The sequence below is a fragment of the Leptodactylus fuscus genome, chromosome 1, assembly GCF_031893055.1.
Source record: "Leptodactylus fuscus isolate aLepFus1 chromosome 1, aLepFus1.hap2, whole genome shotgun sequence".
Lineage (NCBI taxonomy): Eukaryota > Metazoa > Chordata > Amphibia > Anura > Leptodactylidae > Leptodactylus > Leptodactylus fuscus.
In genome coordinates this window covers 366,769,251-366,841,339 of record NC_134265.1, presented here as the reverse complement: position 1 = coordinate 366,841,339, position 72,089 = coordinate 366,769,251, and the positions used below count along the sequence as shown (strand labels likewise).

The 72,089-nt window shown below is 46.8% G+C and overlaps 1 protein-coding gene across 1 annotated transcript; it reads right to left on the bottom strand.

Moving 5' to 3' along the window:
* Positions 1-20,453: 20,453 nt before the first annotated feature.
* LOC142188528 (vomeronasal type-2 receptor 26-like) lies at positions 20,454-71,044 on the bottom strand. Its single transcript, XM_075261863.1, has 7 exons — positions 71,016-71,044; positions 69,709-69,985; positions 52,864-53,646; positions 33,789-33,839; positions 32,836-32,859; positions 28,940-29,063; positions 20,454-21,358 (listed from the first exon to the last, which is right to left on the bottom strand). Exons 1-7 carry the CDS (start codon positions 71,042-71,044, stop codon positions 20,454-20,456), a joined length of 2,193 nt encoding a protein of 730 aa, XP_075117964.1.
* Positions 71,045-72,089: the final 1,045 nt, after the last annotated feature.

The following is a 72,089-nucleotide window of genomic DNA, read 5'->3' as shown; positions in this document are numbered from 1 at the left end:
ATGCCGTAGGATTAGATACATGCATCTACATACAGTTCCACACTCCAGAGGATTAGATATGCACGTCTGCACACAGTTATACACGCCATAAGATTAGATACACACATCTGCACACAGTACCACATGCTGTAGGATTAGATACGCGCGTCTACACACAGTTCCACACACCAAAGGATTAGATACGCGCCTCTTCACACAATACCACACAGGGGAGGATTAGATACATGCGTCTGAATACAGTACCACACTTTGGAGGATTAGATACATGCATCTGCACACAGTACCACATGCCAGATAATTAGATACGCGTCTCAGCACACAGTATCACACGGGGGAGGATTAGATACGCGCATCTACACACAGTACCACATGCCATAGGATTAGATACACGCGTCTACACATAGTTCCACACACCGAAGGATTAGATATGCGCCTCTTCACACAATATTACACAGGGGCGGATTAGATACATGCATCTGCACACAGTACCACATGCCAGATAATTAGATACGCATCTCAAAACACAGTACCACACGGGGGAGGATTAGATACGCGCATCTGCACACAGTACCTCACGCCAGGGATTAGATACACCTGTCTGCACACAGTACCACACGCCAGAGGATTAGATACACGCGTCTGCACATAGTACCACATGCTGTAAGATTAGATATGCACGTCTGCACACAGTTTCATTTACCGGAGGATTAGATACGTGCCTCTTCACACAATGCCACACGGGGGAGGATTAGATACACACATCTGTACACAGTACCACACCAACAAGGATTAGATACTTGCGTCTAAACACAGTACTGCATGGGGAAGGATTAGATACAGCTTTACTCCAGGTATCCATAACAACTGATCACAGGTTTTTCACTGATATCCAAAATGAGATACACATAATCACATGACGCTTATGGACATACACACAAACAACATACAAAATACATCAGTACAAAATTGGACAATTCTTATGAGGCCACTACACAAACATAACATGTAATTTACCCGTGCAAAGCCGGGTCCTCCCTCTAGTATATATATATATATATATATATATATATATATATATATATATATATGTAGAGGCATTTTCTATACACTGGAACACAGTAGATAAGGGTTCAGCACAGGGTCGACAAAAATATCCAGTTGGGCCCCCTACCTTGGTATACGGATATTATCAGCTTGCTGTGGTTGAACGGCATGGACTGCAAATGGATGACATAAAGTGAGGCCAGTAAGCATGGGCCGTGAAACAGACGTGATGTAATAAGGAAAGTGATTTATAACATTGTGTTTTTTTATTTTAATAATATTATAATTTTTTATTGTTATTGTTACATTTTTATTCCGCTTCTACAGATAGTTAAAGGTATATTTACATAGAGTTTTTTGCAGTCATATTTTTAGCTGGAATCCACGTCAAGAAAAGCCTCCCCACTCTCCCATGTATTTCAGTGGGAGTCAAGCAGATTATTTCCTCCAGCTATTTTTTAGCATCTTGACTTATCATCAAGCAGATTCTGCCTTGCAAAACCCATTGAAATACATTGAAATAATTATGAGACAGAAAAAAAGTTTTGGAGCAGTTTTTGCAAGTAGTCTAGTACTAAGTACTAAGTCCCGACTAAGTTTAGATATTGCAGTTTACTGTACAATCCACTGGCAGTCTATAATAGCATCGTAATAGTGACAGGCCTCGACACCTTGATTAGACTCCAGGCTGTCACGGTAATGGATAGAGACCCCTGAATATTGCTCTGGGGACAGCAATGAGTCAGCATTACAGCTCTTCAGATACCTTGGTCACATTTAGAGATGAGTGAGTTTTTCAAACAGATTTGATTTGGTCTGAATTAATTTGCAGCAAATCATGTTGCAAACAGCCTGTATACTGGTGTAGAACACTGTCCCTTGCAGTAACACACATGGGGAGTCTGCTGTGGTATTGAAACAATACAGTGAGTGAGTATAACACAGAACTGTGCAGAGGCCCAAGGTCCTACTGTAGCATAAAAGAGTGCACTCCTTTGACATCCTCATCTACTGCTTCCACACAAATGTCTACAGAACTTGTTCTAGTAAATGCTTATACAAGTAGAGCCTCCCTGAAAGAGTGGATAGGGCAGCAGAATAAGGAGAGCACAGACTGGCAAGGTGATATAATGTGGAGGTGGCAGTAGCCTTGGACTGGACTAATTGCCCGGTGACAGAGTGTGAGTGTAGCAGTTCCCATAGGAGGTCATATAGTGCCCGGTGACATAATTTGTAGGTGGCAGCAGCCTTAGGAGGTCACAAAATGCCCAGTGACAGAGTGTGGAGGTAGCAGCAGCCTTTGGAGGCCACATAATACCCAATGACTTAATTTGGAGGTGGCAGCAGCCTTAGGAGGCAATCGAGTGACCCGCTGACAGAGTGTGGAGGTGGCAGCAAGGTGTGGAGGCCATAGAGTGGCTAGGTGACATAATGTGGAGGTAGCAGCAGCTATAGGAGGCCATAAAGTTCCCGGTGACAGTAAGTGTAGGTGGCAGCAGCAAGAGCATCACCTGGCCAGTTGCTGGTGTTTGGAGGCAGGAACAACTTTCAACCAGTGGGCCGTAAAGGACATATATCTTCCTTGACCATAGTTACAGCTCCACACATCTATATAGAGTAGTAATGGACTTTACACTGAATAGTTATTATTATTATTATTATTATTATTTATTTATATAGCACCATTTATTCCATGGTGCTTTACATTTGGGGGTTACATACAATACACAGAATATACAGGTAGATTTAATACTAACAGTGACTGACTGGCACAGTGGGGTAGAGGGCCCTGCCCGCAAGGGCTTACAATCTATGAGTTAGTATACAGAGTTCCATTTATTCAATCCGTGCCAATAGAGGAAAACTACAATGGTTGCAGATAAACACCAATGGTCTACATGTAGAATTACAGCACAGCCTTAGCCACAGGGTCCCTTACCTCAGTCCATTGCTGAATGGCCTGTAGAATACCACAAGAAAGTTGTGCCCGAAGCAGAATAGCGCCAGTGGAATTGTGGGTAATCCCAGGAGAAATAGTGTGTGGTGACAGTATTACCTGAGCTTGTTTAAATACAGGATGCCAAAGCACTCTGGCCGCGCGATCGAAGAGGGAGGGCGCATGTGCGAACAAAGAGGGTAAGCGCAAACGCAATAGGGGAATTGGCCAGCATTTCCCCGTCGGCCAGCATCTCTTCGTTCGCGCGTGCATCCACCCTAGTTTGTGTCGTGGCCCCTTAAGAATTGCCCAGTTTTGCACTGCCTTATCTTGTATGTTGTTTGTACGTGTGTCCATAAGCATCACGTGGTCATGTGGATCTCAGTTTAGATATCAGTAAAAAACCTTCGATCAGTTGTTATGGATACCTGGTGTAAAGGTGTGTGAATGTGAATTTGTGTAACGGTGTCATCAAAAGCGCCCTGCTATCACGATTGTGTTTATGCCCAAGCAATCGAATACTGAATGCAGCGTGCACCACTATGGGAATGGGGAAGGAAACTCTCCCTGGAACTACAACAGCTGACTAGGCCATGCCTGAGGGTGTTGGTCGGCTGTTCCCAAGCTAAGTGTTAGGATGGGGTCCCGCAGGCTTCCTGTCCAGCGCATAGCGCCACCTATGGGCCAATCCAACCCTCGCCCTCGGCATCGTGCAGTGAGGTGTCTGGAGTCTAAGTCCAGCTTTCGGCCCCCTGAGCATGCTCAGACATTTTGGAGCCGCTTAGAGGCTAAGTGCCATTCTTTCCCTACTGAGCATACTCAGACATTTTGGAGCCGCTCAGAGGCTAAGTCCCATTTTGCCCATACTGAGCATGATTGGTGACGTCATGGCCACTGCCCCTGTTGGGCGGGGACTAGCCTTTATATAGTGTGAGCCGACGCCCGCCCGGTGCTCACACGTTGACTGAAAATACCTTGAGACAGGAGGTTAGGGCTAGGCACCAGTGTAAGGAAGGAGCTGACTAGGGACCTAGTTAGAATTCCTTGGCTCTGCTAGTTTGAATCAGTAAAGCCTATTGACTGTCTAATTTCATTGTAGCTCCTAGAAGGTTAAGGAGCCCTTTTCTGTTACTGAGCAGGAGTGAAGTTAACCCCTGGCAGTCTTGATTGTGTAGCAGAGTGAAGCATATGCTAGGGCCTGGTTCTTCTGCTGTAATTAGCAGGTGCTTCTTGCAAGGCTTCATTTGGCTTCACACAACAACTATACACATGAACGCTTTCCCAGTGAACTTAACTGGTGAGAGTCTGTTGCAGCCTGTTCACATTGGTGCCGCGCAACATCACTGCCAGTGCAGTTTAACTGGTGGTTCGTATTCAGGCAGACGGCTGCCCTTCTGGGCTTGTGGACCTCACTGCAGTGTCCTGCAGTTTAGCGATCCTGTCGTGTCTAAAATTTATTATTTTCATATATAAAGACAGAACTGTACCACTAAGCTTGGCCCCGACAACTTCTTGCTCTCTAAACATGAAGACCTAACGGATAGGTAGGGAGAGAGCTAAAAGAGGCTAGGAACTGAGGATACTAAAGGTGGTCACCCCTAGTGAAGAACAGGTGCAGCTGCAAACAGAAACAACTGGGGCGGGACATGCTGGAAAACAAACACGCAACACAACATAAACACACAATAGAAGTATGAGGAGAGGAACAGTGGAATAGTGAGGAATGGGTTACGCAAGACAGGGGCAAAATAAACCTGGAACCCAAAACAAAAACTCACTAATACCAAGTCAGTGTCAGGCAACCAGAAAATGAAGGACAGGGGTTGAGTAGAAGTGTAGGGGGATAATCCAGACTCTCACACAAGGAAACACTCACACCACCTCCAAATCAGCTCCTACAACTGTGTAACTTCCACAAATAACTCCCCCTAATTGGGCCACAAATTCAGGTTGGTAACAACGAAAAGCGGCAAAGACTGAAGTCAGCCCTCTGCCTTATACAGACCCCGAAACAATCTGATAGGTTGATGAGTATGACAAACACCTGAGGCTCAAATCAAAGAAACCTCAAATGTACACTAAAGGCAGATACCCTAAACCCAAATGAATAGCTTAGTGGTTAGAAAACCACCAGAGAGCCACAGAACACCGACTCAAATCCCCAACCAAACCCCACCAGAAAAACACACAAATTTTTATAAAGTACTCAGGTCCTGACATCTGCCTGATTAAAGCTGACCCACAACAGTGAAGAAAAATGGCTGGGTTCTTATAGAAAACTAAAGTAAAGCTCTGACGTTTTATGGTGTGTGCTGTGTATCTAATGCCTTGAAGTGTGATAATGTATGATGAGCTGTGTATCTAATCCTCTGTGTGATACTGTGTTCTGAGCTGTGTATCTAATCCTCTGATGTGTGTGAGTGTGTGCTGAGCTGTGTATCTAATCCTCTGATGTGTGTGAGTGTGTGCTGAGCTGTGTATCTAATCCTCTGATGTGTAATACGTTGTGCTGAGTGGTGTATCTAAGCCTATGATGTGTGATACTGTATGCTGAGATGTGTGTCTAATCCTCTGTGTGTTGGTGTGCTGAGCTATGTATCTAATCCTCTGATATGTGATACTGTGTGCTGACTTGTGTATCTAATCCTCCTGCATGTGGAACTTTGTGCAGATGCGCATATCTAATCCTCTAGCGTATGATCTAATCTCATGATTTATGATAATGTGTGCTGTGATGTGTATCTAATCCTCTGGTGTGTGATGCTGTGTGCTGAGTGGAGGATCTAATCATATGATGTGTGATACTTTATGCTAATCTGTGTATCCACAACAGTAAAGAAAAATGGCTGGGGTGTTATGGAAACCTGGAGTAAAGCTCTGATGTGTGATGGTGCATGCTGTACTGTGTATCTAATCATCTGGTGTATGAAACTGTGTGCTGAGCTGTGTGTCTAATCCCCTGATTCGTGATAGTGTATGCTGAGCTATGTATTTAATTTTCTGATGTGTGATACTGTGTGCTTAGCTGCATATCTGATCCTCTATTGTGCAATACTGTGTGCTGAGCTGTGTATCTAATACCCTGATATGTGTCAGTGTGTGATAAGCTTTGTACCTGATCCTCTAGTGTGTGGTACTGTGTGCTGAGCTGTGTATCTAATCCTCTGATGTGTGTTGTGTGCTGAGCTGTGTATCTAATCCTCTAATATGTTTTAGTGTGTGGTGAGCTGTATATCTAGTCCTATGATGTGTGATACTGTGTGCTGATCTGTGTATCTAATCCTCCAGCGTGTGTTACTTTGTGCAGATGCATTTATCTAATCCTTTGGCATGTGGAACTGTGTGCAGACGCGTGTATCTAATCTTTAGCCATGTGGTACTTTGTGCAGACGCACGCATCTAATCATCTGGCATGTGATACTGTATGCTGACCTATGTATCTAATCCTCTGGCATGTGGTACTCTGTGCTTACCTGTGTATCTAATCCTCCGGCATGTGGTACTCTGTGCAGACGCATGTATCTAATCCTCTAGCATGTGGAACTGTGTGCAGAAGTGCGTATCTAATCTTTCGGCATGTGGTACTTTGTGCAGATGCACATATCTAATCATTCAGCATGTGGAACTGTGTGCAGATGCGTGTATCTAATCCTCTGCTGTGTGATACTGTGTGCTGACCTGTGTATCTAATCCTCCAGCATGTGGTACTTTGTGCAGACACATGTATCTAATCCTCTGGCATGTGGAACTGTGTGCAGATGCGCGTATCTAATCTTTCAGCGTGAGGTACTTTGTGCAGACGAGCGTATCTAATTATCTGGCATGTGGAACTTTGTGCAGATGCGCATATCTAATCCTCTGCCATGTGGAACTGTGTGCAGATGCACGTATCTAATCCTTCAGCTTGTAGAACTGTGTGCAGATGTGCATATCTAATCCTCCTGCGTGTGGAACTTTGTGCAGATGTGCGTATCTAATCCTCTGGTGTGTGATACAGAGTGCTGACCTGTGTATCTAATCCTCTGATGCGTGTATCTCAGTTTGGATATCAGTGTTGTATTGTACATGTGGAGTGATTGTGTTTATGGCAGTTGGAATATGAATGAAAGACTTATTGGCTAATGGGGGGTCAGGATTTTGGGAAAGCTGTATCTCCGGAACGGTACGTCTGAGCGATTTGGGGTCTCATCTTAAACCTTTCCGGACAACTGAAGTACCTGTGTGCCAAATTCCATGAAGATCAGTCCAGTCATTTGTTTTTGGCATAAAAAACAGACAGACAGAAACTCATTGTTATATATATTACAGACTAGCAGGAGGACCCGGCTTCACTCAAGTATATGTATATGCCCCTTTAAGGCTGACCCATAACAGTGAAGAAAAATAGCTGGGTTCTTATAGAAATATAGAGTTAAGTTCTGATGTGTGATAGTGCGTGCTGTGCTGTGTATCTAATCCCATGATTTATGATAGTGTGTGCTGTGATGTGTATCTAATCCTCTGGTGTGTGATGCTGTGTGCTGAGTGGAGGATCTAATCATATGATGTGTGATACTTTATGCTAATCTGTGTATCCACAACAGTAAAGAAAAATGGCTGGGTTGTTATGGAAACCTGGAGTAAAGCTCTGATGTGTGATGGTGCATGCTGTACTGTGTATCTAATCATCTGGTGTATGATACTGTGTGCTGAGCTGTGTGTCTAATCCCCTGATTCATGATAGTGTATGTTGAGCTATGTATTTAATCCTCTGATGTGTCATACTGTGTGCTTAGCTGTATATCTGATCCTCTATTGTGCGATACTGTGTGCTGAGCTGTGTATGTAATACTCTGATATGTGTCAGTGTGTGATAAGCTTTTTACCTGATCCTCTAGTGTGTGGTACTGTGTGCTGAGCTGTGTATCTAATCATCTGACGTGTGATAGTGTATGCTGAGCTGTGTATCTAATCCTCTAATATGTGTTAGTGTGTGGTGAGCTGTATATATAATCCTATGATGTGTGATACTGTGTGCTGAGCTGTGTATCTAAACCTCTGGTGTGTTATACCCTGTGCTGAGCTGTGTATCTTATTCTCTTATGTGTGATAGTTTGTGATGAGTTGTGTATTTAATCCACTGATGCGATACTACTTTCTGAGCTGTGTATCTAGTTCTCTGATGTCTGATACTGTGTGCTGAGCTGTATATTTAATCTGAGATGTGTTATATTGCATGATGAGATGCTCAAAATATCATCTTCCATTGAGTTCAATGGGTTCCTTTACCTGCGGGTTTGTTCCCACTCGCGGAAAAAAGAAGCAACATGCTATTTCTTGAGGTGGATTCCGGGACTAAATGTCCACGGTTCAACATTCCCTCCTGACTAGGCCCATTCATTTGGGCCTTCTGGAGCATAATACAATGACTGGATTCCGGTGCACTGTATGCAGTCGTGGCTAGCCATTTTTTGGACTATATTTTGAGGTGGCCCCTGCCTCAAAATCCTTTCCAAAAAAAACCCATGTGAACCCAGCCTAAGATTATTCTACTCTATGTTGTATAGATAGATTCCTAAGAGCCCTAAGATTGTTCTACATTATGTTTTAAGACAATTTAAGGTGTGGTTCATATCAAACTAGTTTGACCTGAAACGAATCAGCTGTTATGGTTCTGGGTATTTATATAAAAATAATATTTTTAAACCGTAGAACCTCTTGGGCTGCAAGGCACTGCAGCGAGGTCCACAGGCCCTATGGGCGGCTGTATGTCAAAATGCAACAGTATAGCGATACAGCACAGTGTGAACTGGGAGCAACACAAGTTCACCAGTTAGTCTCACTGAGTGAATGGACAGTGCAGCTCCCAATGTGAACAGGCTGGAAACAAACATAAGATAGCTGCCCAGGGTTAACACTCACCCCAGGTCAGCGACAAACATAATCCCCTGCAGTAGCTAGGGGTGCTCCTGCACACAGCTAGGAGCTACCAACGGAGTTAGACAGGGCGGGCACGGCTAACTTGGAAACCACACCTGCTGCAGCTCCACAGGCTGGAACAATGTCTATTGCTCCAGGCCTTGGTGTAGAGCTGACAGTCCTTCAGGATTTACAGGTCTATCTACTAGCACCCTAGACTGCCACCTGCCTAAACGCTGGAGACTCTCCCTGGGACTACTGTCTTTAGGACTGGTAGTTTCAGATAAAGTGTGAGCGCCGGGCAGGCGTCGACTCACTCCTTTTAAAGGAAAGTCCCCGCCCATTAGGGGCGGTGGCCATGACCTCACCGCTCATGCTCAGTCAGAGAGAACTGTTTTTGGAGGCTGTGAGCGACTCCAAAAAGTTCGAGCATGCTCAGTCGGAGAAAACTGAGTCTTAGTCTCCAGAGACTTCACCGCACGCCGCCGGGAGCGAGGGTTGGATTGGCCCGCAGGTGGCGCTGTGCGCCGGAAGGCAAATCTGCGGGACCCCATCCTAACATTACCCCCCCCCTAGCGCCCCCCCCCCATCAAAAGCCGCAATAAGGTCTGGTGCATCAACATCCTCCGCGCGCGCCCAAGACCGGTCCTCCGGCCCGAAACCTGTCCAGTCAACCAGGTAGAATTTCTGTCCCCGGACCTCCCTGGAATCGAGAATGGAGTCGATCTCGAAGTCGCTCTCTGCTGATTCAGGTTCCGAGGGTATAGGAGGGGAGAAGGCGTTAGTGTGCACGGGCTTCAATAAGGAGACGTGGAAAGTGTCTGCAATGCGTCAACTAGGAGGGAGTTTAAGGCGATAAGTGACCGCATTCACCTGGGCGACAATCTCAAAAGGACCCACGTAGCGTGGGGAGAATTTAGCTGAGGCTACCTTCAACCTAATATGTCTGGCTGAGAGCCACACTCGATCCCCAGGCTGGAAAGAGGGACCGGGACGGCGGCGAGTGTCAGCCGTGGTTCGCATCCTCTCCTTAGCAGCCGACAGAGCCTCCTGCGTGGAGTCCCATACTAATCGCACCTCCGTGGCCCATTCCCTCACCGCGGGCAATGGGGACTCCGCAGGGAAAGGCACCGGTACCCGTGGATGTTGCCCAATGTTTAGGAGGAACGGGGTCTTCCCTGTGGCATCTGCAAGGGCATTGTTGAGAGCAAACTCTGCCCAGGGGAGCAAAGATGCCGAGTTGTCATGGTGAGCGGAGACGAAGTGGCGAAGATACGTCGCCAGTGACTGGTTGGTGCGCTCCACCAGACCATTAGTCTGTGGGTGATAGGCCGAAGAGAAACAAAGCTCGACCTCCATCAATCGGCACAGTTCTCGCCAGAACCGTGCTGAGAACTGGGTACCCCGGTCAGTCACCACTCTGTCGGGCATGCCATGCAGGTGGAAGACATGTGTGACAAAGAGCTGCGCCAACTCCCTAGCTGTGGGCAACTTGGGTAAAGCCACTAGATGGGACATCTTGGAGAAGTGGTCCGTAGTGACCAAAATGACCCTATGGCCCGTTGAGGGGGGCAGGTCCACAATGAAATCCATCCCCACTGTATCCCATGGTCTATCAGGGACTGGAAGGGGCTGAAGCAGACCTGCGGGCAACTCCCTAGAGGGCTTATTACGGGCGCAGGGCACACATGCCCGCACAAACTCCCTGACATCCCGAGCCATTCCAGGCCAGAAATAGGATCTGCCCAGGAGTTCCTGCGTTCTCCTGCTACCAAAGTGTCCCCCAATACGTGAGGAGTGCGCCCAGGCGAGCATCTCCCGACGCCTATCAGATGGCACAAAAGTTTTATCAGGCGTCCCCCATTCTTGGGAGAGAGGAGAGACCACTTGGACCTTCTCGGAGGGAATAATGAGACGCTCCGTTTCAGTGGCCTCATCGAGAGGATCAGACGAGCAGGAGAGAGCATCCGCTCGCACATTCTTTTCCCCAGGCAAAAAATGAAGGGTGAAATTAAACCTAGAAAAGAAAAGTGACCACCTAGCCTGGCGAGGATTTAACCGCTGGGCGGTCTGGAGGTACAACAAGTTTTTGTGATCGGTATAAACCTCGAAAGGGTGTCTGGATCCCTCTAAGAGGTGTCGCCATTCCTGAAAAGCCAACTTCATAGCAAGGAGCTCACGATCCCCTATCGAATAATTCCTTTCTGCGGGAGAGAATGACTTGGAGAAGAAGAAACAGGGGCGCCTTCTTCCCTGAGTGTCTTTCTGTGACAGAACCGCTCCCGCACCGACCGAGGAGGCATCCACCTCCACATAGAAGGGCTTATCCAAGTTTGGTTGGTGCAGAATAGGAGAGCGTGAAAAATGAGACTTAAGGGTGGAGAACGCGTCCGACACCTCTTGAGTCCAAACCTTAGGGTTCATGCCTTTATGGGTAAGAGCCACCAGCGGTGCCGCCAAGGTAGAAAAATGGGGAATAAACTGACGGTAATAATTAATAAACCCCATAAACCGCTGGATGGCCTTCAGTGAGCGGGGTTCCGGCCATTCTTGGACTGCGGACATCTTAGAAGGATCCATGGCTAGACCTGTGCCAGATATGATGTAACCCAGAAAAGGCAAAGAGGACTGTTCAAACAAACATTTTTCTAACTTGGCGTATAGCCGATTTGTACGGAGGCGTTTTAGCACCTCAGCGACAGTGGCTCTATGTGTGCGGAGATCCGCAGAAAAAATAAGTATGTCGTCCAAATATACAACGACTGAGATCTGGAGTAGATCCCGGAAAATGTCATTCATGAAATCTTGGAAGACGGCAGGGGCATTGCACAGGCCAAAAGGCATCACAAGATATTCGTAATGGCCGTCGCGGGTGTTAAATGCGGTCTTCCATTCGTCCCCCTCACGGATGCGGATCAGGTTATACGCCCCCCTCAGATCCAATTTAGTAAAGACGGTAGCCCCACGTAGTCAATGCAGGGGCGTAGTCAATGCAGGGGCGTAGAGAATCGTCCTTCTTGGCTACAAATAAAAAACCGGCGCCAGCTGGTGACACCGATTTCCTGATAAACCCCCTGGCTAGGTTATCCCTGATGTATTCTGACATGGCCTCAGTCTCAGGTACCGATAATGGATACACATGACCTCTAGGAGGTACAGCTCCAGAGATCAACTCTATGGGGCAGTCATAGGGGCGGTGAGGTGGCAAGACTCTCCGCTGCCCTCTTAGAGAAGACATCCGCAAAGGCAGAATATTGGGATGGCAGACCCGAGAGGTCGGGTGTCACGGGTTGGAGAGTGACCTGCTCTGATGGTAACAGGCAATGCTGGTGACAGTGCTCACCCCAGGACAATATTTCCCCGGTGACCCAATTAATCTGCGGAGAGTGTTGGCGAAGCCACGGGAGCCCCAGGAGAAGATCATCCATACCCTCATGCAGGGACAAGAATGAAATGGTCTCCTTATGTTTAGATGGAAGGGACATGCTTAGCGGTACCGTTCATTGTGTGATTTCAATGGGTAAGATGGAGCCATTCACGACTCGCACCTTAATTGGCTGAGGAAGAAACACCAACGGAATGCCTTTTTTGCGTGCGAACTCAGAGGACATAAACACCCCGTCTGCTCCTGAGTCTATACACGCCTTGGCAGATATCGTGCGGGTACCTTCCACTAGGAGAACAGTAAAAACTAGTTTGGTGGGCGGTATAGACATCGCTAGTGATCCCCCACCAATGGATACTAGCGGCTAGCGTTTCCCTGCCCCTTAGGACAGTGAGAGGAGAGATGCCCTGGCAGGCGGCAGGAGAAGCATACATAATTTCGCCTCGGACGCTGGGGAGTGGCTCCGGCGCGAGAAACGTCCATAGGCTCAGGGGAACTCTCTATTGGCCGTACGGGAAGACTGGAAGAGGGGAATATGTGAGCCAACCGAATACGGGCTCGGTTGGTCGCCACCTCCAGTTTCCGTGCGCTGTGTCGCAAGTCAATGCGGGTGGCCAGGGCGATTAGCGCTTCTAGGGTCAGGGGAACCTCCCGGGTTGCCAAAGCATCCTTAACGTGGGGAGCCAATCCTTTCCAGAACACTGGCACCAAGGCCTTATCCGGCCAATCGATCTCGGATGCCAGTGTCCTAAATTGGACTGCGTACGTACTAACGGAGCCCAAACCCTGGCTTAGGTCAAGTAGCTGCAGGGCCGATTCAAAGGTGACCCGTGGACCCAGGAAGACCTGTTTCAGGGACCCTAGGAATGTTACGGCTCGTGTAGTGACAGGATCGCCCCGCTCCCACAATGGCGTAGCCCACTCCAAGGCCCGTCCTGCCAGGAGGGAGATAACAAACCCCACCTTACTTTTTTCAGTGGGGAATGTGGCCGCCTGTATCTCAAAATGGATGGTACACTGGCTTATAAAACCCCTACACTCCCTCGACTCTACTGAGAATTTATTGGGGAGGGCCAGACGGAGGGTTGCGCCAGTAGCCGATGGTGTTTGGGCTAAGGCTTGTGCCAGCGACTGTGCAGTGAGGGGGGTGTCCCCTGTTGCTGGTACTCGCTGCTCCAGCGACTGCAGACGAGCTTCTAATTGCTGCACATAGCGCTGCAACTGCGCGTGCTCAGACATAGCAGCAAGACCTTGGCTCACACTTATGTTATGGTTCTGGGTATATATATAAAAATAATATTTTTAAACAGGCCCTATGGGCGGCTGTATGTCAAAATGCAACAGTATAGCGGTACAGCACAGTGTGAATTGGGAGCAACACAAGTTCACCAGTTAGTCTCACTGAGTGAATGGACAGTGCAGCTCCCAATGTGAACAGGCTGGAAACAAACATAAGACAGCTGCCCAGGGTTAACACTCACCCCAGGTCAGCGACAAACATAATCCCCTGCAGTAGCTAGGGGTGCTCCTGCACACAGCTAGGAGCTACCAACGGAGTTAGACAGGGCGGGCACGGCTAAGGCAGAGTTCACACGGAGTAAACGCGCCGCGCATTGTGGCGCGTTTACGGCGCGTGTACGCCGCGTGTTTTTACGGTGCGCGATTACGCCGCGTTAGCGCCGCGTAAACACGGCGTTAACGCGGCGTAATCGCGCACCGTAAAAAAAACGCGGCGTACACGCGCCGTAAACGCGCCACAATGCGCGGCGCGTTTACTCCGTGTGAACTCTGCCTAACTTGGAAACCACACCTGCTGCAGCTCCACAGGCTGGAACAATGTCTATTGCTCCAGGCCTTGGTGTAGAGCTGACAGTCCTTCAGGATTTACAGGTCTATCTACTAGCACCCTAGACTGCCACCTGCCTAAACGCTGGAGACTCTCCCTGGGACTACTGTCTTTAGGACTGGTAGTTTCAGATAAAGTGTGAGCGCCGGGCAGGCGTCGACTCACTCCTTTTAAAGGAAAGTCCCCGCCCATTAGGGGCGGTGGCCATGACCTCACCGCTCATGCTCAGTCAGAGAGAACTGTTTTTGGAGGCTGTGAGCGACTCCAAAAAGTTCGAGCATGCTCAGTCGGAGAAAACTGAGTCTTAGTCTCCAGAGACTTCACCGCACGCCGCCGGGAGCGAGGGTTGGATTGGCCCGCAGGTGGCGCTGTGCGCCGGAAGGCAAATCTGCGGAACCCCATCCTAACATCAGCAATTCCGAGTCACATAAACCCAAAAACAATCAAATATATATATAGTTTATTTGCCACAGATGAATCATCAGAATCTGTCTCCACAATTCAGCTCACAACACTGACCATTTTCTGACTGTAACATTTGGAGAGAAATGTCTACAATAAAGATGAGTGATGGATTTTCCACCTCCCCTGGAGATTTCACAGCATCTGTTTCTGACTTGGACTCTAGCCCTCATCTCTATTGTAGAGCAAGGAATCTCTGAACACATTTGTGGGTTACATTATAGATCCTCATTGATCTCCTTCAGCTTTACCTCCTCATCTTTTTATATTCTAGAGGTCGGCCTGAATTCCCTCTCTGAAATCTGTGAAGGACTCACTCTCCTCCGAGTTTATAAATGACTAGCTGGTACCCGCGACTTCGTCTGTGGTGATTGTAGCAGTGGGTAAATACAGGCGCGGGTAAGGTTTTCGTACTGTGTATAAGGGATGGGATCTGAAATGTAACTTTGTATGTTGTTTTTGCTTTAATTCAGAGAATATGTGAGACTTTTGTGATGAATGTAATTTGTATTTGAGCCGCTATACGGTGTTGGTATAAACTGTACATAGTGACTTTGGGACAGAGGTATTTGAAGTGAATATACCTCGATATACGACATTGTATGCTTTGTTATTTTCTGCCAGTAGTGTGTTGACATTTTTTTGTTTTTAAAAGTTGCCATATTCTGACATTTTTTTCGGGGTCGGGTGTAGTTTGTAGTTGTTACATTTTTGGGAAATGCTATTGGTTGGATCACTTTTGATTGATATTTGTATGATAATGAAAATAGTGAAAAAAACAGCGGTTTTGGACTTTTCAGTATGTTTGCCGCTACGGCGTTAAGCGTCCAGGCAAAATATTTGTATAGCTTTGTAGAGCGGGCAATTTCGGACGTGGGGATACCTAACATGTATGTGTTTCACAGTATTTAACTACTTTTATATGTGTTCTAGGGAAAAGGGGGTGATTTGAATTTGTAATACTTTTTATTTTATTTATTTTATTTTTTTTTTTGCATTTATTAGAGCGCCTAGGGGTATTGACATGGGTGGGTGGTGTCGCGGATTGTCAGAGCGGTGGGGGTCGGCAAACATGGCTGCTCCGGAGCGTTAAAGAGAGCCTACTGGAGTATTGTTAAGTAGAGATGAGCGAACAGTGTTCTATCGAACACATGTTCGATCGGATATCAGGGTGTTCGCCATGTTCGAATCGAATCGAACACCACGTGGTAAAGTGCGCCAAAATTCGATTCCCCTCCCACCTTCCCTGGCGCCTTTTTTGCACCAATAACAGCGCAGGGGAGGTGGGACAGGAACTACGACACTGGGGGCATTGAAAAAAATTGGAAAAAGTCATTGGCTGCCGAAATCAGGTGACCTCCATTTTAGACGAATAGTGGATTTCAAATCCGGGTCATATGAGAATGTGAACTTTGTGACTATGAGACAGGGATAGCTGTACAGGCAGGGATAGCTAGGGATAACCTTTATTTAGGGGGGAATGTTATTAAAAATAACTTTTTGGGGCTCTATCGGGTGTGTAATTGTGATTTTTGTGAGATAAACTTTTTCCCATAGGGATGCATTGGCCAGCGCTGATTGGCCGAATTCCGTACTCTGGCCAATCAGTGCTGGCCAATGCATTCTATTAGCTTGATGAAGCAGAGTGTGCACAAGGGTTCAAGCGCACCCTCGGCTCTGATGTAGCAGAGCCGAGGCTGCACAAGGGTTCAAGCGCACCCTCGGCTCTGATGTAGGAGAGCCGAGGGTGCACTTGAACCCTTGTGCACCCTCAGCTCTGCTACATCAGAGCCGAGGGTGCGCTTGAACCCTTGTGCACACTCTGCTTCATCAAGCTAATAGAATGCATTGGCCAGCGCTGATTGGCCAATGTATTCTATTAGCCTGATGAAGTAGAGCTGAATGTGTGTGCTAAGCACACACATTCAGCTCTACTTCATCGGGCTAATAGAATGCATTGGCCAGCGCTGATTGGCCAGAGTACGGAACTCGACCAATCAGCGCTGGCTCTGCTGGAGGAGGCGGAGTCTAAGATCGCTCCACACCAGTCTCCATTCAGGTCCGACCTTAGACTCCGCCTCCTCCGGCAGAGCCAGCGCTGATTGGCCGAAGGCTGGCCAATGCATTCCTATGCGAATGCAGAGACTTAGCAGTGCTGAGTCAGTTTTGCTCAACTACACATCTGATGCACACTCGGCACTGCTACATCAGATGTAGCAATCTGATGTAGCAGAGCCGAGGGTGCACTAGAACCCCTGTGCAAACTCAGTTCACGCTAATAGAATGCATTGGCCAGCGCTGATTGGCCAATGCATTCTATTAGCCCGATGAAGTAGAGCTGAATGTGTGTGCTAAGCACACACATTCAGCACTGCTTCATCACGCCAATACAATGCATTAGCCAGTGCTGATTGGCCAGAGTACGGAATTCGGCCAATCAGCGCTGGCTCTGCTGGAGGAGGCGGAGTCTAAGGTCGGACCTGAATGGAGACTGGTGTGGAGCGATCTTAGACTCCGCCTCCTCCAGCAGAGCCAGCGCTGATTGGTCGAGTTCCGTACTCTGGCCAATCAGCGCTGGCCAATGCATTCTATTAGCCCGATGAAGTAGAGCTGAATGTGTGTGCTTAGCACACACATTCAGCTCTACTTCATCGGGCTAATAGAATGCATTGGCCAATCAGCGCTGGCCAATGCATTCTATTAGCGTGAACTGAGTTTGCACAGGGGTTCTAGTGCACCCTCGGCTCTGCTACATCAGATTGCTACATCTGATGTAGCAGTGCCGAGTGTGCATCAGATGTGTAGTTGAGCAAAACTGACTCAGCACTGCTAAGTCTCTGCATTCGCATAGGAATGCATTGGCCAGCTTTCGGCCAATCAGCGCTGGCTCTGCCGGAGGAGGCGGAGTCTAAGGTCGGACCTGAATGGAGACTGGTGTGGAGCGATCTTAGACTCCGCCTCCTCCAGCAGAGCCAGCGCTGATTGGTCGAGTTCCGTACTCTGGCCAATCAGCACTGGCCAATGCATTTCTATGGGGAAAAGTTAGCTTGCGAAAATCGCAAACTGACAGGGATTTCCATGAAATAAAGTGACTTTTATGCCCCCAGACATGCTTCCCCTGCTGTCCCAGTGTCATTCCAGGGTGTTGGCATCATTTCCTGGGGTGTCATAGTGGACTTGGTGACCCTCCAGACACGAATTTGGGTTTCCCCCTTAACGAGTTTATGTTCCCCATAGACTATAATGGGGTTCGAAACCCATTCGAACACTCGAACAGTGAGCGGCTGTTCGAATCGAATTTCGAACCTCGAACATTTTAGTGTTCGCTCATCTCTATTGTTAAGGTGAGGGGCAAAGTGGTAAAGTATCTGTATATGTGATTGTGTGGGGTTAGGGGCGAGGCTGTAGAGGGCAATATGAATTTTGTGGCTTGCTATGGTCCAAAGTGTGTGAGATTGCAGAGATGGTGGTGTGAGTTTGGGTTTTGTGGGGGTCCTGGCACAAACGTATGTGCACTATTGTGACGAAAAGTAGCCTATTGCGCAATCGGGTGTATTAACTATGTTTGTGGAAACTTTCAGCCAAATCGGTCGAGCGGGTTTTGCGTGATTGAGGAACAAACATCCACACAAACATCCAAACTCACAAACTTTTTATAATATTAATAGGCTGGATTGTTTAGAAGTGTCTCTTAGGGCTCGTTCACACGGTGTAACGTTCCGCGAGATTTGGCACGTGTACGCCGCGTGACCCTTTGTGTGCCGTACACGCTCCCATTGAGTTCAATGGGAGCGGGGATCGTATGCGCCGCGCTAGTTTGCGGCCGTGCATTTATTCACGGCCGCAAACTAGCGCGGCGCATACGATCCCCGCTCCCATTGAAATGAATGGGAGCGTCTACGGCACGCAAAGGGTCACGCGGCGTACACGTGCCAAATCTCGCGGGATGTTACACCGTGTGAACGCGCCCTTATTCTGAAATGCAACCACCTGAAGGCATTGATGAGCTTATCTTTGTATAGGTTATCACTGGAAGGTTGATGGGGTTCCACCACCTAGAACCTTAATGGATAATCTGTTATAGTTTGGTCTTTGTATAGTCATTGGATGTCACTGTCAGCACCCTCGAGCGCAGCAAAAGCTTTGAAAATAGACTAGAAACCCTCATTACCCCCTTCTCATCTAATCTGTAACAGTCAATGAGCAAAATGGACATCAAGGGGGGAATTGGAGTGAGATAAAGTGGGCCAGGTGTTAAGGGATCCATCAAAATATCATCAAAAACATAAAACGAGCAGAAGAAAAAGGAATATGATATATAAAACATAAAGCAATATCTGCCTAGTATTCTAGATGATGGATGGAGGGGTTAGAAGTGTCTCTTCTCTTGGACTGCAACCACCTGAAGGCACTGATGATCTTATCTTTGCAAAAGAAAATAGTATAGTAACCCTCAATATCCCCCTTGTCATCTAATAGTGTACAGGAAAGCTAGTTATGCAGGCCTGTCTATACACTTAGACTTTGAGTCTATACTATACTGTCTGTACTAGTCTGTACTATAAATCTTTCATGACCTGTCTTAATGTGAATATCCTGTGAGAAGAGAATCTGTACTCTTTTTGTATATGTTGAATATAGGAAATTAAGCTTTTGTTCAGGAATATTGAAGCCTGTAGGAGTCAATGAGCAAAATAAACATTTGGAAAGGAGGATTGGAGAGAGAGAGAATGGGCCAGGTGTTATGGGATCCAGTGAGCTATCAACAAAGACATAAAAAGAAGAAAAAGGAATAAGACACATAAATCATAAAGCAATATCTGCCTAGCGTTATCAGGGTGATAAATACCAGGGTTCTGAATTTCCTCAGCCTAATAACACCAGCCTGCATCAACCCCAGTACCCGATGATCTCTAAATGATTGGGCACTGGACTGTACCCAGCTATTTCCAGTACCCCTGATGCTTCATTGCATTAATAGACCCCCATATGACCCTTGTTTATTTTTTTTTTAAGTGTCAAAAGAACCGACACTAGTCATCGGCAGAGTCCACCAGATAATATTTAGTGGCTCTGAAAAAATAACAGAAAGAAAAAAAACATTACGTTACATTGATTAAATAAACAATACAATTGCCATAAATATCTGTCCCAGTCCTTGTGCAGCTTCCTCATATGGAGGCAGCACATTTGGGGCTTCCATGTACCAGAGTATGGGGATCTTTCTCCTAATGTTGGGGTCCTTGCACTCATGGAAACACCACAATTAACCTCTTCTTGGGTAAATAGCAATTCCAGCACTTAGATTGGACTGCTGAATGCAGCGCAGGGGGCTCAGGGAGCCAGAGGTAAATACTGCTCACTATTGCTACTAGGTCGGTGGGAGAGGTGGGTAAGGAGGAATACAAAGGTTGCAAAATCTGTATATGAGGAGGGGGCAACCACAGGCAGCAGAGGAGAACACAGGGGTAGCCACCTGCAGCTGTCTTATCTGTAGATTCCACAAATTTATTCAGATTGAAATTAATTTTAGGACTGGAGTCAAAATAATATGAAACTTAAGAGGTTTTTTGAGCACATTATTACTTAAGATTCACAGGAATGATAGAAAACCCTGAATGCAAGTGTGAACATAGATTTAGGCGTATGGTCTAAAAATACTAGTTTACACAACATTTGTCCACCATTCCAAAGATGATATAGGTGAATGATCATTTTATTTAATAAATAAACATAACAATGAAGACATTACTAAACAACAACTTAGGTCCACGAGTGCAAGTAACAAACGTCCTACATAACTTAGGGTATACTAGAAGTAATGTTGTATCTTTCATCCATTACTCAGACATTGGGCAGGAACCACATGTGATACATCGATGCTACAAATGTTCCTTTTCGACTATTTGCTTTCTGCAGTTAAGCTCAAGTTTAAAGCTTAAAATATATAATTTAGGAAAAAATATACAGCCTAATATCCCAGCACTGGAGGTCAATATGGCGAATATCTCCACGGCCACCATGTATTTCCCTCTGGTGCTCAGATAAGCCGGGATCATGGCAATCCAGACACTACAGAACAGCAGCATGCTGAAGGTGATGTACTTGGCCTCATTAAAACTGTCCGGTAATGTCCTCACCATGAAAGCCAGAAGAAAGCTGACAGCGGCCAGGAGCCCCATATAACCCAACATGGAGTAGAACCAGAGATCTGAGCCCTCATTACACTGAATGATGATCTTCCCAGGATAAGAGTGATGGTCAAACTCTACATACGGAGGAGACACCAACAACCACACAATACATATTAGAAGCTGTATAGAAGAACATATACCCACAATATAATAGGATGATCTGACTCCCACTAGCTTCCTCAAGGAACTGCCTGGTTTAGTGGCTTTGAAAGCAATGTAGACCATGATCGTCTTGGCCAAAACACAAGAGACAACAGTAGAGAAGAAAAATCCAAAGAATGTTGGTCTCAGTTTACAAGTTATATTCACTGGACAACCAACGAAGAAGAAGACACAGAGGAGGCTGAGGAAGATGGAAACCAGGAGGATGAAGCTGACTGTCCGGTTATTGGCCTTCACAAGAGGAGTGTCCCAATATATAATAAACTGTCTTATGATAAAGCAGGTTATGGCACAACAGAGGATCACAGTTACGGAGAAGAAAGAAGCTATAGCATCTTCATAAGAGAGGAATTCATACACTCGAGGAAGACATCTTGTTTTCTCTGGGTCTGGCCATTGATCTTCAGGACATTTGCGGCAAATTTCACTGTCTGGAAAAAATTTAACAAATTAAGTATTAATAAAAAGTAATTTCCCACAACTGTACATATATATGAAACTGCAGACACTCTCAAGACCTGTAATGTTTTATAATTCGTATGTAACAACTAGCTTCTGCCCGCGACTTGTTCGGCATGGATTTCAGAATTGGGTCCAGAGAGAAATGAAAAATATGTGAGCAATAAAAAATTTTTTCCTACGCAAGCGTTTTGGCAGCTCTCAAGCTGGCTTGCTGCTGAACTTGTTCCTGGCATTTTGCCTGTGATTGTTCCAGCATCTCAGTAGCTCACAAATGCAAATAAATCAAAGAAAAAAGTCTCGATCTCACCATATAGATACAGTCCTATGAAAAAGTTTGGGCACCCCTATTAATCTTAATCATTTTTAGTTCTAAATATTTTGGTATTTGCAACAGCCATTTCAGTTTGATATATCTAATAACTGATGGACACAGTAATATTTCAGGATTGAAATGAGGTTTATTGTACTAACAGAAAATGTGCAATATGCATTAAACCAAAATTTGACCGGTGCAAAAATATGGGCACCTCAACAGAAAAGTGACATTAATATTTAGTAGATCCTCCTTTTGTAAAGATAACAGCCTCTCTTCGCTTCCTGTAGCTTTTAATCAGTTCCTGGATCCTGGATGAAGGGATTTTGGACCATTCCTCTTTACAAAACAATTCAAGTTCAGTTAAGTTAGATGGTCGCCGAGCATGGACAGCCCGCTTCAAATCATCCCACAGATGTTCAATGATATTCAGGTCTGGGGACTGGGATGGCCATTCCAGAACATTGTAATTGTTCCTCTGCATGAATGCCTGAGGATTTGGAGCGGTGTTTTGGATCATTGTCTTGCTGAAATATCCATCCCCGGGGTAACTTCACCTTCGTCACTGATTCTTGAACATTATTCTCAAGAATCTGCTGATACTGAGTGGAATCCATGCGACCCTCAACTTTAACAAGATTCCCGGTGGAGGCATTGGCCACACAGCCCCAAAGCATGATGGAACCTCCACCTAATTTTACAGTGGGTAGCAAGTGTTTTTCTTGGAATGCTGTTTCTTTTTGGACACCATGCAGAACGCCTTTTTTTTTTTTTATAACCAAACAACTCAATCTTTGTTTCCACAATGAAGTTGGCTTGTCCAAATGTGCTTTTGCATACCTCAGGCAACTCTGTTTGTGTCGTGCTTGCAGAAACAGCTTCTTTCTCATCACTCTCCCATACAGCTTCTCCTTGTGCAAAGTGTGCTGTATTGTTGACCGATGCACAGTGACACCATCTGCAGCAAGATGATGCTGCAGCTCTTTGGAGGTGTCTGTGGATTGTCCTTGACTGTTCTCACCATTCTTCTTCTCTGCCTTTCTGATATTTTTCTTGGCCTGCCACTTCTGGGCTTAACAAGAACTGTCCCTGTGGTCTTCCATTTCCTTACTATGTTCCTCACAGTGGAAACTGACAGGTTAAATCTCTGAGATAACGTTTTGTATCCTTCCCCTGAACAACTATGTTGAACAATCTTTGTTTTCAGATCATTTGAGAGCGGTCTGTCCATGCTCGGCGACCATCAAACTTAACTGAACTTGAATTGTTTTGTAGAAAGAAATGGTCCAAAATCCCTTCATCCAGGATCCAGGAACTGATTAAAAGCTACAGGAAGCGACTAGAGGCTGTTATCTTTGCAAAAGGAGGATGTACTAAATATTAATGGCACTTTTCTGTTGAGGTGCCCATACTTTTGCACCGGTCAAATTTTGGTTTAATGCATATTGCGCATTTTCTGTTAGTACAATAAACCTCATTTCAATCCTGAAATATTACTGTGTCCATCAGTTATTAGATATATCAAACTGAAATGGCTGCTGCAAACACCAAAATATTTAGAACTAAAAATGATTAAGATTAATAGGGGTGCCCAAACTTTTTCATAGGACTGTATGCTCCAAAGTCTCCCTCTGGGTGCACGGCCTTTTACCTCTGGACTGAACGAGACAAGCTTCACAACTGAATATTCAACCACAAAATAGCAGGTTCGTACTCCTTGGGCTCCATAAAATATAACTTTTAATAAGCCATTAAAAACTCGAAAAGCGTCGGCGGTTTTAAGCACTATGTGTCTTTTTTTCTAACTTTTCACATTTTTGTTCTATGTTTTGTGAGTTTTTAATGGCTTATTAAAAGTTATATTTTATGGAGCCCAAGGAGTGCGGACCTGCTATTTTGTGGTTGAATCTCAGTAGCTCGCTGGGACGCCATATGATGAGCTTGTTGTTGGCATCAATGATCCGCCTACTTAAAGAGGACCTTTCATCAGATCGGGCACATGCAGTTTTATATACTGCTGGAAAGCTGACAGTGCGCTGAATTCAGCGCGCTATCCGCTTTCCCGATCTGTGCCTGGTGTAAAGCGCTATAGGTCCCAGTACCGTAGCGATTTACAGTCAGAAGGGCGTTTCTGACAGTTAGCCAGGGACGCCCTTCTGCCCAGCAGTGCCTATCGCGCTGTGCTGTGTGAGCGGGGAAGAACTCCCCCCTCCCTCTCCTGATAATACTCGTCTATGAACGAGCTGTGTGAGCAGAGGGAGGGGGCTTTCCTCCCCGCTCACACTCTACAGCGCGATAGACGCTGCTGAGCAGAAGGGTGTCCCTGGCTAACTGTCAGAAACGCCCTTCTGACACTAAAGCGCTACGGTAGGATGAGGAAAAAGCACAAGTATTAAATGCCTTCTTCTCTGCAGTGTTTACACAAAAAAATCCATTGGCCAGAAACATGATTAGGGGTAACGTGAACTCTCAATTACACATCACCTGCTTAACCCAGGAAGAAGTGCGGCACCGCCTGCAAAACACTAAAATAGAGAAATTGCTCGCTCCAGATGGAATACACCCCCGAGTTCTGAGGGAATTAAGCATGGTCATAGACAGACCCTTATATCTAATATTTAAGGATTCAGTAATGACTGGGTCTGTTCCACAGGATTGGCGAATAGCAAATGCGGTGGCAATTTTCATAAAGGGGTGTAAAAGGGAACCTGGAAACTATAGGCCAGTAAGTTTAACTTCTGTGGTGGGAAAGATATTTGAGGGCTTTCTAAGAGATGCTATCCTGGAGTATCTCAATGTAAATAATCTTATAACACCCAATCAGCATGGGTTATGAGGAATCGGTCCTGTCAGACAAATCTGATCAGCTTCTATGAGGAGGTCAGTTCAAGACTGGACATGGGTAATGCAGTGGACCTGGTGTATCTGGACATGGGTAATGCAGTAGACGTGGTGTATCTGGACATGGGTAATGCAGTAGACGTGGTGTATCTGGACATGGGTAATGCAGTAGACGTGGTGTATCTGGACATGGGTAATGCAGTAGACGTGGTGTATCTGGACATGGGTAATGCAGTGGATGGGGTGTATCTGGACATGGGTGATGCAGTAGACGTGGTGTATCTGGACATGGGTAATGCAGTAGACGTGGTGTATCTGGACATGGGTAATGCAGTAGACGTGGTGTATCTGGACATGGGTAATGCAGTAGACGCGGTGTATCTGGACATGGGTAATGCAGTAGACGCGGTGTATCTGGACATGGGTAATGCAGTAGACGTGGTGTATCTGGACATGGGTAATGCAGTAGACGTGGTGTATCTGGACATGGGTAATGCAGTAGACGTGGTGTATCTGGACATGGGTAATGCAGTGGATGGGGTGTATCTGGACATGGGTGATGCAGTAGACGTGGTGTATCTGGACATGGGTAATGCAGTAGACGTGGTGTATCTGGACATGGGTAATGCAGTAGACGTGGTGTATCTGGACATGGGTAATGCAGTAGACGCGGTGTATCTGGACATGGGTGATGCAGTAGACGCGGTGTATCTGGACATGGGTGATGCAGTAGACGTGATGTATCTGGACATGGGTAATGCAGTAGACGTGGTGTATCTGGACATGGGTAATGCAGTAGACGTGGTGTATCTGGACATGGGTGATGCAGTAGACGTGGTGTATCTGGACATGGGTGATGCAGTAGACGTGGTGTATCTGGACATGGGGATGCAGTAGACGTGGTGTATCTGGACATGGGTGATGCAGTAGACGTGGTGTATCTGGACATAGGTAATGCAGTGGACGTGGTGTATCTGGACCTGGGTAATGCAGTAGACGTGGTGTATCTGGACATGGGTGATGCAGTAGACGTGGTGTATCTGGACATGGGTAATGCAGTAGACGTGGTGTATCTGGACATGGGTGATGCAGTAGACGTGGTGTATCTGGACATGGGGATGCAGTAGACGTGGTGTATCTGGACATGGGTAATGCAGTAGACGTGATGTATCTGGACCTGGGTAATGCAGTAGACGTGGTGTATCTGGACATGGGTGATGCAGTAGACGTGGTGTATCTGGACATGGGTAATGCAGTAGACGTGGTGTATCTGGACATGGGTAATGCAGTAGACGTGGTGTATCTGGACATGGGTAATGCAGTAGACGTGGTGTATCTGGACATGGGTAATGCAGTGGATGGGGTGTATCTGGACATGGGTGATGCAGTAGACGTGGTGTATCTGGACATGGGTAATGCAGTAGACGTGGTGTATCTGGACATGGGTAATGCAGTAGACGTGGTGTATCTGGACATGGGTAATGCAGTAGACGCGGTGTATCTGGACATGGGTGATGCAGTAGACGCGGTGTATCTGGACATGGGTGATGCAGTAGACGTGATGTATCTGGACATGGGTAATGCAGTAGACGTGGTGTATCTGGACATGGGTAATGCAGTAGACGTGGTGTATCTGGACATGGGTGATGCAGTAGACGTGGTGTATCTGGACATGGGTGATGCAGTAGACGTGGTGTATCTGGACATGGGGATGCAGTAGACGTGGTGTATCTGGACATGGGTGATGCAGTAGACGTGGTGTATCTGGACATAGGTAATGCAGTGGACGTGGTGTATCTGGACCTGGGTAATGCAGTAGACGTGGTGTATCTGGACATGGGTGATGCAGTAGACGTGGTGTATCTGGACATGGGTAATGCAGTAGACGTGGTGTATCTGGACATGGGTGATGCAGTAGACGTGGTGTATCTGGACATGGGGATGCAGTAGACGTGGTGTATCTGGACATGGGTAATGCAGTAGACGTGATGTATCTGGACCTGGGTAATGCAGTAGACGTGGTGTATCTGGACATGGGTGATGCAGTAGACGTGGTGTATCTGGACATGGGTAATGCAGTAGACGTGGTGTATCTGGACATGGGTGATGCAGTAGACGTGGTGTATCTGGACATGGGTAATGCAGTAGACGTGGTGTATCTGGACCTGGCTGATGCAGTAGACGTGATGTATCTGGACATGGGTAATGCAGTAGACGTGATGTATCTGGACATGGGTGATGCAGTAGACGTGGTGTATCTGGACATGGGTGATGCAGTAGACGTGGTGTATCTGGACATGGGTAATGCAGTAGACGTGGTGTATCTGGACATGGGTGATGCAGTAGACGTGGTGTATCTGGACATGGGTGATGCAGTAGACGTGGTGTATCTGGACATGGGTAATGCAGTAGACGTGGTGTATCTGGACATGGGTGATGCAGTAGATATGGTGTATCTGGACCTGGCTGATGCAGTAGACGTGATGTATCTGGACATGGGTAATGCAGTGGACGTGGTGTATCTGGACATGGGTAATACAGTGGATGTGGTGTTTATCTGGACTTTTCAAAGGATTTTGATACTGTACCACATAAATGGTTGGTATTCAAAATAAGAATTTTGGATCTCGGTGAAAATATTTGCATTTGGGTTAGCAAATGGCTCACTGATAGGAAACAGAGGGTACTTGTTAATGGTAAAGATTCAGACTGGGTCACAGTCACCAGTAAGGTGCCACAGGGGTTATCATTGGAGTGGTTACAGTCACCAGTGGGAGGCCACAGGGGTCAGTATTAGGTCCTCTCCTGTTTAACATGTTTATTAATGACCTGGTAGAGGGTTTACAGAGAAGGGTGTCCATATTACAGAGCAAGGTGTCCATATTACAGAGCAAGGTGTCCATATTACACAGCAGGGTGTCCATATTATAGAGCACGGTGTCCATATTATAGAGCAGGGTGTCCATATTACATAGCAGGGGGTCCATATTACAGAGCAGGGGGTCCATATTACACAGCAGGGTGTCCATATTACAGAGCAGGGGTCCATATTACATAGCAGGGGGTCCATATTACAGAGCAGGGGGTCCATATTACACAGCAGGGTGTCCATATTACAGAGCAGGGGGTCCATATTACATAGCAGGGGGTCCATATTACAGAGCAGGGGGTCCATATTACACAGCAGGGTGTCCATATTACAGAGCAGGGGGTCCATATTACATAGCAGGGGGTCCATATTACAGAGCAGGGGATCCATATTACACAGCAGGGTGTCCATATTATAGAGCAGGGTGTCCATATTTGCAGATGATACTAAACTTTGTAAGGTAATAAATAATGAGGAGGATAGTAGAATATTACAAGGGGATCTAAGGGAACTGGAAGCATGGGGGGCGGAGACATGGCAAATGAAGTTTAATGTTGACAAATGTAAGGTAATGCACTTTGGTCGACGTAATAAAATGTCTGACTATGGCCTAAATAGTAAATTACTGGGTAAGACTGCCAATGAAAAAGGGACAACACAAAGAACTTTCTAAGGATCTTTTTACTCCTAGGCCAGTGACAGTGACAAGAGGACATCCTCTACATCTGGATGAGAGAAAGTTCTACCAGAAACATAGAAGGGGATTCTTCACAGTAAGAACAACGAAGCTCTGCAACTCTTTGCCCCAGGAAGTGGTGATGGCGGATTCATTAAATAAGCTCAAAGTGGGCCTGGCTGCCTTTCTTGAAGAGAACAATATAACAGGTTATGGACACTAGATTTTAAGGACACATTGATCCAGGGGATTTATACCGACTGCCAGATTAATAGAAGGGTTAATATTCAATGAGCAAAATACAAAGTGTATAAAGACAAAAGAAATGTAAATCGCATCAGTTTTAGGTGTGACCTTCGCCCTTTGTAGGAGTCTTGGAGGTGATGATATGGCTCCACAGATAGCCCTGATCCCACCATCACCCGGTCTGCCTGGGATGATATGAGAAAACAGAAAGATTGGAGCAGGCCTACATCCACAGAAGATCTGGGCTTAGTTCTCCAAGATGGTGGCAGGGACAACCTCCTTGGCCACTTCGTCAAAAATTGTCTGCAAGTACCAAGAAGAACCGATGGAAGGCAAAGGGTAAAGGTCACACCGAATATTAATGATATGCACAGAACTATACATGTGGATTTTGATACGGATTTTCTCCATGTAAATCCCGATTATATTCATGTACCCGAAATCTCCTCCATCGTCTGAAGATAATTTTATATTTCACTGTTGATTTTCAGCAAACATCATCTACCAGAAGTTTGGAGATAAAATGTTGGAAAATCGACAGAAAAACTCTTTTCCATCTACTGATTCTGTGATTTGTGATGATTGAAGTGAAAGCACTTTCTTACCTGTTGTATTGGACATCTCTCCCTCAGAACACGGGACACAGTCATAGCAGCAGACGTGATATCCTCCATTAGGAGCTTTTCTGGAACCAGGAGGACATTTGTCATTGCAACGAGATTGTGGCTTCTAAGATCAAAATATATATCCTTTATAATTACTGTTACAGCATGTATAGTGTATGTGATAAATGTCTAACCAATAAATCAGGTGGTTATTTTTTATTTAGCTTTTTTTTAAACTATTTTTTCTAGTTTTGGACCATAAAACACAGTTTTTAGTACAAGAAATTTAGAAATTTTGATGAATGGCCCTTATGGCTTATAGTTATTAAGAACAGTCTGGCTCAGTGGTGTAACTAGGAATGGTGGGACCCCGAGGCAAACTTTTGACATGGGGCCTTCCCCCCGACCAACACCCGCCGAAGATCCGGACTGACCGACCTCCCCAAAAACCCTGACAAATCCCCCACCCCCTCATTTCTACCTGCACTATTATGTTACATAGTGGCCCCATGTACACACAATTATGTCCCATAGTGGCCCCTGCACACAGTATTATCCCCCATAGTGACCCCTGCACACAGTATTATGTCCCATAGTGGCCCCTGCACACAGTATTATGCCCCATAGTGGCCCCTGCACACAGTATTATGTCCCATAGTGGCCCCTGCACACAGTATTATGTCCCATAGTGGCCCCTGCACACACTATTATGTCCCATAGTGGCCCCTGCACACAGCATTATGCCCCATAGTGGCCCCTACACACAGTATAATGTCCCATAGTGGCCCCTGTACACAGTATTATGTCCCATAGCGGCCCCTGTACACAGTATTATGTCCCATAGCGGCCCCTGTACACAGTATTATGTCCCATAGCGGCCCCTGAACACAGTATTGTGTCCAATAGTGGCCCCTGCACACAGTATTATGTCCCATAGTGGCCCCTGCACACAATATTATGCCCCATAGTGGCCCCTACACACAGTATTATGTCCCATAGCGGCCTCTGCACACAGTATTATGTCCAATAGTGGCCCCTGCACACAGTATTGTGGCTCCTGCACACAGTATTATGCCCCATAGTGGCCCCTGCACACAGTATTATGTCCCATAGTGGCCCCTGCACACAGTATTATGTCCCATAGTGGCCCCTGCACATAGTATTATGTCCCATAGTGGCCCCTGCACACAGTATTATGTCCCATACTGGCCCCTGCACACAGTATTATGTCCCATAGTGGCCCCTGCACACAGTATTATACCCCATAGTGGCCCCTGCACAAAGTATAATGCCCTATTGTGGACACCCATGAACAATTATTATACACTGGGTCTTTTCAAACCCCAGAGTATAATAATCGGAGACCCAGGGGAGCTAAGAGCAGGAGATAACAGCTGTGAGAGGAACTGTGATGCTGAAAACTCAGCCCCCCTCCCCTCCAGAGAGCCGATAGTCACGTCACCCATCTGGAGATGCTGGGTAAGGACAAAGTCCCGGCCAGGGACCAAGGAAATGTTGTGTTAACAATGAGAATAATAATCACACATAGCAGGTAAACAAAGCTGCATGTCTAAAGCAATGTATTTTGGAAAACGCTTGAATTTTCATATGGTATTTGAGATGAGAATACGCCTTTAACTTGTAACAACATTTGCATTAATTTGGTATAAATTTCTGTCTTAAACTTAGCCAAATAATAGGTTGTATAACTGATAATGCACCAGATATCTTTCACTGGCTATTCCAGCCAGTCCCTTTGGTAATCTGGACCCCTTAGGGCTCGTTCACATGGTGTAACGTCCCGCGAGATTTGGCACGTGTATGCCGCGTGACCCTTTGCGTGCTGTACACGCTCCCATTCATTTCAATGGGAGCGGGGATCGTATGCGCCGTGCTAGTTTGAGGCCGTGCATTTATTCACGGCCGCAAACTAGCGCGGCGCATACGATCCCCGCTCCCATTGAAATGAATGGGAGCGTGTACGGCACGCAAAGGGTCACGCGGCGTACACGTGCCAAATCTCGCGGCATGTTACACCGTGTGAACGAGCCCTTAGTGGACCCAGCGTGTTCTGCGTGTCCATTTAATGTTAATCACTAATGTGAACTTCTACTTCTACTACTGCTGGAGTCACATTAAGACCCCATAAATGCTGTATACGCAAAATAATAAGACTGTGCACAATGTTTTTTAACCTAGAGGTCTGGGTGGAAGCATCCTCCTGGTGACAATGTTACTCAAGTCACTTACAACAACACAGCAAAACAGCAACATTGTCACCAAAGATGATGTGTGCCCCTAGCGTTAGTCATGACTCCAATCCAAGTTTGTAGCAGTATACATATAGCATCACGTAATATACTGTATAGTTTCCAGAAACAATGCTTCAACATGAAACAATGATTTGTGGAACAATAACATAAAGCACTGTCCACCAGTCCGGCAGTCGTTCTGCACCGTGAAGAGTATTACTGTATATTCTACACATAACAAAGACTGAAAACCAGAAATCACAAAACTTACCACATTGTTTTTCCATATTAATTCATTATCAAGAATTTGCAGCCACCGATCCTGTGGTATGGATTCCATCGGCAGGAAGTAACTATGTAACTTTGTTAGAAATTTCGCTTTTTCATTGTAATAAAAGATCCAGTTACATAACACCAGGAATGGTGAGGAAATGTATTTTCCCTCCTTAAGTGATATGGTTTTTCCAACAATATCCGTATATTTAAGTTGTCTCACAAAAAACTTTAGCTTTATAAAATATATATAAAATATTACTTATATATACAATACTAGTTAGCAAAAAGTACAAGACCCCTGACCATAATAATATAGATTATGGGGATAACGTCTATCCTTAGGGAGAGACCACCTTTTCAGGTGTGTGGAGACTTATACAGCCATAGTTGATCCACTGCAAGGGAACATGGGAAGAATAGGCAAATCTGTTTCCCAAGATGTAAACAGGGAGACAGTGCCTCTGTTATGCTGCCCTCTATGGGAAGCACCCTGAACATCATGCCCAACTTTCCCAGAAGTCTTTACTGCATAATGCGGGGTTATAACCAAATCAATTTCTCAGCTACGGACGGCACCGTTTCTATCTGGTTGGACTTCTTCAGCGCAGCCTAGAGAGAACTGATTTGGTAAAAGTGAGATTATCCCCATAATCTGGTCTCTCAGCCTCTCACTTCTACCAAATCAGTTCTCTCTAGGCTTCGCTGATGAAGTCTGACCAGATAGAGCCCCAAAGAGCTGGGTGAATAACATTCCCCCCTAAATAAAGGTAATCCCTAGCTAACCCTGCCTGTACATCTGTTCCTGTCTCACAGTCACATAGTTCACAGTCTCAAATTAATTGAATGTTAAATCCACCATTCGTCTAAATGGGAGGTCACCTGATTTCGGCCGCCAATTCCATTTTCCGATTTTTTTTCAATGCCTCCGTTGTCATAGTTCCTATCCCACCTCTCCTGCACAGTTATTGGTGCAAAAAATGTGCCAGGAAAGGTGGGAGGGGATACAAATTTTTACTGCGTTTGCCTCGTGATATTCGATTGAACATCTATTCAATCGAGCGGTGTTCGCTCATCTCTACTGCTCATAACTCATACCTGTGTGTTCAAGTTCGAACACAACAAGCCTTTTACAGCAAAAACAGTGAATTATCCACTAGTACCTGCACTCAGCTCATCACCCCCATTTTAAAGGCGTTCAATAGTGGGAAAAGAAATGAGTGGCTCATTAGCAATTGTATTTAGAGTATACTGCTGCTCATTACTCATACCTGTGTGTTCAAAGTGGAATACAGCAAGCCTTTTACAGTGCATTACATTTAAAAAACAAAACAAAACTGTGAATTATCAACCATACATACCTGAACTCACCTGTTCTATTGTGTTTTTAAAGACCTTTAATAGTGGAGAAAGAAATTAGGGTCTCAATAGCCATTATGTGCAGAGTATACAATTACAGGCCATTTCTCATTACAGTTGTGGAAAAAAATCAAGAATTCTTAGCCACTAATCTCTTTAGTTAACGGCTATTCTAATGTTTGATTAAAAGTGTTTATTAGTGGGGAAACGAGGGGCATATTCGCCGTCCTGTTCTGTAAAGTTACAGGCTATTTTGGCACCCTGCCCATGCTTTACCTTCTGTCCACAGAATGAGTATATGGCCATTTTCACCTTCCCTGGCAACTTATCAAAAATTACCATACAGCTTAGAAGGTGATTTTACCCCCAACACTCCGCAATAACTTACTGCTACAGCCACTCCCTCTGTAAACCCCTGCACCACTGCTTTCTGGGCAGGTACGGTATTGCAAAGAGGGAGATCAACCCTAGGCACATTTGGCTCTCAACCTCCCACTGCTGCCACCGCCACTGCCTTATGTTTATGCTGCCACCCTCTTCTCCCGATGACAATGAAAACACTTCGCCATCTGGCTCCCAATTGCGATCTGCTACATCATCATCCACTAATGTCTGCAGGTCACTTATGTCCTACTGAACAATCTCTCAGCCAGAAGACTGACCGCTCACAACACCAGGTACCTCGCTACTCTCCTCATCACTACTTGCCCGCCTACTGGAGGAAGCGGCAGACATTGGCTGAGCAATAGCTGCTGACTGTGTCTATTAGCTCTATTGCCCATCCTCACTGTTTAATGGACCTGAGCCCACAACATAGAGCTCTTCTCTGGATAAGGATGGATGACCGCTCACAACACCAGCTACCACACCACTCTCATAATTGCTACTAGAGGAAGCGGTGAATGTCTCTTCTAGATCTTGGCTGCACACTAGCTGCTGACTGTCCTGTAGTAGCTCTTCCTCACTGAATAGTGAATCTGAGCCCACAGCATAGAGTATTTCCCTAGCTGAGGGAGCTGAAAAGGACAGAGGCAGGTTGCGGACAGGTGAGGGCACAGGGCTTGCTCCCGGGCCATGCCAACTTAGGGTTGTGTCTGCTGAACCCACCAACTCCTGGCTGGGTGTGTCTTATGTGACTTGGGATGAAGTGGATGACCAGTCCAATGTTGGTTGGATTGCTTGTCAAGACACGACCGCTACTTGTCACCGTGAGCTCAGGCCTCTGTGAGTGACCCCTGCAGCCAAGGCCCTGTACTTTGCTGTGATCTGGGCCTGTGCCAGAAATATTTAGGCCTACAGTCCTCCATCGTGCATGGCCTGCTGCTTCCCTGTCTAACATACTGTTAATTAATTAATACAGGCATATACAGAGGCACCATAAAGTGGACTGGGAGAGCCATGGCTCCGACGTGGGGGTCCAGCCTGTCACAGGAACTGTTGCATTACTCAGTGGCACACAGCCTATTTCAGGCAATCAAGGTTCCATCAACTTAGCCACAGGAAGCTGTGTGTCCTTCCCATCAACTGTATGGCCCTAGGGATGTTGCTACCTACCCATTATATCATTTTGCCACTCTTTGGCCTACTCACACTACTGTCACCTTCATAATCTACCACTGGGTGACTGTAATGGCACCTCACACTGCTTCCACCTCTGCACTCTACCACTGGGTGACTGTATGGACGTTATAAGGCTGCTGCAACCTCCACACTGGACATGTGACACAGCTTCTACCTTCATGTTCTCAAGCTATTGGTCCTGCAATGTCTGTCTCACTCTCCACTGTGTCCTCAGCCTCCACTGCAGATACAACTCCAAGTGCTCCTCCAAGATACTGTTCTACACCTCATTTGTCTGGGCGAAAGAAGTAACACAGGAAACTGGAGATCTGGTACCTACATCTCGAGGTTACATAAACCCTGTGGGGGCTGAACTCTGAGGAGGAGGCCCTGAGCACTCAATTGCTTTAGCATGACAGCTGTGGGAGGGGGTGGGGTGGCAGGAGCATTATGGGCTCCATCAATAGCAGCCTGAGCCTAGAGTCGCTGATAAGCATTTTTCTTCACCTGCACAGTGAAAAAGCTGCTCATTGGTTTCTAGACACAGAGCAGAACTTGAACCAGTAGGTGGTGGCATACTTAGAATACACCCTGCCACCTGTCATGAAAAATACATTGGACTTCTGGGCAGCCAAACTAGATTTGTGGCAGCAACTGGCCAAGTTAGCCCTGAAAAAGATGTACTGCTCAGCCACTAGTGTGAGATCAGAGTGTGTGTTTAATGTGGCAAAGGCCATAGTTAACCCAAAGAGAACCCACCTGTCCTTCTAAAATTTGTACATACTCACCTTTGATAAGATGAATCAGGCGTGGATCAGCCAGGATTTCCACTGGGTCACTGTATGGCCTCATAAGACTACTGCCACCTCCACACTCTGTCACTGGGTCACTGTATGGCCTCATAAGCCTGCTGAAACCTCCAAACTCTGCCACTGGGTCACTGTATGGCATCCTAAGGCTAATACCCCCTCCACCTCTGCCACTGGGTCAATGTTTGGCTTCATAAGGCTCCTGCACTCCACATTCTGCCACTGGGTCACAATAAGACCTCAAAAAGCTACTGCCACCTCCACATTCTTCCACTGGGTCACTGTATGGCCTCATAAGGCTGTTGCAACATCTACACTGGACCAGTGATGCAGCATCTGCCTCCATGTTCCCACGCCATTGGCCCAGCAACAACATCCGTATCATCCTCCACTGTGTCATCAGTCTTGACTGCAGGGTCTCCTTCAGCATATCACCAGCATACCAGTGTTCCTCCAGCATGCCACATGTGCAAAGCACAGCATTGTCATGCTGTTCTGCACCTCATTAACCTGGACGAACAAAGTCACACGGGGGAAGGGGGGGGGAGTCCTCCATTGTCTCAATCAAGAAATCGAGTCCTGGCTTTCTTCAAGGGATTTTAAGCACTATAAGGCTAGTGAAACCTCCACACTCTGCCACTGGGTTATTGTAGGGCCTCATCATGCTACTGCCACCTCCCCACTGTTCCATTGGGTCACTGTATGACCTCATAAGGGTATAGCAACCTCCACACTCAGCCAATGGGTCACTGTATGGCATCATAAGGGTATAGCAACCTCCACACTCTGCCCCTGGGTCACTTTATGGGTCAGTGTATGGCCTTATAATGTTACAGCCATCTCGATATTCTGCTACTTGGTCACTGTATGCCCTCATAAGTTTGCTGCAACCTCCACTCTCTGCCACTGTGTCCAAATAAGCAAAGTGTGCAGCGATTCTAAGAGCGAAGTCTGTCATATGTGTGTCATACTCACTGTATGACACACACATGACTGTATTTTTTGACTACCACAGCAGACTCCTCATGTGTTACTGCAAGGCACAATGTTCTACACCACTGTACAAGCTATACAGCAAAGTATTTTCATGTTATTCACCATGAATCAATTCAGAAAGAATCAAATCTTTTTGTGAAATCCAGAGAAGCGGCCAAATCGAATTTTCCAAAACTTTGCTCATCTTTAATAGTAATGTCTATCTATGTCTGGAAGGAAAGTGAGCAAGATCATTCTACTCCGGCTTCCCATGATCTTCCTTGCAGGATGGCGATTTCTACTAGCCCATGATAATCTTTATCATCGTCATCACCATCGGCTTCTCCTCCTCCATACCAACTTTCGTCATCCATCATGGAATATGTCTCCAGAAAACAGCAATACAGGTCCATTCATCTGGTATACGAACAACTTAACTGGCACCTGGCCAAGTTCCTAGAGGTGCCATCCCAGCCACATCACAATGCGTTTCATCAACCGATTGGAGACAACTAGAGATGAGCGAACACTGTTCAGATCAGCCGTTCCGAACAGCACGCTCCCATAGAAATGAATGGAAGCACCTGGCACGTACACTTTGCCAGCGGCCGGTCGCCGTGCCAGGTGCTTCCATTCATTTCTATGGGAGCGTGCTGTTCGGAACGGCTGATCTGAACAGTGTTCGCTCATCTCTAGAGACAACCTCAGGTGAAGATACTTAGCTACCATTATTTCTCTAGAAGAGCTGTCCTTGTATTAAATCACCATGCACAATGTGACTCGCTCCTTGGATATGCAGAAACTTGCACACCTTAGGGTTTATGGGTAGGGAGAATACATGACTTCAATGATTTGAGCAGCAGTGGCCACAATCCAAAAACAAAAATGCCAGTCCTGACACCAACCCATTTGTCAAGTCCCAGTTCTAACACCATATGGGACTCTCCACCTCCTCTGGTTCCTCCTCACTGGACTACTTCTTGCCTGTGACTTTATACTCCCCCTCCCTCATTAAATATATTTAAGGTGAATTGCTGCCATGCAGAATTTGTGGTCCATTATGGCTGTAACATTTTTCTCATACGGCCTATATTATAAAAATGAATTTCTGTCTGTCTGTCTGTCCTCTAATGCGAACCAAACGACTGGACCGATCTTCACCAAATTTGGTACAGAGATACTTCAGGTATCCGGGAAGGTTTAAGACTAGAGATGAGCGAACAGTGTTCTATCGAACTCATGTTCGATCGGATATTAGGCTGTTCGGCATGTTCGAATCGAATCGAACACCGCGTGGTAAAGTGCGCCATTACTCGATTCCCCTCCCACCTTCCCTGGCGCCTTTTTTGCTCCAATAACAGCGCAGGGGAGGTGGGACAGGAACTACGACACCGGTGACGTTGAGAAAAGTAGGCAAAACCCATTGGCTGCCGAAAACATGTGACCTCTAATTTAAAAGAACAGCGCCGCCCAGGTTCGCGTCATTCTGAGCTTGCAATTCACCGAGGACGGAGGTTTCCGTCCAGTTAGCTAGGGCTTAGATTCTGGGTAGGCAGGGACAGGCTAGGATAGGAAGGAGAAGACAACCACAACAGCTCTTGTAAGAGCTAAATTCCAGGGAGAAGCTTGTCAGTGTAACGTGGCACTGACGGGCTCAATCGCCGCAACCCAGCTTTCCCAGGATCCTGAATGGAATACACTGTCAGTGTATTCCCGTATACCCAATATATACCCCCGATACCCGTTCCAACGGTGTGCCCCCCCACCTTCACCCCAGAAATACCCTGCAAGTCCCCTAGCAATAGAATTGGGGCTATATACACCCACTATTTTTGCTACTGCCATATAGTGCCATTGTCTGACTGGGAATTCAAAGAATATATTGGGGTTACGTGCACCCACAATTTTTACTACTGGTATACAGTGCCAGTTTCTGACTGGGAATTCAAAGAATATATTGGGGTTACAAATACCCTCATTTCTTGCTACTGCCATATAGTGCCAGTTTCTGACTGGTAATTCAAAGAATATATTGGGGTTACGTGCACCCACAATTTTTACTACTGGTATACAGTGCCATTGTCTGACTGGGAATTCAAAGAATATATTGGGGTTATAAATACCCTCATTTCTTGCTACTGCCATATAGTGCCAGTTTCTGACTGGGAATTCAAAGAATATATTGGGGTTACGTGCACCCACAATTTTTACTACTGGTATACAGTGCCATTGTCTGACTGGGAATTCAAAGAATATATTGGGGTTACAAATACCCTCATTTCTTGCTACTGCCATATAGTGCCAGTTTCTGACTGGGAATTCAAAGAATATATTGGGGTTATAAATACCCTCATTTCTTGCTACTGGTATATAGTGCCAGTTTCTGACTGGGAATTCAAAGAATATATTGGGGTTACGTGCACCCACAATTTTTACTACTGGTATACAGTGCCATTGTCTGACTGGGAATTCAAAGAATATATTGGGGTTATAAATACCCTCATTTCTTGCTACTGGTATATAGTGCCATTGTCTGACTGGGAATTCAAAGAATATATTGGGGTTACGTGCACCCACAATTTTTGCTACTGGTATATAATGCCAATTTCTAACTGGGAATTCAAAATGCGCAAGGCTCCCGGAAAGGGACGTGGACGAGGCTGTGGGCGAGGTCGGGGGAATGGTTCTGGGGAGCAAGGTAGCAGTGAAGCCACAGGGCGTCCCGTGCCTACTCCTGTGGGGCAGCAAGCATTGCGCCACTCCACAGTGCCAGGGTTGCTTGCCACATTAACTAAACTGCAGGGTACAAACCTTAGTAGGCCCGAGAACCAGGAACAGGTCTTGCAATGGCTGTCAGAGAACGCTTACAGCACATTGTCCAGCAGCCAGTCAGACTCAGCCTCCTCTCCTCCTATTACCCAACAGTCTTGTCCTCCTTCCTCCCAAAATTCCCAAGCTTCACAGAACAATAACCCTAACTGTTCCTGCTCCCCAGAGCTGTTCTCCGCTCCTTTCATTGTCCCTCAACCTGCCTCTCCACGTCACGATTCCACGAACCTAACAGAGGAGCATCTGTGTCCAGATGCTCAAACACTAGAGTCTCCTCCATCTCCGTTCGATTTGGTGGTGGATGACCAGCAACCCACCCTCATCGACGATGATGTGACGCAGTTGCCGTCAGGGCATCCAGTTGACCGGCGCATTGTGCGGGACGAGGAGATGAGACAGGAGTTGGAAGAGGAAGTGGTGGATGATGAGGACACTGACCCGACCTGGACAGGGGGGATGTCAAGCGGGGAAAGTAGTGTGGATGTTGAGGCAAGTGCAGCACCAAAAAGGGTAGCTAGAGGCAGAGGCAGAGGTCAGCAGCTTAGGCGAAGCCAGGCCACACCCGGAATCTCCCAAGATGTTCCAGTTCGTACCCAGCCCCGAAAAACTCCCACCTCGAGGGCACGTTTCTCGAAGGTGTGGAGTTTTTTCAAGGAATGCGCCGAGGACAGATATAGTGTTGTCTGCACAATTTGCCTCTCAAAATTGATTAGGGGCTCTGAGAAGAGCAACCTGTCCACCACTTCAATGCGCCGTCATTTGGAATCCAAGCACTGGAATCAGTGGCAGGCAGCAACGGCAGGACAAAGGCCGCCTGCCGTTCACGCCACTGCCTCTGCCACTGCTGACTGTGCTGGCGATGCACTCCAGAGGACGAGCCAGGACACCACTTCATCTGCCTCCGCCACTTTGTTGACTTCTCCCTCATCCTCCCCTGGTCCTGTCTTATCTCCTTCTCCTGCACTATCAAAGGCACCATCAGGCGCTTCTTTACAACAACCCACCATCTCTCAGACATTGGAGCGGCGGCAGAAATACACTGCTAACCACCCACACGCGCAAGCCTTGAACGCCAACATCGCTAAACTGCTGGCCCAGGAGATGTTGGCGTTCCGGCTTGTTGAAACTCCCGCCTTCCTGGACCTGATGGCAACTGCGGCACCTCGCTATGCCGTCCCTAGCCGTCACTACTTCTCCCGGTGTGCCGTCCCCGCCTTGCACCAGCACGTGTCACTCAACATCAGGCGGGCCCTTAGTTCCGCGCTTTGCACAAAGGTCCACTTGACCACCGACGCGTGGACAAGTGCATGCGGACAGGGACGCTACATTTCACTGACGGCACACTGGGTGAATGTAGTTGAGGCTGGGACTGCTTCCCAAACTGGCCCGGTGTACCTCGTCTCCCCGCCTAACATTCCTGGCAGGGACACGAGAAGAACACCCCCCTCCTCCTCCTCCTCTACCGCCTCCTCCTCCGCCACCGCCTCCTCCTCCGCTGTTAGATTGACCCCAGCTACGAGTTGGAAACGTTGCAGCACTGGCGTTGGTAGACGTCAGCAGGCTGTGCTGAAGCTGATCAGCTTGGGGGACAGACAGCACACTGCCTCCGAGGTGAGGGATGCCCTCCTCGATGAGACGGCAATATGGTTTGAGCCGCTGCACCTGGGCCCAGGCATGGTCGTTTGTGATAACGGCCGGAACCTGGTAGCAGCTCTGGAGCTTGCCGGACTCCAACATGTTCCATGCCTGGCCCACGTCTTCAACCTAGTGGTGCAACGTTTCCTAAAGAGCTACCCCAATGTTCCAGAGCTACTGGTGAAAGTGCGGCACATGTGCGCCCACTTTCGCAAGTCGACAGTAGCCGCTGCTAGCTTAAAATCTCTCCAGCAACGCCTGCATGTGCCACAACACCGGCTTTTGTGCGACGTCCCCACACGCTGGAACTCAACGTTTCAGATGTTGAATAGAGTGGTTGAGCAGCAGAGACCTTTGATGGAATACCAGCTACAAAACCCTAGGGTGCCACAAAGTCAGCTGCCTCAGTTTCTCATCCATGAGTGGCCATGGATGAGAGACCTTTGTGACATCCTACGGGTCTTTGAGGAGTCCACAAGGAGGGTGAGCTCTGAGGATGCGATGGTGAGCCTTACAATCCCGCTCTTGTGTGTTCTGAGAGAATCCCTGATTGACATCAGGGATAACTCAGATCACACAGAGGAGTCAGGGATAGCATCCGATCCGTCACAGCTGGAGAGTAGGTCCACACATCTGTCCGCTTCATCGCGTTTAATGGAGGAGGAGGAGGAGGAGGAGGAGGAGGAAGAAGAGTTGTCCGATGATGTGATGGTGATACAGGAGGCTTCCGGGCAACTTCGAATCGTCCCATTGTTGCAGCGCGGATGGGTAGACATGGAGGATGAGGAGGAAATGGAGATTGAACTTTCCGGTGGGGCCAGAGGAGTCATGCCAACTAACACTGTGGCAGACATGGCTGAGTTGATGTTGGGGGTGCTTTACAACCGACAAGCGTATTGTCAAAATCATGGAGGACAACCAGTACTGGATCTTTGCTATCCTTGACCCCCGGTATAAAAACAACATCTCGTCTTTTATTCCGGTAGAGGGGAGGGCCAATCGCATCAATGCTTGCCACAGGCAATTGGTGCAGAATATGATGGAGATGTTTCCAGCATGTGACGTTGGCGGCAGGGAGGGCAGTTCCTCCAGTAGGCAACCAAGTTCTCACCGGTCCACACAAACGAGGGGCACACTGTCTAAGGTCTGGGACACCTTGATGGCACCCCCTCGCCAAAGTGCCGCCACGGAGGGTCCTAGTGTCACCAGGCGTGAGAAGTATAGGCGCATGTTGCGGGAATACCTTTCCGACCACAGCCCTGTCCTCTCCGACCCCTCTGCGCCCTACACGTATTGGGTGTCGAAGTTGGACCTGTGGCTTGAACTTGCCCTATATGCCTTGGAGGTGCTGTCCTGTCCTGCCGCCAGCGTCCTATCTGAGAGGGTGTTCAGTGCAGCCGGTGGCATCATCACTGACAAGCGCACCCGTCTGTCAGCTGAGAGTGCCGACCGGCTCACTTTGATAAAAATGAACCACCACTGGATAGAGCCTTCATTTTTGTGCCCACCTGTGTAAAGCACCCCAACATGAAACTCCATGTCTGTACTCAACCTCTCCAATTCCTCCGCATCCTCATACTCATCCACCATAAGCGTTGCACAATTCTGCTAATACTAGGCTCCCTCCAACATGATTTCCCCCAACTCTGCTGGTTAGAGGCTCCCTCCACCCTGATTTCCACCAACTCTGCTGGTTAGAGGCTCCCTCCACCCTGATTTCCACCAACTCTGCTGGTTAGAGGCTCCCTCCACCCTGCTTTCCCACAACTCTGCTGGTTAGAGGCTCCCTCCACCCTGCTTTCCCACAACTCTGCTGGTTAGAGGCTCCCTCCACCCTGCTTTCCCACAACTCTGCTGGTTAGAGGCTCCCTCCACCCTGATTTCCACCAACTCTGCTGGTTAGAGGCTCCCTCCACCCTGCTTTCCCACAATTCTGCTGGTTAGAGGCTCCCTCCACCCTGATTTCCACCAACTCTGCTGGTTAGAGGCTCCCTCCACCATGAATTGGTCCAAACTGGGGTTTTTAGAGGCTCCCTCCACCATGAATTTTGCCCAAACTGGGCTGTTTAGAGGCTCCCTCCACCATGAATTGGTCCAAACTGGGTTTTTTAGAGGCTCCCTCCACCATGAATTGGTCCAAACTGGGGTTTTTAGAGGCTCCCTCCACCATGAATTGGTCCAAACTGGGGTTTTTAGAGGCTCCCTCCACCATGAATTTGCCCAAACTGGGCTGTTTAGAGGCTCCCTCCACCATGAATTGGTCCAAATTGGGGTTTTTGGAGGCTCCCTCCACCATGAATTGGTCCAAACTGGGGTTTTTAAAGGCTCCCTCCACCATGAATTGGTCCAAACTGGGGTTTTTAGAGGCTCCCTCCACCATGAATTTGCCCAAACTGGGCTGTTTAGAGGCTCCCTCCACCATGAATTGGTCCAAACTGGGTTTTTTAGAGGCTCCCTCCACCATGAATTGGTCCAAACTGGGGTTTTTAGAGGCTCCCTCCACCATGAATTGGTCCAAACTGGGGTTTTTAGAGGCTCCCTCCACCATGAATTTGCCCAAACTGGGCTGTTTAGAGGCTCCCTCCACCATGAATTGGTCCAAACTGGGGTTTTTAGAGGCTCCCTTCACCATGAATTTGCCCAAACTGGGCTGTTTAGAGGCTCCCTCCAGCATGAATTGGTCCAAACTGGGGTTTTTAGAGGCTCCCTCCACCATGAATTGGTCCAAACTGGGATTTTTAGAGGCTCCCTCCACCATGAATTTGCCCAAACTGGGCTGTTTAGAGGCTCCCTCCACCATGAATTGGTCCAAATTGGGGTTTTTAGAGGCTCCCTCCACCATGAATTGGTCCAAACTGGGGTTTTTAGAGGCTCCCTCCACCATGAATTTGCCCAAACTGGGCTGTTTAGAGGCTCCCTCCAGCATGAATTGGTCCAAACTGGGGTTTTTAGAGGCTCCCTCCACCATGAATTGGTCCAAACTGGGGTTTTTAGAGGCTCCCTCCACCGTGAATTGGTCCAAACTGGGGTTTTTAGAGGCTCCCTCCACCATGAATTGGTCCAAACTGGGGTTTTTAGAGGCTCCCTCCACCATGAATTGGTCCAAACTGGGGTTTTTAGAGGCTCCCTCCACCATGAATTTGCCCAAACTGGGCTGTTTAGAGGCTCCCTCCACCATGAATTGGTCCAAATTGGGTTTTTTAGAGGCTCCCTCCACCATGAATTGGTCCAAACTGGGTTTTTTAGAGTCTCCCTCCACCATGAATTGGTCCAAACTGGGTTTTTTAGAGGCTCCCTCCACCATGAATTGGTCCAAACTGGGGTTTTTAGAGGCTCCCTCCACCATGAATTTGCCCAAACTCTGCTGGTTAGAGGCTCAATCCACCCTGATTTTCAAAACAAATGTTGGTGCCAACCTCAACTTACTACAAGGGCCAAATTCACTGCTGGTGACAAGCTCTCCTCACTGCAAGTGCCAAATACACATGTTTCAAGGTGTTTTCCTACTGTCAGAGAGGTGGTATTGAGTGTGTAAAGTGTGTAGTTGTTAGGCTGTGATGTTGGGGTAATAGAGGGTCTTTGGTGTGTTAGATGCCCCCAGACATGCTTCCCCTGCTGTCCCAGTGTCATTCCAGAGGTGTTGGCATCATTTCCTGGGGTGTCATAGTGGACTTGGTGACCCTCCAGACACGGATTTGGGTTTCCCCCTTAACGAGTATATGTTCCCCATAGACTATAATGGGGTTCGAAACCCGTTCGAACACACGAACAGTGAGCGGCTGTTCGATTCGAATTTCGAACCTCGAACATTTTAGTGTTCGCTCATCTCTATTTAAGACGAGACTCCAACTCGCTCGGACGTACCGTTGCTGAGATACAGCATTCCAAATACAGTGCCCCCCCCTTAGCCAATACAAACCTGCAAGTCTTTCACTCATATTCCAACTGCAATACACACGGTCACTCCACATGCACAATACAACACTGACATCCAAACTGAGATACATGCATCAGAGGATTAGATACACAGATCAGCACACAGTATCACATGCCAGAGGATTAGATACACGGGTCTGCACACAGTCCCACACACCAGAGGATTAAATACGCACCTCTGCACACAGTTCCACACACTGAAGGATTTGATATGTGCATTTGCACACGGTTTCACATGCCAAAGGATTAGATACAGGCGTCTACACACAGTTCCACACTCCAGAGGATTAGATACGTGCGTCTGCACACATTTGTACACGCCATAGGATTAGATACACGCGTCTGCACACAGTTCCACATTCCAGAGGATTAGATATGCGCGTCTGCACACAGTTGTACATGCCATAGGATTAGATACACGCGTCTGCACACAGTACCACATGCAGTAGGATTAGATACGCGCGTCTACACATAGCTCCACACGCCAAAGGATTAGATATGCACGTCTGCACACAGTACCACACGGGGGAGGATTAGATACGCGCATCTACACACAGTACCACATGCCATAGGATTAGATATGCGCATCTGCACACAGTACCACATGCCGGGGGATTGGATACGCGCGTCTACACACGCCGTAGGATTACATACGCGCCTCTTCACACAATACCATACACGGGAGGATTAGATACACGTGTCTTCACATAGTTGTACACGCCATAGGATTAGATACACGGGTCTGCACACAGTCCCACACACCAGAGGATTAAATACGCACTTCTGCACACAGTACCACATGCCATAGGATTAGATACGAGCGCCTGCACACGGTTCCACATGCCGAAGCATTAGATACAGGCGTCTACACACAGTTCCACACTCCAGAGGATTAGATACACAGATCAGCACACAGTATCACACGCCAGAGGATTAGATACACGGGTCTCCACACAGTCCCACACACCAGAGGATTAAATACGCATTTCTTCACACAGTTCCACACACTGAAGGATTTGATACACGCGTCTGCACACGGTTTCACATGCCGAAGGATTAGATACAGGCGTCTACACTCAGTTCCACACTCCAGAGCATTAGATACGTGCGTCTGCACACATTTGTACACGCCATAGGATTAGATACACGCGTCTGCACAGAGTACCACATGCTGTAGGATTAGATACACGCGTCTACACACAGTTCCACATTCCAGAGGATTAGATATGCGCGTCTGCACACAGTTGTACACGCCATAGGATTAGATACACGCGTCTGCAGACAGTACCATATGCAGTAGGATTAGATACGCGCGTCTACACATAGTTCCACACGCCAAAGGATTAGATACGCGCCTCTTCACACAATACCACACTTTGGAGGATTAGATACGTGTCTCTGCACACAGTACCACAAGCCAGAGAATTAGATACACGTCTCAGCACACAGTATCACACAGGGGAGGATTAGATACGCGTGTTTACACACAGTACCACACGGGGGAGGATTAGATACGCGCGTCTACACACAGTTCACATGCCATAGGATTAGCTATGCGCATCTGCACACAGTACCACATGCCGGGGGATTGGATACACGCCTCTACACACAGTTCCACATGCCGTAGGATTAGATACGCGCCTCTTCACACAATACCACACAGGGGAGGATTAGATACACGTGTCTTCACACAGTTGTACACGCCATAGGATTAGATACACGCGTCTGCACACAGTACCACATGCCGTAGGATTAGATACGTGCATCTACACACAGTACCACATGCCTTAGGATTAGATACACGCGTCTACACACAGTACCACATGCCTTAGGATTAGATACACGTGTCTACACACAGTTCCACACGCCGTAGGATTAGATACGCGCCTCTTCACACAATTCCACATGCCGTAGGATTAGATACGCGCCTCTTCACACAGTACCACACGGGGGAGGATTAAATACGTGCGTCTGCACACAGTACCACACGCCAGAGGATAAGATAAGCGCGTCTGCACACAGTACCAAGTTCCGTAGGATTAGATACGCACGTCTGCACACAGTACCACATGCCTTAGGATTAGATACCCACGTCTACACACAGTTCCACATGCCGTAGGATTATATACGCGCCTTTTCACACAATACCACACAGGGGAGGATTAGATACGTGCATCTGCACACAGTACCACATGCCAGAGTATTAGATACGCGCATCTGCACATGGTACCGCACGCCAGAGTCATTAGATATGCGCGTCTGCACACAGTTTCACTTACTGGAGGATTAGATATGCGCCTCTTCACACAATACCACACGGGGAGGATTAGATATGTGCATCTGCACACAGTACCACACCAACAAGGATTGGATACTTGCATCTAAACACAGTACTACACGGGGAAGGATTAGATACAGCTTTACTCCAGGTATCCATAACAACTGATCACAGGTTTTTCACTGACATCCAAAATGAGATACACATAATCACATGACGCTTATGGACATACACACAAACAACATACAAAATACATCAGTGCAAAATTAGACAATTCTTATGGGGCCACTACACAAACATAAAATGTAATATACCCGTGCGAAGCCGGGTCATCCCTCTAGTATATATATATATATATATATATATATATATATATATATATATATATATATATATATATATATATATGAAAATACAAACAAAATAGGAGGGAAATTGTGTCCGGTTTTCAATTTTATTTTTTTTAATTTAATGACGCATAGTGCTATACAGAAATTTTATAAAATAATTTTTTCTCTCCATTATGGTAATTTTTATTTTGTATGGAGATGTCGGGGGTGGGGACCTTTAATAACAGCATTTTATTGGCGGATTATTTTATTTTTTTAATTATTCTATTTAGATTTTAAAAAAAAAAAAAACTTTATTAAGTTTTTTTTTTTTTTTTTTCAGATTTTGTGCCCATAAGGTCAGAAAAGACCTTTGGGGACATCTGATCACTTTTTTCTTTGTACCAGCCCAAGTTACAGGCTGATTTCCCCTTTAACGTTGGGCTGGTACGTTTAGCCCCAGTTGCAGGAGGAATACAGCCAAGGGTTAGCACTGCACTATGTGGTGGGACACTGTGATCTTTGGTCTTTATGCTGTATAAGGTATGTGGTTGGTGTTAGGATCACATCCTCCATCTTGTATTTTGTCAGCCATCTTGTCCCTATCAAAGATAAGTAGTTTTGTCTCAAAAAGGAATTGGTTAGACTAATTAACATGGAGATGTGATGGGCTGTGTACTATTTAGACTTTAAACAAAAGATCAAAGAAGAGAAACCCTTCTTTAGGTGATAAGGAAATAGAATGATAACACTAATTGTCTGCAAGGAGGATGTGTACACAGGATGTCTATTGAAATGTTAGCCCCCAGACTGGCACCGAACCTTGAGATACACATCTAGAATGACTGTGAGGTATACTGCATTAGGCCTTAACCAATCATGTCAGGCCAACTATGTCCCAATCTGCCTTTGTCTGTATAAAACTACCTCTTTTGTAACAATAAATCAGAACTCACTTAATACAGTGTGTGTGTGTGTGTGTGTGTGTGTGTGTGTGTGTGTGTGTGTGTGTGTGTGTGTGTGTGTGTGTGTGTGTGTGTGTGTGTGTGTGTGTGTGTGTGTGTGTGTGTGTGTGTGTGTGTGTGTGTGTGTGTGTGTGTCTTCTTCAGGCCTGCATATTTAAATTATACCTACTTCAACATACGTCAGGGGTCTTGTGCCCCTAACAGAAATTGTCGCTCAGCGTGAGGGCATCGATGATCGTTTGATGTGCAACCGATAGAATACCAACCCACCCATCAACCAACTTAGGAGACGGGCCCGGAGGACCTCAGATGAATAAAACAGCGCTGTAGGTAAGCCTTTGTTTACCATATAAGTAATCTGAGTTCCCACGTGTCCCGGATCCTGTGTGTTGATGAATGAGGTTAGTGCTGCATGTCTTTTTATAACAATCGATGCCATTTTTATATAGCTCGAAAGAACCAAAAGCATATGTTGTTGTAGCGGGGTGGGAAATGTTATACCTCATTCTTTGTATACTGTCCATGCTGTCATTTGATTGATACATCTGTTATAAAGTGTATAAGGCGGTACAGGAGGGAGAGTCAATCTCTATCCTTATGCCATAGAATTGCGAAAGTACTGAGTGATTGAAAAGTCCTTGTTTGGGAACACTAGCCTCCAGCCGTGCCTGGACGGTCAGGGTCGAATGAGACCTGAGTAGTAGTACTAAGGACTGAGTAGAATCCGCGCAAGTACGTGCAAACATTCAGGTGTGTTTTTGTAAGGGGACACAGACAGAAAGTTGAGTCTGTGGAAACCAAATGAGGTTTTGTCCTGAGCACTACGCCAGAATTTTGCACATTAGAAATTAGTTCGACTGTTTAAGAGTTCCCCTAGAGAAAAGGTCTGTGTGGCCTTAGAACGGTCTGTGTGGCCGTGGAGCAGTCTGTGTGGCCGTGGAGCAGTCTGTGTGGCCCTAGAAAAATCTTTGAGAGGTCTGGGTGGCCTAGAGAAATAGAGGTCTGAGTGGCCCTAGAATTGTGGAAAGGTCTGTGTGGCCCTAGAGAAATTTGTGCAACCCTCTATTGTCTTAATTGCCCTAGAGGAGTGGGAAGCTCACAGCTGAGTGGCCATCAGCTAACATGGGGAAGGGACCCTCTAAGATTTGGTACACCCCATGTGAACTAATAGAAATGAGAGAAGGGAAAGAAGTTACTGCCGAAGTAAAAATGAAAATTTTTAAAAAGAACAAGACTGTTTGATAGTAAATTTTGGGAACCAATGGAGATTAGATCATGCAGGACAGATACAAGAGCATAAGTTACAAAGGGGAATATATGCTCTGATTGAAGAACAGAATGGGAGGAGTGGAGAGTCAGCTAGTATGAAAATCAGCCCAAGGGATAGTTTAAAGAAAGAGCAGTTGGAAAAGGACGTGATAAACTGCTGATAAGATGTTGGATAGTTGGATAAAAATTAAGTAAGGAATGGTTACAGAAATAAGGTATTAAGTGTTTGTATATTTTTCTTAGTGTAAGGAAATGCATAGTGAGCACCCACTCACAGTCCAGCTAAAGGGTTAATGGGGTCTGCATTGTGTTGTTAGCGCCATGTGAGTGATGACTAGATAAAGATATAGGGAGAGTCTGCTGAAGTATATTGTGGCAGACCACTCACCAAGGTAGACTCTGGGTGAAATCAGGTCTAAAATGCTTTGAAAAACACCATGATTGTTGAAGCATTTATGCAAGGAATCACTATGCAAGCACTATGTGGTGGGACACTGTGATCTTTAGTCTTTATGCTGTATAAGGTATGTGGTTGGTGTTAGGATCACATCCTCCATCTTGTATTTTGTCAGCCATCTTGTCCCTATCAAGATAAGTAGTTTTGTCTCACAAAGGAATTGGTTAGACTAATTAACATGGAGACGTTATGGGCTGCGTGCTATTGAGACTTTAAACAAAAGATCAAAGAAGAGAAACCCTTCTTTAGGTGATAAGGAAATAGAATGGTAACACTAATTGTCTCCAAGGAGGATTTGTACACAGAAAGTCTATTGAAATGTTAGCCCCCAGACTGGCACCGAGCCTTGAGATACACATCTAGAATGACTGTGAGGTATATTGCATTAGGCCTTAACCAATCATGTCAGGCCAACTATGTCCCAATCTGCCTTTGTCTGTATAAAACTACCTCTTTTGTAACAATAAATCAGAACTCACTTAATACACTACGCTGTGTGTGTGTGTGTGTGTGTGTGTGTGACTTCTCCAGGCCTGCATATTTAAATTAGATCTACTTCAACATACGTCAGGGGTCTTGTGCCCCTAACATTCGCTTTACAATTGGTGATGTGTTCTTTATTAATGAATATGTGCCATCTCACTTTCCATGTTCATCCTTTTTGTTTAGGTCATCTTTATTGATCCTGGATATGTCTGCTACAATCTTAGGGGCGTGGTGGGGCGGTTTGATGAAAAGGTGCGATGCTTCACTACTGCTGCTGAATTGGGATGAGCACTGTTGTAATGGCCTGAACATATTAATGGACTTTATACCTTCTAATATGACAATATAATCTCTGAGTTACTGCTGAATCCGGATTAATATTGATGAAATGGCCTGAACATAATAACGACCTCCACACAGATGTTGTGATACATTCATTAACGCTACATTCATTAACTTCTATCTAGTTTTATAAGGCTCTTTCTTATGTTTTTAATTGATATTTCTGAACTTCTAGATGTCACGCAGGTGAAGGACATTGCAGACCGAAACGTCCGATTATTGACATCAAATACCACGTGAAAAATTTTTATATTATGGCTATGGGAACATTTTTTGGATGGAATAAAGTTTGTTGAAACAAAACATTTGGAAGTACTATGTCATCATTGACCCATGGTATTTACCGATATCTTCAGGCACCGATTGGGGATTAGATATCCATATAATAAAGGAGTCTGGATCTTTTTTTGTATACTTGGGGTTAACTTGCACGAAGGGTCAAATATAAGAAGAATTCTATGGAAGGTTAAGGGCGGACACTTCCTGACACTTCTTTCATCCCTTAATTAACTTATACTGCATACGTTCTATTCACTAAGATAATCCCGAGTGTTCACTCGGCAGTTTTCCTATCACTATAATAGAATTCCTCTCAGCATAATGAAATGTACACATCCATTAGGACGATTACCATCAATTTAAACTGTGAATGCGGATACCTTCTCCATGTATTTACCTTTCCCCTTTCTCCATTTCAATAGCTGTACCGAGTAATGAATCAACATAAGGTCTGTTCTTAGATTCATTCCGTTCGGCTTACGGTTATTGAACTTAAATATATAGTATGCTTCCTTTTGCAACAAACGTTCTTTTCTATTACCCTCTCTTAAGTTCTCTTTAACCATTTCAATACCAAAGAAACGTAAGGTATCAGTTTTTCCCTTGTGAACTAATGCAAAATGTTATGTGGCACCTGAAACATTTTCTGCTGTAACTTTAGTGCCGTCTCTTAGGTGCTCCAAAATACAAATTTTTAATGCCCTAGACGTACAACCTATATACTCCCTTGCACATTCTATACATTTGATGCAATAAATAACATAGTTACTATGAACACTCGGGATTATCTCAGTGAATAGAACGTATGCAGTATAAGTTAATTAAAGGATCAAAGACTCCATTAGAATAAGGAAAAGGAAAGTATGAGGCAAGTTCAGGATTAGAGATGAGCGAACACTAAAATGTCCGAGGTTCGAAATCCAATTAGAACAGCCGCACACTGTTCGACTGTTTGAACGGATTTCGAATCCCATTATAGTCTATGGGGGGAAATGCTCGTTTCAGGGGTACGCAAAATTCAATAAAATTATACTTACCAAGTCCACGAGTGACGGTCGGGCTGGATTCTCCTTGAAGTCTTCTCCCGGCGCAGCGCTCCCACAGCGTCTTCCGGCTGGAATTCACTCTGCCTAGGCATTGGAGCCTAGGCAGAGCCAACTGCGCATGCGCGGTTGGCTCTGCCCGGCCCGATGCCTGAGCAGAGCTGACTGCGCATGCGAGAGCATGCCCGCGCATGCACAGTCGGCTTTGCCTAGGCCAAATGCCTAGGCAGAGTGAATTCCAGCCGGAAGACGCCGCGGGGACGCAGCGCGGAGAAGACTTCTAAAGGTAAGAGAAGAACCAGCATTGATTGGCAGAATGTATAAAACTTCGAACAGCTAGTAGTTTTCGATCGAGTACGAGTATTTCGAATACCGTAGTATTCGATCAAACACCTACTCGATCGAACACTACTCGCTCATCTCTATTTAGGATAAAACAAGTGATGTTCAATCAGTTCATTATGTTCAGACAGAAAGAAGCAGGAAATAGTATATAAGTCTGACTGCACATATACTTCATTAGGCTATGACTAAGGGGCCAGAGCGCCCAGAAACGCGTCAGCCAGTCAGGATTTTTTAATCACTTTGCTGTGGTTTTGTTCACTTGCACGTTTGTTTTTTGCCTGTATGAAAATGGAATTTAAAGCAATACATTAAAGATGAAGTTTTAAGAAAAAGAGGAGTACGGACCTAATCTCTTCGTATACTATTGGATTGATTGAGCTCTATGAGTCCGGAGCCATTTGGTTGTGCACCCGGGGAACTTATAATATTTACCAACAGAAGCGGTGAGCTAAAAGTTTTCCTTACTCCATTTGTACTTCTTGACATTATTATTATTTCTTTACCTTGTCTATAAATCTTGACATCGGGCGTCCGCTATAAAAACTTTTCTGAAACAGAATCATGTTATGAAGAGCAATAGCCAGGAAAGTCACAGCTGTGTACACATTAGATACGACTCCATCCTGTGGATATATAGATTGGGTCACAAAGTATTCATCAGAACAATATTTCAGTATCATTTTCATCTCGTGGATTCGTATGAGATTATACGTTTCATTTGAGCTGACACAATAAAAGTAGAAAATGTCTTCCAACAATTCATCCTCGGGGTGATCCTTCGGCCTCCAAGAATGTATAAATTTCCAGAGATCGGGTAATGGGGTTGTTACTGGTGAAAAACTCAAACTACAATTTACTAACTTCATGTAGTAAGAGCCTAAGAATGGATGTGCAAACCAGGAGTCGTCCAGGATCAGGGTTTTGTCTTCTATAAACTCATAAGATACTAAAAACTTGAATAACACAGAGAAAGAGCCGTATATTACAATGACCTGGGCTCTGTATTTCTCAATGACCTGACGTTGTTTATCACTTTCCTCCAAAGTGTTTATTCTAACAATAAACTCAATGCAGATTCCATGTCTGGACATCTCTCTGCTGAGCTCCAGCACTTCGGCCTCCGTATTGTCATCCCGGGTTGTTATTATCCCAATCCAGTTCCATTCAAAGTGTTTCAAGCAGAAGACAATAGCCAGATGGTGGTTATGAACATCCTGGGCCATAGTGAAGAATGGCTGCTCCAAATCCTTCTTATTGAACAGTTTATCTTTAATCCCATAGCTTATCTGAAGAAGTCAGAAAACATCCAAAAATGTGACCTTTACCCCTCAAGCCTATAACATACTGTAGTAATATGGTGTGCATGGAAATAACCAATATGCCATCTAGATCAATGTATTCTCCTACAATGTTCAATGGAAGGTAAAGAATTTCTTGAGACAGAATCTATTTATCCTTATCTTTAAAAAATTCTTAGATCTCCATAGTGTTACTGCTGGTTTTAGCCCCCCACCCCCACAACCGATTGATGGCAAATATTTGACTAGGTTTCTCTATTACCATTACTACACCTTTAAAAGAATATATGGGTGGAAGAAGTAGGTGCTCATACCCCAGCTGTATAACCTATGCAGTGTCAAACTACCCCTACACATGTTTCCAGTGCAGTCCCTCAGTGGGGGATGTCTTACCGTTATGGTGCTCTTGCCCTCAGATAACCAGGTTCTGGGGCAGGTGTTTGGCCTTCTATTTGGCTTGATCATTCATAAAGATCCATAAGTGGCCATACAGCTTTTTAAGTTTCCTTCTCTGATTTATATTCAATTTACCCTCCTCACTTTTGTATTAATGGCAGCCGAGTAGTCAATAGCGCATTCTTATCAACAAAGACACTAATTTCCCTTTCAAGACCTTAAATTCTGACTAGGTAACTTCCGTATCATTGAATAAGTCCCCGGTATCCATCTAGAATCCAATGCTAAATCCGGAAAGCTATGGCTCCCCTAGATCTGCTACATCCCAATATACTGTAGACTGTCTTGATGTCACTTTCATAGACTACATTGGTCTTGAATACATAAATGTACAGTCGAGAATTCCTACTCCACTGAATCTTCACTTATTATTGCAGTTCCTCTTGTATTCTATTCTACATGGATGAAAATCTGCTTATGTCTAATCCTAATGGATGCCTCATGGTCACAACCTTATCAGGGGTATACACAGGGATTATTTGTAAAACGAATATGGTTGTATTGACCTTTATGTTCACTCCAGTTTGGTTAAGGACATTCATCTATATAATGGAGCAGCTACAGGGGGTCACAGGAATCACAACTACGACTGGGCCCCTAGTCCAGGGGGCGCTACAGGCTTCCCTTGCCACACTACTGTATTGGGAATTGTATACATAACCTCTCTTCCTACACAGTGCTGATGTGGTGCCCGGCTCTGCAGCTCTTCTGTTATCCTCCCTGCTCCCCTGGCTCCTGCTGTACAGAGAAGAGGATATAGTGAGGACAATAGATGAGATGTACAGCCATGTGCTGCATTAATACTGTGTAGGAAGAGAAGGTAAGTAACTTACTGGTGTGGCCTGGGGAGTATGTAGGATAAAGGGAAGGAGGGAAACATTAGTAGTGGGGGCACTTATATCTATATAGGGGGAATTATTATAGCACCATTACCATTTGGCAGAGATAAGATACGATAAGATAATCCTTTAATAGTCCCACAGTGGGGAAATTTCAGCATGTTACAGCAGCCTAGTAATACAGATACAGGATAATACACAGTAATATAATACAGACATAGTCCATAGCAGCTAAGGAACGGAAGAGAAAGAGGAAGACTTCATGGTCATCGTCATAATCATTAGTTCTCTGTGCGGAGTGATCTTCGCTTGGTCTGATGTAGATTATACAGCCTGGTCGCGGTTGGAAGGAAGGACCTGCGATAGCTCCTTCTCACACTTGGGGTGAAGCAGACGGTCACTTACAGTGCTGCCAAGTCCCATCAAGGTCCCATACATGGGGTGGGATTTGTTCTCCCGCATGGAGGTCACCACAGAAAGTATCCTTCTGTCACCCACCACCTGTACTGGGTGCAAGGAGCTCCCCAGGACAGAGCTGGCCCTCCTGATCAGCCTGTCAAGTCTATTTCTGTCCCTGGTTGATATACTGCTCCCCCAGCAGGCCACACCGAAAAAGATGGCTGAAGCAACCACAGAGTTGAAGAAGGCCCTAAGAAGTGTCCCCTGGACTCCAATGGCCCTAAGAAGTGTTCCCTGGACTCCGAAGGCCTTCAGCCTCCTGAGCAGGTAGAGTCTGCTGTGGCCCTTTCTGTGCATTGCCTCCAGGTGATCAGCCCAGTCTAGTTTATTATTGAGGAGCACGCCCAGATACTTATAGGTCCTTACTAGAGATGAGCGAACAGTGTTCTATCGAACTCATGTTCGATCGGATATTAGGCTGTTCGGCATGTTCGAATCGAATCGAACACCGCGTGGTAAAGTGCGCCATTACTCGATTCCCCTCCCACCTTCCCTGGCGCCTTTTTTGCTCCAATAACAGCGCAGGGTAGGTGGGACAGGAACTACGACACCGGTGACGTTGAAAAAAGTAGGCAAAACCCATTGGCTGCCGAAAACATGTGACCTCTAATTTAAAAGAACAGCGCCGCCCAGCTTCGCGTCATTCTGAGCTTGCAATTCACCGGGGACGGAGGTTTCCGTCCAGTTAGCTAGGGCTTAGATTCTGGGTAGGCAGGGACAGGCTAGGATAGGAAGGAGAAGACAACCAACAGCTCTTGTAAGAGCTAAATTCCAGGGAGAAGCTTGTCAGTGTAACGTGGCACTGACGGGCTCAATCGCCGCAACCCAGCTTTCCCAGGATCCTGAATGGAATACACTGTCAGTGTATTCCCGTATACCCGATATATACCCCGATACCCGTTCCAACGGTGTGCCCCCCCACCTTCACCCCAGAAATACCCTGCAAGTCCCCTAGCAATAGAATTGGGGCTATATACACCCACAATTTTTACTACTGGTATACAGTGCCATTGTCTGACTGGGAATTCAAAGAATATATTGGGAATACAAATACCCTCATTTCTTGCTACTGCCATATAGTGCCAGTTTCTGACTGGTAATTCAAAGAATATATTGGGGTTACGTGCACCCACAATTTTTACTACTGGTATACAGTGCCATTGTCTGACTGGGAATTCAAAGAATATATTGGGAATACAAATACCCTCATTTCTTGCTACTGCCATATAGTGCCAGTGTCTGACTGGGAATTCAAAGAATATATTGGGGTTACGTGCACCCACAATTTTTACTACTGGTATACAGTGCCATTGTCTGACTGGGAATTCAAAGAGTATATTGGGAATACAAATACCCTCATTTCTTGCTACTGCCATATAGTGCCAGTTTCTGACTGGGAATTCAAAGAATATATTGGGGTTACGTGCACCCCCAATTTTTACTACTGGTATACAGTGCCATTGTCTGACTGGGAATTCAAAGAATATATTGGGGTTATAAATACCCTCATTTCTTGCTACTGCCATATAGTGCCAGTTTCTGACTGGTAATTCAAAGAATATATTGGGGTTACGTGCACCCACAATTTTTACTACTGGTATACAGTGCCATTGTCTGACTGGGAATTCAAAGAGTATATTGGGAATACAAATACCCTCATTTCTTGCTACTGCCATATAGTGCCAGTTTCTGACTGGTAATTCAAAGAATATATTGGGGTTACGTGCACCCACAATTTTTACTACTGGTATACAGTGCCATTGTCTGACTGGGAATTCAAAGAGTATATTGGGAATACAAATACCCTCATTTCTTGCTACTGCCATATAGTGCCAGTTTCTGACTGGGAATTCAAAGAATATATTGGGGTTACGTGCACCCACAATTTTTACTACTGGTATACAGTGCCATTGTCTGACTGGGAATTCAAAGAATATATTGGGGTTATAAATACCCTCATTTCTTGCTACTGCCATATAGTGCCAGTTTCTGACTGGGAATTCAAAGAATATATTGGGGTTACGTGCACCCACAATTTTTACTACTGGTATACAGTGCCATTGTCTGACTGGGAATTCAAAGAATATATTGGGAATACAAATACCCTCATTTCTTGCTACTGCCATATAGTGCCAGTGTCTGACTGGTAATTCAAAGAATATATTGGGGTTACGTGCACCCACAATTTTTACTACTGGTATACAGTGCCATTGTCTGACTGGGAATTCAAAGAGTATATTGGGAATACAAATACCCTCATTTCTTGCTACTGCCATATAGTGCCAGTTTCTGACTGGGAATTCAAAGAATATATTGGGGTTACGTGCACCCACAATTTTTACTACTGGTATACAGTGCCAATTTCTAACTAGGAATTCAAAATGCGCAAGGCTCCCGGAAAGGGACGTGGACGAGGCCGTGGGCGAGGTCGGGGGAATGGTTCTGGGGAGCAAGGTAGCAGTGAAGCCACAGGGCGTCCCGTGCCTACTCCTGTGGGGCAGCAAGCATTGCGCCACTCCACAGTGCCAGGGTTGCTTGCCACATTAACTAAACTGCAGGGTACAAACCTTAGTAGGCCCGAGAACCAGGAACAGGTCTTGCAATGGCTGTCAGAGAACGCTTACAGCACATTGTCCAGCAGCCAGTCAGACTCTGCCTCCTCTCCTCCTATTACCCAACAGTCTTGTCTTCCTTCCTCCCAAAATTCCGAAGCTTTACAGAACAATAACCCAAACTGTCCCTGCTCCCCAGAGCTGTTCTCCGCTCCTTTCATTGTCCCTCAACCTGCCTCTCCACGTCACGATTCCACAAACCTAACAGAGGAGCATCTGTGTCCAGATGCTCAAACACTAGAGTCTCCTCCATCTCCGTTCGATTTGGTGGTGGATGACCAGCAACCCACCCTCATCGACGATGATGTGACGCAGTTGCCGTCAGGGCATCCAGTTGACCGGCGCATTGTGCGGGAGGAGGAGATGAGACAGGAGTTGGAAGAGGAAGTGGTGGATGATGAGGACACTGACCCGACCTGGACAGGGGGGATGTCAAGCGGGGAAAGTAGTGTGGATGTTGAGGCAGGTGCAGCACCAAAAAGGGTAGCTAGAGGCAGAGGCAGAGGTCAGCAGCTTAGGCGAAGCCAGGCCACACCCGGAATCTCCCAAGATGTTCCAGTTCGTACCCAGCCCCGAAAAACTCCCACCTCGAGGGCACGTTTCTCGAAGGTGTGGAGTTTTTTCAAGGAATGCGCCGAGGACAGATATAGTGTTGTCTGCACAATTTGCCTCTCGAAATTGATTAGGGGCTCTGAGAAGAGCAACCTGTCCACCACTTCAATGCGCCGTCATTTGGAATCCAAGCACTGGAATCAGTGGCAGGCAGCAACGGCAGGACAAAGGCCGCCTGCCGTTCACGCCACTGCCACTGCCTCTGCCTCTGCCTCTGCCACTGCCACTGCTGACTGTGCTGGCGATGCACTCCAGAGGACGAGCCAGGACACCACTTCATCTGCCTCCGCCACTTTGTTGACTTCTACCTCATCCTCCCCTGGTCCTGTCTTATCTCCTTCTCCTGCACCATCAAAGGCACCATCAGGCGTTTCTTTACAACAACCCACCATCTCTCAGACATTGGAGCGGCGGCAGAAATACACTGCTAACCACCCACACGCGCAAGCCTTGAACGCCAACATCGCTAAACTGCTGGCCCAGGAGATGTTGGCGTTCCGGCTTGTTGAAACTCCCGCCTTCCTGGACCTGATGGCAACTGCGGCACCTCGCTATGCCGTCCATAGCCGTCACTACTTCTCCCGGTGTGCCGTCCCCGCCTTGCACCAGCACGTGTCACTCAACATCAGGCGGGCCCTTAGTTCCGCGCTTTGCACAAAGGTCCACTTGACCACCGACGCGTGGACAAGTGCATGCGGACAGGGACGCTACATTTCACTGACGGCACACTGGGTGAATGTAGTTGAGGCTGGGACTGCTTCCCAAACTGGCCCGGTGTACCTCGTCTCCCCGCCTAACATTCCTGGCAGGGACACGAGAAGAACACCCCCCTCCTCCTCCTCCTCTACCGCCTCCTCCTCCGCCACCGCCTCCTCCTCCGCCACCGCCTCCTCCTCCGCTGTTAGATTGACCCCAGCTACGAGTTGGAAACGTTGCAGCACTGGCGTTGGTAGACGTCAGCAGGCTGTGCTGAAGCTGATCAGCTTGGGGGACAGACAGCACACTGCCTCCGAGGTGAGGGATGCCCTCCTCGATGAGACGGCAATATGGTTTGAGCCGCTGCACCTGGGCCCAGGCATGGTCGTTTGTGATAACGGCCGGAACCTGGTAGCAGCTCTGGAGCTTGCCGGACTCCAACATGTTCCATGCCTGGCCCACGTCTTCAACCTAGTGGTGCAACGTTTCCTAAAGAGCTACCCCAATGTTCCAGAGCTACTGGTGAAAGTGCGGCGCATGTGCGCCCACTTTCGCAAGTCGACAGTAGCCGCTGCTAGCTTAAAATCTCTCCAGCAACGCCTGCATGTGCCACAACACCGGCTTTTGTGCGACGTCCCCACACGCTGGAACTCAACGTTTCAGATGTTGAATAGAGTGGTTGAGCAGCAGAGACCTTTGATGGAATACCAGCTACAAAACCCTAGGGTGCCACAAAGTCAGCTGCCTCAGTTTCACATCCATGAGTGGCCATGGATGAGAGACCTTTGTGACATCCTACGGGTCTTTGAGGAGTCCACAAGGAGGGTGAGCTCTGAGGATGCGATGGTGAGCCTTACAATCCCGCTCTTGTGTGTTCTGAGAGAATCCCTGATTGACATCAGGGATAACTCAGATCACACAGAGGAGTTAGGGATAGCATCCGATCCGTCACAGCTGGAGAGTAGGTCCACACATCTGTCCGCTTCACTGCGTTTAATGGAGGAGGAGGAGGAGGAGGAGGAGGAAGAAGAGTTGTCCGATGATGTGATGGTGATACAGGAGGCTTCCGGGCAACTTCGAATCGTCCCATTGTTGCAGCGCGGATGGGTAGACATGGAGGATGAGGAGGAAATGGAGATTGAACTTTCCGGTGGGGCCAGAGGAGTCATGCCAACTAACACTGTGGCAGACATGGCTGAGTTCATGTTGGGGTGCTTTACAACCGACAAGCGTATTGTCAAAATCATGGAGGACAACCAGTACTGGATCTTTGCTATCCTTGACCCCCGGTATAAAAACAACATCTCGTCTTTTATTCCGGTAGAGGGGAGGGCCAATCGCATCAATGCTTGCCACAGGCAATTGGTGCAGAATATGATGGAGATGTTTCCAGCATGTGACGTTGGCGGCAGGGAGGGCAGTTCCTCCAGTAGGCAACCAAGTTCTCACCGGTCCACACAAACGAGGGGCACACTGTCTAAGGTCTGGGACACCTTGATGGCACCCCCTCGCCAAAGTGCCGCCACGGAGGGTCCTAGTGTCACCAGGCGTGAGAAGTATAGGCGCATGTTGCGGGAATACCTTTCCGACCACAGCCCTGTCCTCTCCGACCCCTCTGCGCCCTACACGTATTGGGTGTCGAAGTTGGACCTGTGGCTTGAACTTGCCCTATATGCCTTGGAGGTGCTGTCCTGTCCTGCCGCCAGCGTCCTATCTGAGAGGGTGTTCAGTGCAGCCGGTGGCATCATCACTGACAAGCGCACCCGTCTGTCAGCTGAGAGTGCCGACCGGCTCACTTTGATAAAAATGAACCACCACTGGATAGAGCCTTCATTTTTGTGCCCACCTGTGTAAAGCACCCCAACATGAAACTCCATGTCTGTACTCAACCTCTCCAATTCCTCCGCATCCTCATACTCATCCACCATAAGCGTTGCACAATTCTGCTAATACTAGGCTCCCTCCAACATGATTTCCCCCAACTCTGCTGGTTAGAGGCTCCCTCCACCCTGATTTCCACCAAATCTGCTGGTTAGAGGCTCCCTCCACCCTGCTTTCCCACAACTCTGCTGGTTAGAGGCTCCTTCCACCATGAATTTGCCCAAACTGGGCTGTTTAGAGGCTCCCTCCACCATGAATTGGTCCAAACTGGGTTTTTTAGAGGCTCCCTCCACCATGAATTGGTCCAAACTGGGCTGGTTAGAGGCTCCCTCCACCATGAATTGGTCCAAACTGGGCTGGTTAGAGGCTCCCTCCACCATGAATTGGTCCAAACTGGGGTGGTTAGAGGCTCCCTCCACCATTAATTGGTCCAAACTGGGCAGGTTAGAGGCTCCCTCCACCATTAATTGGTCCAAACTGGGCTGGTTAGAGGCTCCCTCCACAATTAATTGGTCCAAACTGGGCTAATTAGAGGCTCCCTCCACCATGAATTGGTCCAAACTGGGTTTTTTAGAGGCTCCCTCCACCATGAATTTGCCCAAACTGGGCTGTTTAGAGACTCCCTCCACCATGAATTGGTCCAAACTGGGCTGGTTAGAGGCTCCCTCCACCATGAATTGGTCCAAACTGGGCTGGTTAGAGGCTCCCTCCACCATGAATTTCCCAAAACTTGGCTGTTTAGAGGCTCCCTCCACCATTAATTGGTCCAAACTGGGCTGGTTAGAGGCTCCCTCCACCATGAATTTGCCCAAACTGGGCTGTTTAGAGGCTCCCTCCACCATGAATTTGCCCAAACTGGGCTGGTTAGAGGCTCCCTCCACCATGAATTTCCCAAAACTTGGCTGTTTAGAGGCTCCCTCCACCATTAATTGGTCCAAACTGGGCTGGTTAGAGGCTCCCTCCACCATGAATTTGCCCAAACTGGGCTGTTTAGAGGCTCCCTCCACCATGAATTTGCCCAAACTGGGCTGGTTAGAGGCTCCCTCCACCATGAATTGGTCCAAACTGGGCTGGTTAGAGGCTCCCTCCACCATGAATTTGCCCAAACTGGGCTGTTTAGAGGCTCCCTCCACCATGAATTTGCCCAAACTGGGCTGGTTAGAGGCTCCCTCCACCATGAATTGGTCCAAACGGGTTTTTAGAGGCTCCCTTCACCATGAATTGGTCCAAACTTGGCTGTTTAGAGGCTCCCTCCACCATGAATTGGTCCAAACTGGGGTGGTTAGAGGCTCCCTCCACCATGAATTTGCCCAAACTGGGCTGTTTAGAGGCTCCCTCCACCATGAATTGGTCCAAACTGGGTTTTTTAGAGGCTCCCTCCACCGTGAATTGGTCCAAACTGGGCTGGTTAGAGGCTCCCTCCACCATGAATTGGTCCAAACTGGGGTGGTTAGAGGCTCCCTCCACCATTAATTGGTCCAAACTGGGCTGGTTAGAGGCTCCCTCCACCATTAATTGGTCCAAACTGGGCTGGTTAGAGGCTCCCTCCACCATGAATTTGCCCAAACTGGGCTGGTTAGAGGCTCCCTCCACCATGAATTGGTCCAAACTGGGGTGGTTAGAGGCTCCCTCCACCATTAATTGGTCCAAACTGGGGTTTTTAGAGGCTCCCTCCACCATGAATTGGTCCAAACGGGTTTTTAGAGGCTCCCTTCACCATGAATTGGTCCAAACTTGGCTGTTTAGAGGCTCCCTCCACCATGAATTGGTCCAAACTGGGGTGGTTAGAGGCTCCCTCCACCATTAATTGGTCCAAACTGGGCTGGTTAGAGGCTCCCTCCACAATTAATTGGTCCAAACTGGGCTAATTAGAGGCTCCCTCCACCATGAATTGGTCCAAACTGGGTTTTTTAGAGGCTCCCTCCACCATGAATTTGCCCAAACTGGGCTGTTTAGAGGCTCCCTCCACCATGAATTGGTCCAAACTGGGCTGGTTAGAGGCTCCCTCCACCATGAATTGGTCCAAACTGGGGTTTTTAGAGGCTCCCTCCACCATGAATTGGTCCAAACGGGTTTTTAGAGGCTCCCTTCACCATGAATTGGTCCAAACTTGGCTGTTTAGAGGCTCCCTCCACCATGAATTGGTCCAAACTGGGGTGGTTAGAGTCTCCCTCCACCATGAATTTGCCCAAACTGGGCTGTTTAGAGGCTCCCTCCACCATGAATTGGTCCAAACTGGGTTTTTTAGAGGCTCCCTCCACCATGAATTGGTCCAAACTGGGCTGGTTAGAGGCTCCCTCCACCATGAATTGGTCCAAACTGGGGTGGTTAGAGGCTCCCTCCACCATTAATTGGTCCAAACTGGGCTGGTTAGAGGCTCCCTCCACCATTAATTGGTCCAAACTGGGCTGGTTAGAGGCTCCCTCCACCATGAATTTGCCCAAACTGGGCTGGTTAGAGGCTCCCTCCACCATGAATTGGTCCAAACTGGGGTTTTTAGAGGCTCCCTCCACCATGAATTGGTCCAAACTGGGGTTTTTAGAGTCTCCCTCCACCATGAATTGGTCCAAACTGGGGTTTTTAGAGGCTCCCTCCACCATGAATTTGCCCAAACTCTGCTGGTTAGAGGCTCAATCCACCCTGATTTTCAAAACAAATGTTGGTGCCAACCTCAACTTACTACAAGGGCCAAATTCACTGCTGGTGACAAGCTCTCCTCACTGCAAGTGCCAAATACACATGTTTCAAGGTGTTTTCCTACTGTCAGAGATGTGGTATTGAGTGTGTAAAGTGTGTAGTTGTTAGGCTGTGATGTTGGGGTAATAGAGGGTCTTTGGTGTGTTAGATGCCCCCAGACATGCTTCCCCTGCTGTCCCAGTGTCATTCCAGAGGTGTTGGCATCATTTCCTGGGGTGTCATAGTGGACTTGGTGACCCTCCAGACACGGATTTGGGTTTCCCCCTTAACGAGTATCTGTTCCCCATAGACTATAATGGGGTTCGAAACCCGTTCGAACACACGAACATTGAGCGGCTGTTCGAATCGAATTTCGAACCTCGAACATTTTAGTGTTCGCTCATCTCTAGTCCTTACTATCTCAATACATGTTCCTTGGATCTCCACTGGGGTCGTAGCACCTCTCCATTTACTATAGTCCAACACCATCTCCTTGGTCTTCCCAACATTAATCCTGAGCTGGTTCCGCTGGCACCATTCAACAAAATCCCAGTTTAAGTCTCTGTATTCCCTTTCGTCACCATCAGTGTAAGACCGACTATTGTAGAGACATCGGAGTACTTCTGTAAGTAACAGCTGGAGGAGTTGTGCCTAAAGTCAGCAGTGTACAGTGTGAAGAGAAATGGGGCAAGAACTAGACCTTGTGGTGCCCCCGTACTACTGATCACAGTGTCAGACACACCGTCTTGGGCTCTCACATACTGAGGGCGGTTTGTCAGGTAGTCTAGGATCCAGTTGGACAGGTGGTGGTCCACACTATCAAGGTTCAGCTTTTCTCCCAGTAGCCCTGGCTGAATGGTGTTGAACGCACTGGAGAAGTCAAAGAACATTATGGTTTCTCTAGGTGAGAGAGAGCCCCGTGAAGAAGGTGGATGATGGCGTCATCTACCCCAATGCCCGGCCGATAGGCAAACTGGAGGGGGTCCAGAGCGGGGCTTACTAGGGCGCGTAGGTGTGTCAGGACCAGTCTCTCTAGGACCTTCATCAGGTGAGATGTCAGTGCTACGAGTCAGTAGTCATTGTAGCCCATCGGGTTGGGTTTCTTTGGGACTGGTACCACGCAAGATGTTTTCCACAGTACCACTCCCAGCTTTAGACTCATATTGTACATGTGCATAATGCCACCTAGCTGGTCCCTGCACATTTTAAGAAGTCTTGCGCTTATACCATCAGGTCCTCCGGCCTTGTCTGCTTTAATCTTCTTGATTTCCCTACACACCTGAGATTCCTGCAGGATCAGATAGTCAGATTGCAGTTGACTGCAGGTCAGTGGGGGTTGGGTCTTGGTGTGTGAGGAGAGGGGGGTTGACTGACATGCTGTTGAAGAGAGTGTTGGCTTGGAGTCAAACCTATTGAAGAATAGATTAATCTCGTTAAGTCACTTCCTGTCCCCTACTGTTCGATGACCTGCCTTTTGTTTGTGTCCAGATATAGCATTAAGACTATCCCACACCTCCGAGATTCTACCCTCCCCCATCTGTATAATTGGGGCACTACTAGCTGTAGGGGGCACTAGTACTTATGTGGGGAATGGGCACTATCAGGGACTATTACCTGTGTGGGCAGGCACTGTTACTTGTGTGTTGGGGCTTTTACTTTTTGAGGCGGGCACTGTTAGGGTCTATTAGTTATGAGAAGAGACTATTGTCAATGTGGGGTCGGCAGGAGAGGGACATTATTGCTTTGCTGTATAAATAGGTAGTTTCTAAGAGACCCAGCAATGCAGATAAAATTTGGGCAGGGGCCACATAGTGACTTTTGCCACAACTCCTGTAACACCTTGTGACATTAATGTAAGTGAATTTGTGACAATGATGGTACTGCGTGGGTGACATCCAGTCACAAGGGAATACTTTTTATGTGACTAGAAGTCAAAGTTTTAACATCTCCCAGGTTGCAATGTGGCTGCATTAACTTACAATAGTGGAGTTGCAGATAAAGTCACCATGTAGTCCTGGCTTTAGACAGAGGGCCAGGGGCCAGGGTTGAAGTTGTAAGTGGGGGTGGGGGGCCTAAACTGAGCTTTCGCACCAGGGGTCATGAGTCTTTAGCTACCCCCTTCATTCAGTACAATATCGCTACATTCTAGCAAGACTCTTCAAAGGTTACAATTCACCTGTCAAATACACACACTTATACAAAGACTGGGATAAAGGCACTCATCATACAAATGGAGTAATGTAAAATTACAAAGATTATTAAATATCAAAATACAAGAAATGGAAGGAAAAGCTACCGATAGACAAAAAGGTCAAAGCAGGGGGGAGGCAAGGAAACTGGGTAATATGACAAAAATACCAGTGTTTTCAACACCACTGCACAAATATCAAGATAATGCTAGTAACAATAAGAGAATACAATATAGGATTGTTCCTAGTATGTATGGGTATGTGTTATGGTCAGCAGGGTTTATTAAAAAAAAAACAACTTAAATGAAAACCCCACGGAGCCCTCTGGGCCACTAACTGCAAACCAACCTGGTGTGAACACCGACTAACAGTTCCTGTCACTGCTAGCCAAATTAAAAGGACCAGGTGCGCTCTGTTGAAATTCACAGAGCCCTGTGCAGTCAGAGCAGCCGCACAAATAAACAAGCTGGCTAGCCCGAACTCCAGGACTAGCCAGAGACCAAGTAAACCCTGTGTGCAGTTCCACCCAGCCACCCAGGCAACTACTGCCAAGCCCACTCCCAGTCACCCTGTCTGGGAAGTATTGCTAGCTGCCCCTACAGAGTTGCACCACAAACATACAAGGCAGCATGCTGCCTGACTACCAGTGGCATTGCTAGCTCAGGGGTCTTTTGCTAACTAGGGCAATTCTAATAATATTTCAGGCAGGAACCCAAGCACACACACAACACACATCAATTCAGGTTTTGAATGAGATCATAGAGCGCCGGGCGTCCAGACCAGCCCCCTTATATAGGCAAGGGGCGGTCACCAGCTGCCCAATCCGAGCGTCTATTGGTCGACTCCTATGTCAATCAACCAGTCGACCACGCCCGGCTGTTGCAAGGCAGGTTAACCCTTGCAACCCTGGATTGTGCAGAGGAACAGACAGCGACGCCCATATCATGGCCGCAGTCTCTGCACAATCCTAACACTACCCCCCCCCCCTCCACGGCGCAACGACGCCATGCGTCTCTGGGTCGGAGACGAAAATGGCGAGGAGTGAGCCAGACACGATCCCTTGGGGATAACTCCGTCCCTGACCTATGTCTGATGTCAGCTGTTGCTCTGCTCCTGGCCTGACTCACGGTAGAGTGCACAGGCCATGGAGCCTTGCCATTTAATAAAATATTTGGCAAGTCAGAGGTGTGTACAAGTCTAGTCCCTTTATTCCGCCCAGAAACTGTGCCAACACTCTTAGTGTTCGGTTTTTCCCTAGCTTTCCCTTGCGGGCAAAAACCCTGGCTGGCACCAGATGGCAGGGGACAATGAGACTTTCCTGCAGATTTACGCCTCCTGTTTCTGTGTTGAGGCGGCGTTGCCCTTGGCAACTGCTCAGTGGAGTAGTTTTGAGACCTAGGTACTGGCAGAGTCTTAGTAATATTTAAAGCAAAGATCTCTGCAGGCTGAGGGGCTAAGTCCTAATGTTTTGAAGGCCTTACTGGAGGGACGGCAAGTGGTATAGCCTCCATACACCTTCCCTTGCACTCAGGACTCCACGTATTAATCTCCCCTTGCCTCCAGTCTATGACTGGTGAGTGCCGGCGCAACCATGGGAGACCTAGCATTACTGCATCAGTTAAGCCCTCCAAGATGTGAAAAGAGAGCTTCTCTGTATGCAGTGTTCCACTCCACAGAAGCAACGGTGGCGTCTCAAATCGGATCTGCGGCCGAATCTGAGACCCATCAACCACCGTAATGTTTATGGGGGTCTTAAGAGCTTTTATGGGAATACCATTTTGCTGGGCGAATTTGGCTGACATGAAATTCCCCATGCTTTAGTATTAACCCAACCGTTACCCAGTTTAAAGGCTACTAGAAAACGGACACGATTATGGGACTTTTGTGTACCAAGTAACCCACCCCCGATGGACACTTGGCTAGCTTTCTTTTCCAGTGGGGTCGAGCATTGAGGAGCAATATGCCCTGGCCTGTTGCAACGGTAACAAATTACCCCCTTAATTTTCCTACTCCTGTTGCCACCAGGAGTGGAAACACGGGAGGTGTCCATAGGTTCCGTGGACTCCATAACGGGCGAGACAGAGGTAGATTTTATGACCCCCCCTCTGTGACATAAGATTATGCTCGAGCCCCCGCTCCACTCTCCTATCAGACAACTGTGTATCCACATGAGTAGCTGAATTTATTAGGGCAGAGAGGGAGGTAGAAGGCTTTCGGCCTGCTAGTTCATCCTTAATATTTGAGGACAAACCTTCCCAAAAAATTGCCACCAGTACCTTGTCTGGCCAATCCAGCTCAGATGCCAAGGTTCGAAACTCAATAGCAAAGTCCGCTACTGAGCTCTGGCCTTGCTTTAAACGTAAGAGCTGCGAGGCAAAGGTGGACTGGGGCACTGGGCCATGACACACCAGGCGTAGTGCTTCACACAGCGCGGCTAGTGTAGCCAAGTCCGCTGCGTCCCGTTCTTTTAACGGGGTGACCCAGGCCAATGCTCTCCCAGTGAGCAAGGAAACCACAAAGGCTACTTTAGATTTCTCATCTGGGAAGAGACTGGGACAGGCTTCAATGTATGTTTTACACTGGTGTATGAATCCCCGACATCCCTGCGGCTCACCCGCATACCGCTCCGGAGGCAGGAGAGGACACGGTGACGCTGCAGGGGTCGGCAGACTACCAACCAACTGAGCCATAGCCTGAACTAACCCTTGAGATAGGTCAGAAAAATTAATTGGGGCAGCTGGTGGAGATTGCTGCAAGTGTTGCTCCACCGCGCCCAGGCGTGTGTTCAGACTATTGACAAGACTCGCCAATTGTGAAGACGAAGTCATTATGGCGGCGGGGCTCTGGCTCTATGATACTGTTATGGTCAGCAGGGTTTATTAAAAAAAAACAACTTAAATGAAAACCCCACGGAGCCCTCTGGGCCACTAACTGCAAACCAACCTGGTGTGAACACCGACTAACAGTTCCTGTCACTGCTAGCCAAATTAAAAGGACCAGGTGCGCTCTGTTGAAATTCACAGAGCCCTGTGCAGTCAGAGCAGCCGCACAAATAAACAAGCTGGCTAGCCCGAACTCCAGGACTAGCCAGAGACCAAGTAAACCCTGTGTGCAGTTCCACCCAACCACCCAGGCAACTACTGCCAAGCCCACTCCCAGTCACCCTGTCTGGGAAGTATTGCTAGCTGCCCCTACAGAGTTGCACCACAAACATACAAGGCAGCATGCTGCCTGACTACCAGTGGCATTGCTAGCTCAGGGGTCTTTTGCTAACTAGGGCAATTCTAATAATATTTCAGGCAGGAACCCAAGCGCACACACACAACACACATCAATTCAGGTTTTGAATGAGATCATAGAGCGCCGGGCGTCCAGACCAGCCCCCTTATATAGGCAAGGGGCGGTCACCAGCAAATAGCCCAGCTGCCCAATCCGAGCGTCTATTGGTCGACTCCTATGTCAATCAACCAGTCGACCACGCCCGGCTGTTGCAAGGCAGGTTAACCCTTGCAACCCTGGATTGTGCAGAGGAACAGACAGCGACGCCCATATCATGGCCGCAGTCTCTGCACAATCCTAACAGTATGTTACTTTATGCTATTTAAACACTATATGAGTCGTCAGACTCACCTTGGTGTAGCCGTACAGTTGCAGGATTTGTTCCATCTCAAAGTGATAACCCACAAAACCAGCCACTTCTCCATGTTCCAGGCAGGAATAGTTCGGGACATTCTTATCTGCACCAGACAGAATATGTAGGACGCTTTGTACAGATTTTATTTCATCTTCATGCGCATCATACACATGATAACCCAGAGTGATATTGGGGAGAAGATCTGGATTGTTATTAATCTCGGCGACAGCATAGAGGAAGGCGAGTAATGCAGCGTAGCTCCTTAGGAGAGGTCTGTGAGATTGGGTTGGAAAGCAAAATTATATGATAGTGACTATATGATAAAAGATATAGATTATTCAGTGTTCAACTTTGTCGTGAGACACTGGCCCTTTAAATATGAAGTGTATATAGGGTTAAAAAAAACACCTTTTGCTTTTACTCCACATAAAATAATACATTTCTTCATTATCTAACTCCTACAATAATACTTTTTATCATTTTCTATTGACCTACCTGTATAGGGGCTTGTTTTTTTGTGTACTTGTTTTTTACCAGTTTGGCGTCAAGTAATATATTGATAATTTATATTATCTTACCTTTATGTAATGGAGGGGTTAAAAGAAGGGAAACTCTGAGGTTCTTTAAGCCTAAATACCTTCATACTGTGGCCCCTACCTCCTCACTGTACAATACTCACCTCCTGATACACCAGTGTAAACATCCAGACACTTGTGGCCAAATCCTGAGGAGCAACAAGACTTACATGACAGTGTTACCTGCACCACAAAGAGGGCGCCAGATGGTGACGCAAGACAGGAACACCAAACCCTCAATTATATTCTGCATCTAAGGACACTGACACAATTGGATTACAAGATGGGGAAAGATCTTGGAGTCGCTTCCCTTACAGTATAACACACCTATATGGTGGTCTCTCCCTAAGGAGTGACAATATCCCAGTAACCCTGTCTAAGCCTCTCACCTCTACCAGGTTATAGTCCTCTCTACATCGGGCTGAAGAGATGCAAATACATCGAAACAGCTGTCCTCGATTGAGAGACTATACCTGGTAAAAATCCCAGCGTCATTGCAAAACAAAGGCCTCTTGGAAGGTCGGGCATGACGCAAAAGGGAGCAAACCTTTATTGGGCTATTTCACTGGAATTCTGTCTTCCCAACTACATCAGGGAAGATAGGCTTGCACATTCCAGTGAGCACCCTCTATTGGTTTGTAATATAGAGGCAGCATCTGACTTCCTAATTACATCATCGAAGACAGATTTGCATATTCTTCCCATAGTCTAACATCCTATGAGCCTACATGGTTTGCATGTAGCTGAGGTTGGCCATGGCTCCAGGTTCCAGGTTTATGGCAGGATGTCAGTGTCAGTGACATTTAACACACGAGGAACATATTTTCTTTATTAATATCAGTAAATTACATACTGAATAGTCAATCTGGAGCTTGTGACACATGGTACAGACACGTAACACTCCCTTCTACATAAACCAGTAGAGCATCATGTTTGGAAGGTGACCTGAGCTCCGTGCAGTCACTTTATATGGTTATACATATGGCATTATCTCCCACCTAACAAGGTTACTAATAGAGATGAGCGAACAGTGTTCTATCGAACTCATGTTCGATCGGATATTAGGCTGTTCGGCATGTTCGAATCGAATCGAACACCGCGTGGTAAAGTGCGCCATTACTCGATTCCCCTCCCACCTTCCCTGGCGCCTTTTTTGCTCCAATAACAGCGCAGGGTAGGTGGGACAGGAACTACGACACCGGTGACGTTGAGAAAAGTAGGCAAAACCCATTGGCTGCTGAAAACATGTGACCTCTAATTTAAAAGAACAGCGCCGCCCAGGTTCGCGTCATTCTGAGCTTGCAATTCACCGAGGATGGAGGTTTCCGTCCAGCTAGCTAGGGCTTAGATTCTGGGTAGGCAGGGACAGGCTAGGATAGGAAGGAGAAGACAACCAACAGCTCTTATAAGAGCTAAATTCCAGGGAGAAGCTTGTCAGTGTAACGTGGCACTGACGGGCTCAATCGCCGCAACCCAGCTTTCCCAGGATCCTGAATGGAATACACTGTCAGTGTATTCCCGTATACCCGATATATACCCCGATACCCGTTCCAACGGTGTGCCCCCCCACCTTCACCCCAGAAATACCCTGCAAGTCCCCTAGCAATAGAATTGGGGCTATATACACCAACAATTTTTACTACTGGTATACAGTGCCATTGTCTGACTGGGAATTCAAAGAATATATTGGGGTTATAAATACCCTCATTTCTTGCTACTGCCATATAGTGCCAGTTTCTGACTGGGAATTCAAAGAATATATTGGGGTTACGTGCACCCACAATTTTTACTACTGGTATACA

Excerpts from the sequence above, each read along its gene's own strand:
- LOC142188528 (XM_075261863.1), bottom strand. The coding sequence starts at position 71,044 with ATGGCCAACCTCAGCTACATGCAAACCAT. Across the intron at positions 32,860-33,788 it reads GGGCTCAGATTCACTATTCA|GTCTTTAAAAACACAATAGA; the intron begins GTGAGGAAGAGC and ends CCACTATTAAAG. Across the intron at positions 21,359-28,939 it reads AGAGATGTCCAATACAACAG|ACAGTGAAATTTGCCGCAAA; the intron begins GTAAGAAAGTGC and ends AATTTTTTCCAG.